The sequence below is a fragment of the Schistocerca cancellata genome, unplaced genomic scaffold (genome assembly GCF_023864275.1).
Source record: "Schistocerca cancellata isolate TAMUIC-IGC-003103 unplaced genomic scaffold, iqSchCanc2.1 HiC_scaffold_754, whole genome shotgun sequence".
NCBI classification, from domain to species: Eukaryota; Metazoa; Arthropoda; class Insecta; order Orthoptera; family Acrididae; genus Schistocerca; species Schistocerca cancellata.
The window spans coordinates 4,116,210-4,188,298 of record NW_026046765.1 but is presented as its reverse complement, the minus strand read 5'-3'; positions in this window follow the sequence as shown (position 1 = coordinate 4,188,298).

Here is a 72,089-nt window from a genome sequence, read left to right as displayed (position 1 = left end):
AGCCATAAAGCTATCTGTGTTCGATACTATTCCACAATCTTCTATCGTTAATCTCGGGTTCTGTGAATTTTCTGATTGAGAAATATTTTGAAATGGCTCCGGACTATTTTTCCGACTTATTACATTGTTTTCCACTTCATTACTCATCATACTGTTCTCCTGTGTTGGCGAGTTCGCCATGTCAACAATTTCGTTATTCTCACTATTCATCATTTTTGCCTTTTTCATCGATCGCGTAATCATTTACAAAACATACAAAACTCGTCAGTGTACGAAAATTACACACAATGCCTCCTTATGTCCAACACTACCATTCACTCGAAATGTTTCCCTCAAACACGATTGACGAACAATTGAAATAATTGCACTAAATCGTCAAACGCGTATACAAGACAACAAAATTAAATTATGAAATACCATAAGAAGAATGACAATTACCAAATCTACACTTGCAATATAACTACAATTACTAAACTACAAATTACTACAACAATACTACTGTCTACTATTTTTACAATCAGAAGATTCCAAGGGACGATTCGAAGCAGCGGTCGCCACGTGCATGGGGGCTTAATAAAATGAAAAATTATAATGCAAATATTTTTAGTAGCTGTATGTCCGATTACGCAAGTCTCGTAACGGATGGCCCTGACAACTAATTGTTCGCTATCTGACTGCATAGAATGACAACAAGGAATGTAAGAAAATTTTCGTTAACACAACTAATTAATTAAGTCCCCAGCAACTATAAAACCTACGAAACCAAAGCACAAGTATAACTGTTCTGTGTGTGGGAGTGTGACTCAACGTACACATCTGGCATGGTTCTTCTTCAACAAGACAAGAAATGTTAAATACCAATTATACTGACGTGATAAAAGAAAATTAGAAATACTATAATGGCGCAAGAAAATCAGAATTACACTCTAATACAAGAACTCAAGCCAGATGCTTTGTTGACTGAACCTGTAATGAAGCATTATTCAGGACACACAAATAATAAGAAAATAAGGAACAGTAGTTAGTTACCTTAATTTATATTGACGAAAAGCACTCTAATCATTACAATATCTCCATTAGAATAACATCTGCTATCTCTCCCATCACATAGCTGCATAACATGGAACAACACTCACTACTACCGCATATCACTCTGACTTCAGCTACAATCAGTGTCCACCACAACTTCTCGGCAAGAACTGCCTGCCGCTAACTCTCAATGAGCACTGCCAGTGGAGGCGGCCGAACAATACTCTCTCTGGCGCGATTTTTGGCGCTGTGGCTCAGTGTAGCCACCTTTCATACAGTGTAGCCACCTTTCAAGCTTCTTCACCTTCCAGTACCTACTGCAAACTACATCCTTCTGAATCTGTTTAGTGTATTCATCTTTCGGTCTCCCTCTACGATTTTTACCCTCCACGCTGCCCTACAATGCTAAATTTGTGATGCCTTGATACCTAAGAACACGTCCTACCAACCTGTCCCTTCTTCTTGTCAAGTTGTGCCACAAACTCCTCTTCTCCGAAATTCTATTCAATACCTCCTAATTAGTTATGTGATCTACCCATCTAATCTTTAGCATTCTTCTGTAACACCACATTTCGAAAGATTCTATTCTGTTGTTCTCCAAACTATTTATCGTCCATGTTTCACTTCCATACATGTCTACACTCCATACAAATACTTTCAGAAACGACTTCCCGACACTTAAGTGTATACTCGATGTTAACAAATCTCTCTTCTTGAGAAACGCTTTCATTGCTATTGCCAGTCTACATTTTATATCCTCTCTGCTTCGACCATAATCAGTTATTTTGCTCCCCAAATAGCAAAACACTGTGGATTAACGTGTTTAAACGATCTTCATCAAACCCCGAAGGTCCTTCTGAACGTAACTTCCGTGACAACGATATCCTTAAAACGAGAAAGCCATTTTTTTGTCGTGCTCTGACCGCTGGCATTATCCCCACACACGGCGCAGATGTTTCGGACTGCCTCCGCTACTGCATCCCTCTAATGAACTCAAAAAGGAGAACATGTGAGAAAAATTCCGATTTCTCCACTTGGCACTCCATTTTCTGGCGCCCACAGCTCTACTCACTATCTACAGATGACAAAATGAAAATATGTAAACTCAAATAGCAACAGTGACCGGCAAATAAAAGATAATAATCGATAAATAAACCCATAGCAACCGGAATACCAACGTAGAAAGAAAAAAGCCCAGGAACTGATGCTCCAACTTAATATAACATCTCTCTGTCCTGGACTACAAGAAGACGTACTCACTGGAAACGGAGTTTCAAACAAATGGGTAATCTATTTCCTAAACAGCATTAAAATTTACAGGAAATCTTGCTTACAGCATAGCATTGAATGCACTGGATTGAGACCAAATTCTAATCTAACTTGCGTTGAAGATTCAGGACCGTACATCGGCAAAGCCTGAGTGTATTTACGAGGCTATTCGCTTTCTTTAAGGCAAGTTCTGTGCAGTGTCCTATGTCTAACTCAGAAAATACGATATTAAAACAGTTCAAAGACTGTATCAAATGTCATGACACAAAATTGTTAAGGCTTTCGTCGCCACTTGTTGACAAACTGCCTATTGGCTTCTGTCTCGCGTTCTTCGGCCGACGTTCATCTGATGATTTTACTGACGTTTCGCGAGCACGAGTGGCTGGCATTGTCAAAGCGTCCCTCTGCATTGCCGGTGGTGAACTGGAGCCGAGCTCGCGGCCGCAGACTATATGTACCTGGCGTGTGAACGTCCGAGGGCTTCTCTGCACTCATTTCCGGTGCGGTTCTCCTCTTGCTACCCGCAACGGACGTTCGCAGCAGTACGGGAAGCCAGGATCCGTTTACCTTAAGGTTTTGCTCTTTCTTGTTGAAGCTATTCTCGTGTTTTTGTATTTCTACAGCTTCTCTGAATATGAGGGTGTGATAGTGCTTCTCTAGAGCCAGAATTTCCGTGTCGGCGAATTTTATTACGTGGTCGGTCTCACTCACGTCAGACATCGGCTGTATGGATTACCTGAGATCCATAAGAAAAATGTTCCACGAACACCGATTGTTAGCGCTCCTGGCTCACCGACGTATAAACTGGTAAAACACTTTACCTCTCTGCTCCAGCAGCACGTGGAGAAGACCGACACATACATAAAGGACTCAAGACATTTCATTGAGAAACTGAAGAAACTGAAACTTGCACCAAACGACACCCTGGTCAGCTTTGATGTTGTTTCGTTGTTTACGAAAGTGCCACTCAGTGACGCTCGGGAGAACATCGGTTCCATTTTCCCGCAAGACATTACGAAGCTCTTCCATGCGTGTCTCACCAAGAGCTATTTCACGTGGAATGGCAGTTTCTACGAACAGCTGAAAGGCGCCGCCATGGGTAGTCCTGATAGCCCAGCAGTGGCTAACTTCGTCATGGAACATTTCGAGGCGCACGCTCTGGACTTGGTGACCTGTAAACCTAAGGTGTGGTACCTTTACGTCGATGACACTTTCGTTGTGTGGAGCCATGGTGAAGAACAGCTGGGTGGCTTCCTAAGACACTTGAACAGCCTCCATGCCAACATAAAATTTTCCATGGAAGTAGAAAAGGACAAAAAAACTGCCATTTCCTAGATGTGCTGGTCACAAGGGATGTCGAAAACCTGGGACACGGCGTGTATCGAAAACCGACACACACGAATCGATACCTTCACAAACTATGAAACCACCAACCGATTTAGAAAAAAGGCATGATTAATACGCTCGTAACGCGAGAAGAGCGAATATGTGAGCTGCAGCACCTCAGACACGAAAAGCAACATCTTGAAAGTGTTCTTAGGAGCAATCGGTACTTCACAAGTTCATTCAAAGTGTAACAGAGACAAACAATCGGTGGAGTAAGAAATCAGAAAAAGAAATGTCGGTTACGGCCTTTCTGCCATACATTCCCAGAGTGATGAACATAATCGGCCGTATGTTGCGCAAACACGGCGTAAAGACGATTTTCAAGCCAACAAGGAAGATCAAAGAGTGTCTTGGATCGGAAAAGGAGCAAAGGGGCCCACTTGCAATGTCGGAAATATACCGCATACCATGCATATGCGGAAAAGTTTATGTCGGAATGGCTGGAAGATCAATCAAGACCAGGATCGAAGAACATAAAAGACATTGCAAGTTTGGGAACGTGGAGAAATCGGCCGTGTCAGAGCACGCACTGAGTGGGGCCGACCACGTAATAAAATTCGCCGACACGAAAATTATGGCTGTAGAGAAGCACTATCACAAAAGTGTTGACAGTCTTACGGATCTATCTTGACCACCTTATCGGCAGGTAGTAGAACTAACAGGTCCCGTTGGACCACGTGGTGACTGGTAGACTGGATTCCTTCTCATGCACGATAATGCCAGGGTCCAAATGGCGGGGACACGAGGTATGTCTTGCAGCGCCTGGACATTGAAGTAATGGAATGACCAGCGGGGAGGTCTGACCACACTCCATCGTCCGTGTGTGGAACACATTTGACTGACGTGTTTGTGGTCGTCCTGTTCCACCACTGACTCTCCAAGAGCTCTCATCCGCCCTCATTGAAGAATTGCAACGCATACCATAGGGTGACCTCCGCAGTCGTACACGGAGTATGCGACCTAGGTGTCAGGTGGTGTTTAACCCTCACTGGATGCGTACACGCTACTGAAGCCCTCAAACTCCTATGAAAAGCGCCAAGAATGACGGGATGAATGGTTGTTTCCACTTTGTTTAAGACATCTGTCGGGTATCTCAGGTCTTGTTATGTAAATGGATGTAATGAATTTTTTTTTTCTTTATGGCCAGCAGGATAATGGATGTCAGATTATTAGAAGGATGCACCAGCATTGGCACTTATAATAACTAATATTTATTCACGAGAGAATGGTTCGACGTTTATCGCCATTGTAGGAACCGCTACTGTAATTTTGGTGACAATGTGTATCAATGTGAATGCATTTATTTTAAACTGACTATATTGCACTCGCGTCTAGAATGATGTGACACCAATATAACGTCGTTTGTGAACTTTATTCGAACTGTCACTGGTTTGATAAGACAGTAAACGTCGTAAATATACTGAAAATAATACGTTAATATACTGAAAATAATACGTTAACTTTGGTTTGACAGTGGTTTAACAGTTACAACTCTTGCTACATTATATGTTTACAAATATTATGCATATGAACAGCGATATTATTTTAATAACTCTATTTTGTCACGATTGTTGCATATGCTACTTCCTATTATCCATTTTCATGTTCTTAAAGTTCGATAAGTGTTTTAGGTATTATTTGTATCTAAATTCTGTATGCTTATTTAATATTTCTTGTGAGTATTTTCTCGTACGTATATAGATTTAAAATTCTTCAACAATGTTCATTGAAAAACCTCTTTCTATCCTCTGCAGAACGTGGAGTGTTTTCCGATAGTATCAGAAGTGTGGTTTTCCTTTTTCAAATGTAGAAAGCAGCTCGACTGATTGTTCTCACTGTCTCTATATGTGTTCATTAACCTCATGTTAAAATTTCTACCTGTTTTCCAATGCAAAAGCTATTACAACTGCCACATGTAATTTTATATATGCCTGGGTTATCATATTGAAAGGTTCTAGTCGCAGCGAAACGTAATTTCATTGAAAAGTTGTTACTGGTTCTAAAGGTTAGTTGAATATTTGAGGCTTTGAAAAGTGCATTAAATTTGTTTGTGATTATACCAGCTGGTATGTATTTTAGTTTTTGGTTTGGTGATGTTTCTCAAGTTAGTCTTATTACGAATGTGGTGTGTTCTGCTTCTGCGTTTTACGCTTTTCGTGTAACTTTTTGGTTATGTTGTGGTCATAGTCATTTCTATAGGCTAGATAAAAAGTATGTTACATTATTTTGAACTGATGATTTTTCTTATGGTAGGTTATGTAACCTATTAATCATAGAATTGAAAAATGTTAGTTTATGTGACACTGAATGACAGGAATCGGCGTTTATAATGCCGTCGGAAGTGGCATTCTTTTACATCTACCAAATGTGAGGCGATTATTATTGTTGCCGGTTGTGAGTTTATCACCCTCACTGCACCGTTTTGCTCTGTCAGCATATAGATAATACTCGATTTTGGTGTTTGCGTGCAGTATAACGTTATCCTCTAGGAGGGGTTTTTACAGATTTAACCGTGAAATGCCTAAAGGATTTTGCTTATCGGACTTGAAATTAAAGTTACGTAAGACACAGACAGTGTCAGATCCAATTTAGGTAAAGTTTTAACTAATCAAATTTACTCAAACGAAAAGGAATATGGTCGCCAACCTAATTAGACATTACAAAGTGTAACATTTCTTTAAAGGGAAAAGTAAATAGTTTTGGTGGAAAAACACCACCTATACACCTTTCTTACGAAAGTGCAATAAACCCTATCTCAAGTCGAAAAATGTTATAGTGGATAAAAGCAGTTATTGTAAAATATTCAAGTTTTCACAAACACTAATAACACTTTAACACTCATCAACAGTAAATACTTTGCCAAGCCTGAGTTATTTCATCATCATAGCAATTGCAATTCATTAATAAACTAGAAATGGACATGGACCTTGTCTTATTTCATTAGATACTTTGTACACAGTACAAATTTAATTATAATTCACTTGCATTAAGATTCACACATTCCACAGTAAACAATGTTGTAACTGGTTTTGTGAATAAGGGCATTCATAGTAGCTTTACCTTCAGTAATAGAAACAATAAGTAGGGGGCTTCCAATCTGATATTACACTTTTTATCACACCATGTCCACCAAACTCAACATAAAGTTCAAAAGCAGTTAGTATATTCATTAATCAAGTAACTTTATGCATTTAGAACAACTTATAATGGGGGCCCTCAATCTTGATTGCTATTATAAAGCAAGCTTGACACACTTCTCTGAAGCAAATTAAAATCAGTAAACTTTGGTAACACTCCTTCTTAAATTTGACTCACATTCTATGCTTTTTCAACTGTTAATGTAGCAAATATTTTTACCAGGTTCTGTATTTCAAATCTACCTTTGAGAACATTTACTTTAATTAACCTCAATCTGCCTTGTTAACTATTTGTCATCAGCACAATCATTTACTTTTATAGCCATAATTTAAGCAAGTAATCTTTAAAACCACAAAACTTCAAACTGAAGCAATTCAATTACTAGGGACGCTTTCATAAAAGCAACACTTACTTCCTCCTCAACTTCAACAAAATCCGCAGTAATTTTAGGCTACTTTTTGCACGCAGTTTCAAGCAAAAGTAATCAAATATTTGTTTTTGATTATCAGTTCTGATACTCAGGGCACTCATAAATCATTGTTCTAGAGGATCCAAAGATGTATTATGATAGGAAACAATTTATTGTAGGTACACGAATTTACCAAGAATTACCTTATATTTGCACATAATTAATGTGCTGATCCAACATTTTACAAAAGTTAGACCTCTCCTCTCTGCTTAGGTGAATGCGCAATGTTGGTGGCGAGTACATGACGACGGGTGGACTTTCCATTGGAAGTAATATGCTCTGTCATTTTCTTCTTGGCGACGATCATCTGCTATTATGGTATTTTCTAGCAACAGAGCAATGTATTAGAGCCATTCATGCACCTGAGGCTTTCCATAATATCTCCAAGCACTGAAAGCCTCACTCAGCCCCTGCACAATGCAACTTCCAGTTACCAGGTGCCGACTGTACGGTTTCTAGTCTCCGACTGACTATTGTTCCACCTTTTCCCTTGCACCAATCACATTTTGCGTGCGCTAACTCACTTCCGCGGCAGAGGGGAAGTACACCAAGTTTTAACTAGATGTAAACCAAAAGCCCTAAGTGTGGATCAATGTGTACATAGCTACATATTCATATCTCTTGCAAAATCCTTCAATATTTACAAATTACCTACTCAACAAAAAAATACATATATTAAAATCATCCTCCTCCAAATGAGGCAAAGTGTTTAAACAGTGAAGAAAAAACATATTGTAGATCTTTCTGCATCTTCCCAGCATATCAAAGATTACATATCACAGAAAACATTCTTTATACAAAGCTTAATTAATCAGAAAAAAGCATTTGGTATCTTAACTATGAAGTTCTAGATAGTTACTAGTGCTCTCTTTCTCCATTTCCATCCTGAAATTAATTTTAGGCTGTACTTGGTTGAGTTTTCTGGTGCCTAACTTCGATATCTGTGCGGCTGCTATATAACAACACTAGTGTACCATCCACATACCTAAAGTAGTATACAATTTGGTTGAGAATAGGCCAGTTTGAGTTAAAAAATTTCCCTCAATTTAGGAAAATATCGGCTTAGTGACTGCTACAGTATTACCTGTGGCTACTTCATCTTCTTGGGTGTAAATTGAGTTTATAAATTCAAAATAATTTTGTGATAGTTCTATTGCTAGGCTATTCTTAATTTCGTCTGTTACAGTCATGGATATTTTCCTATGTTCTAATTGGCTATGCTTCATAATGTTTGTAGTTTCCTGTACTGGTATATTTCTTTTAATTTTTACCATATACAGTTTTTTGCTTACCAAATACGATGGGTTATTCATGCAGTTAATTATGGGACAAATCGGATCCATTGGTTTGTGAATCTTTGGTTGGGTCATATTTTTTGTATATTTGGATTCATTACTATATATGTCCTTTCCTCATTTTCAATGAGAATGGTATTACAATTTTTAATGTTTTTTAGTTACATATCTATAGGTAAGTTGTGATGATTTTCTGTCGTATTGTTAGATTCAAATAGTAATATGACTTTTCTATATGGTCGTTTCTGTTTAGCATAACCACGCTGCTGCACTTATCGTTTTTAAAGATATTGTATATCATCAGTTAATAGCAGTGTATGGTTTATATTATTCAGAGTCGTATTTTCTGATTTGGGTTGGTATTTGAATGCATTCAGTTTGCATAGTCCCTTATCTACAATTGCTGTTATGTTAACTGCAATTCCATTCTGTTTGCTATATGAAAAATTCGCTACCTCTATTGCAACTTTAATAGTGGTTAGTAAGTGCTTTACAGAATCTTTCTGTAATTTTTTTGCTATGTTGTGATTTAGAGTTTTGTAAGGAGATTTATTTCGTTGTCAGCAAATTCTATAGTTGCGAAATTTCTGAACATGGTTAGAACTGGAAATGTGATCCATATTCATGTGTAAGTTGTTGCATGTAATCCTTAATGTGTGATAGTTTTGCGAATTTCTCGTTATGGGTATATCGAATATGTCTGCATGTGTACCAGATATATTTGTGTACAAAATGTGCAATGTAATCGAGAGTGAAAGGTGTTCCACTGTTACTTAACTTCAGATCTGCTAAATAAAGTTTTCTTTCATTGTTTCTTTTAGATGTAGTTAGTCCTGTAATTCCTGTCTCATCCTAAATTTTGCTTCATTTTAGGTACAAGATCTGTTCTTGCTGTCAGTTTTATGTCAACATATTAAGGATGATATTATATCGAAGACAACGAGTGCCATATTTCATGCCTTTAATTACCTTCAGCAACTTCACTATTAAGCGAATAAAACGCAGAGTATTATTTATTCATAAGACGACATCGTCAAAATTTTTCTTCTTTAGGGCCAGCAGCATAATATGGCAGATAATGACATTATTATTAGAAAGATGCACCACAATAGCTACTTACAATAATTAATCTTTATTCATGACAGACTGTTTCGGCATTTATCACCATTGTCAATTACCAAGAATACAGTTTTTATGAGAGCGTCTATTGATAACGTCTATAAATGTAAATGTCACGTGCATTATAGTGACTATATTGCAGTCATGTACGGAATGATGTGACATCCATATAGCGTCGTCACGGAACTCACTTACGGCTGTCAATGTTTCGATAAGATGGCAAATTACGTAAATATGTTGAAAGTAATACGTTAAAGATAGTTTGACAGTATATGGAGACTAGGAAATAGGACAGAAGTTTAAATTGCGACTTACTCTAATTAATATTAAAATTGAAATGTTTAAAGCTGGGATGAGTGTTACTCGAATGTTAAGTTAAACGTTACTGTGATTTACAAAGCATTTTTCCCCCTTAATTAAGAGTGCCTTTAAATGGATCTCAGCTTTCATCACTGTCCAGCGATGCCTATGTCTAATATGTTTACTTGACTTGTACGACGCTGGTTCGTACAGTCGCCGTAGCGGTGCGGAACTGTAGCCCCCGCTCTCCTGAAAAGCTTATTTAAATTCACTTCCCACGTTAGACTTGCGTGGCCACCTACACTCGTTGTGGGTCCTGGGCCGTGTGAATGGAGTGGACTCAGTTTCTGGAGGTTAAAATGTTAGTAAGTTACAGTTACAACGCAAAGATGGCCTATTGCGACGAATAGGAGTGCGAGAAAAACCCGAACTAGCACTCATAAAGCCGCAGACGTGAACGTCTAATCGTGCGAATATGTAAACTGGAACACAAAATTTCCATACTTGTTTTAATCATGAAAAATGCTCATCTTCGAAAAATATTAAATATACGATAGTTCTCCTTAACAAAACATCCACTTTCGTATTTTTATTCACGAGATATTGTTCCTCAGAATTTAAATAACCTAATAAAATACTAAATCCAACTAGCTCCGTAACGGTTGTCGTACAACTGTAAAATTAGATCCTACTATTCCAGTATCTCAAGCCATAGTAGATAATGAAGAACAGTATCGCCTACACAGAGTTTATTCTCGCAGTCAGTTTCTTTCTCAGCTGCAAATACGTTAATTCGAAAGTGCAAATGGCGTAGAGTTCGGTAAGTTGCAGCGTGTGTTGTAAAAGACAGTCCACATACACAATCCATCTGTGAAATAGCGAATTACTCATTTGTAAAGTCGATTAAAGTCGTTACACGATGCTTCTCGTGGCTGCGAAATTTGTTGAACGAACACACTTAGCTACGACTGAAGACAAGCAGACCATTGGTCAGCATCAAATGCTGCGGAAAACGCAGTATCAGCAAATGCAACCAGTAAATGTAGTGTAAGACAAGATGCTACAGCTCTGTAACGTCAACTATACCGGATATTCGGGTAGAGCATATAACTCTACCAGTACTATTGTAATTTAGTATCCTATTACCTAAATTAGAGAAACCCTGTCTCTATGTTGCCTCATACAACGAAGTTACTAAAATTTCGTTCAGTTCCCAAATAAAGTATACTATGGGAGGATTGTTCTATTTATAGGAAAAGGGAATTAATAGAATTACCCTTTTTCAGGATTTGACCGTGTGTTGTGTCTAATAGATAAGTAAATCAGGCTATTCACTTCTTTCCCTAAGATCCTACCCAGGGGTTAGATACAAACGCAGTATGAATATCATTCTATTGAAGCTAGAACAACTCAGTTCCAACTTAATTTAGTCGTTTAAACATGTACTAATGATCGCTAGCCTATCCAGGCAATGAAACAGTGAAGTATTGAAACAGTGGAAGTATGAATTTTTCCTACATTCTTGCTACTTTTTCAGTTGCTCCTTCAAATAAATATTACTCCACGTTAACTATGTTGGACTACATCCTTCCACATTGCTTTTTAAAATGAGAAAAATCTCAGTAGATAACTTCAAGGAAGGTAATCAAATTTGGCCAGGTGGGACCTCTAGAAAAGCACTTTTCATAACCAAATAAACATAAAAACCAAAATCTTTAGATACTAAAGCATACGCTTTTTACAATGAACATTTCACTTAAAAAAAAACCTCCTTCTTACTGGAATTTACTTTCAATAGTTATTACTCTCTGAACTAGCTCTGTACAGTCACTTAACACCTTCTAGTAACTTGGCTTCACTCTGAATTTTACGTAAGCAAACTTTTACTATAACACTTTGCTATAGTTAGGAAAATTTTCTCGTTATTTACACGAAAAAATTGCAATTGTGTCTCTTTATATTCACTTGGCACTTCATAAGTCTGTAAAACAGGATACTCCGATTAATCGAACACCAGGAAGGAACCCTATATAGGTGTATGATTAGGATGAAATAACAGGGTTAGCCAGTTTCTTTAAAGTTCAAGAACAATTATTAAAACACAGTTTAAATTAATGATTCTCGCTGTACTAAAGTAAAATATAAAAAAATGTCTTGTCTGGTGGCTGTAGGCTTGGGTGCTGCGAACTTTCTGTCTGCTGCACTACCCAAAGTGCGGCGTGCAAGTTTCTTGCTGTATTGGCTCAGTTTCTCTTCTTGGCGTCGTTTAATTTTACATATAGTAGCCCAACAACGCGCAGCTATGCCGTAAGCCGTTTGCAGTCTTCTTCCGAGGCATTTTTGTACAAATTAGCAGGCCAACCTTCACCTGCTCCTCAATCACTACTGCCTACACATAATGTGACTTACTTCCCGCGCTTGCTCTAGGTAGCGCGCCAATTCGCCCTTGCCACCTTCCCCCCCCCCCCCCCCCCCCAGAGTCACTTTCGTTTCACACAAAAGCACAATTATTACATAATACCTATTTCTTACATTGTTCCTAAGCGTGACAATTTGCTTCAATTGTCAAATGTAAGTCAACATGAAAGGTTTATACACACAAGTACTTTTAAATACAAAATGTAATCAGAAAATTGTTTAACATAATAAACAATTTACACAGGATCTTACTTACATTACTCACATACAATACAAAGAACTTCAACCTCCAGTATAATACACTTTACTTTACATATACAGAAAATACAATACAAAGAACTTCAACCTCCAGTATAATACACTTTACTTTACATATACAGAAAATATAGTACCAATATGTGAAAATTAAAAAAAAATTATAACAAATTAAATGAACAGTAAACATATAAAGTTATAAACAGAACAACCAGTTTTCACCTGGGAATTCAAGTTTAAGGTATCTCTTGGGCAACGTCCGCAGGTCGTGGTCGTGCGGTAGCGTTTTCGCTTCCCGCGCCCGGGTTCCCAGGTTCGATTCCCGGCGGGGTCAGGGATTTTCTCTGCCTCGTGATGACTGGGAGTTGTGTGATATCCTTAGGTTAGTTAGGTTTACGTAGTTCTAAGTTCTAGGGGACTGATGGCCATAGATGTTGAGTCCCATAGTGCTCAGAGCCATTTGAACCATTTTTTTCTTCGGCAACTCTAAGAAAGACAATTCCACTTTCGCTTGTCTGACTCCAAGCCAATTACCGTCACAAGAATTTACGAGATAATTAATTGATGCGTTTAAATGGTTGATAAACCACAAGGGTTTTAAACTGAAATAGTAGTTAACTCTAAAATCACAGCTAAAAACATATCGGTATTACACTACAGCGATTGTCCTTTTCAAAACTAGATACGTTTTTGTAGAATTCATCAAGTACATTCTTGTGTACTGTGACAGCTGGCTGTAATTGCGAATGTTCAAAATACGGTTCTTAAACTCATCACTGGGACTTCAAGGCGCCGTCGATGAAACTGCCAGACGTTTGCAAAGGGAAGGTAAAAATCTCGAGGGTCTATAAGGCGGAAGATCCGAAGTCCTTCTTGGTTGAGAAGCATGTAGGACAGAAAAGGAACTGCTTTGCTCATCAATTCTTGGAATTTTACACGAAATCAGCAAAAATGTGTTAGAGAAAACCTGTGAGTCAGTTCCTGAAAGGAAAACGGATTTGTCCACACTTGTGACATCTTTGCCCCTACGAACCTTCCGAAAAGGAAACGTTTTTATAAATGACAATAGATTTGATGATTGTCAGAAATTGATTCATCTTTTACACCGTCGCTACCTCATTACCAGTACCAGAAGATTTTCCGAAATTGTCACAGATTGTTCACGGAGTGCACGGTACGCTCACACTTTTTCACTGGTCCCAGCAATTAATACCTCATCCAAGGTCTTCGGCATTCCACTGCCATATTCACGGTTCTTACGTTTCGATCATTTGGATTTTCTTCTAATTTAGGTCACTTTATATTAGAACTGAAGGTTCACTTCATCACTATAGACAATTCCACTGTTTCACTAGAGGCAGTGTTGATGATTATGGTACCATAATTTAACAACATTACTCTCTCCCATCTTCCACTTAAGTTTGATTAAATATTCCGGCCGGCCGGGGTGACCGATCGGTTCTAGGCGCTTTAGTCTGGAACCGCGCGACCGCTACGCTCGCAGGTTCGAATCCTGCCTTGGGCATGGATGTGTGTGATGTGCTTAGGTTTGTTAGGTTTAAGTAGTTCTAAGTTCTAGGGGACTGTTGACCACATAAGTTAAGTCCCATAGTGCTCAGAGCCATTTGAACTATAAATATTGCTAACTGGAAAATTCTATTGGGTATGATCATGTATCTCTTGCCTAAGTATGAACCGAAGGCTCAAATACTTATCAGTATTCTCAGTGCAAGCTTTTAGCCAGTAGTCCCCATTATAAACCCTTGTACCAGCTGCCCTACTAACACAATTTAATGATTCATTTCGGTAAAAACACGGACTAAATTCATTACACGCCACACTTGTGGTACAAAATTACCACACCTCACTTATGTTTTGTGAAGAGACCACGGGATTTACGTTATTTGACACGCAATCACCTAAATTATGTTTTGTCAAGAGATCACGGGAATTAAGTTCTTTGACACGCAATTACAGAGTATAACAAAGTTGGCGATCCTTGCTCAGAAATAGAAACTTAACAACACTCATAGACTTCATCAAACATTGACTGAGATAAAACGTATGATTATTACAAACTCCCATAACTTTAGAGAAGTTAATCAAGATTAGTACATATTTTGACATAGATACACTCAAATCAGAAATTATCGTTAGGCTGCTTTAACAGTTGGGGTCACATTAATAAACTTACATACTACAAAGAAAACATAGATACTTGTAAAACATCTACTTAAATCTACTATTTACAAGAAAATATCATATTTACAGTTTATATGAGATTCATCTCCTCAGGAGATATAACGTTTTTTATCCTGACGTGGTTATAATCCTATCCCTTCAGCTCCTGAATATAAGTAATCTCCAACATTTACTAGTTGCCATTTCTTATTTCTTCTCTTTAAGGATGAATATTTCAATTGAGTCAGCAAGAGCACTTGATCACCCATATTATATGTTTCCATCCGTAATCTCATTTATCATATTGCTATCTTTAGCTTAGTTTGTTAGATTGGCCAATGCTTGTCTCATTTTCTTCACCCATTGAGGGCTCTCAGCAGGTATCCAGGGTGTCTTTTGCTCACACTAAACCCTCTCCTCCTACCGCAACATCAGCTCCTCTTGCGTGAACTGGTTTTCGAACTTGGTTAGCGGTTCATCGAATTTTGTCAGGTAATCAGGCCATTTTGTCTGCAGTATGAACGCATAAATTTACATAATTTCCGGAAGATTCTCTCAACTGGATTCCCTTATGGGTGGCACCTGGACTTTAGTACCTGCTTGATGTTTTCAAGCAAAAAATTTGCCGCATTGTCCTAAAGTACAGCATGTGGTTCCCAAACTCGTGGCGCGAAGTTGTCGAACTATCGTTTCAGAATAGGAGCACAAGTTGCCTTGACATACTTTGTAAGCATATCAAAGAATGCTACGTTGTACTTACATCCACGTCTGGCCCTGGGTACTGCCCCGCAGACGTCCTCGCATACTATGGCCAGTGGATTGTTCGGTATTATGGGATGTAGTGGTCCTTTAGCTCTCGGTTACTCGGTTTCATTTTTTGACAGATTTGACGACACTTCATTTCTTTCAACACTTTCCTTCCAATATTAGGAATGTAGCAATATGCGCTAATTTTATCGGCACGCTTGTGTGCAACAGAATGGTACCAAACGTGCTGAGTATACTAAATGAGTTGTTTTCCGTGCTCTTGAGGAACGCAGCCACACAATGTTTTCCACCTTAGCGCTTATGTTAGCGTGACAGGTACTTATTTCATTCGCACTATTAGAGTAGACACTGTTGCGCTAGTTTGTATATTTTGTCATCTTCGTACAGATCTCATCAATTTTGTGTATTTTAGCAGTGATATCATCTATTTTGTCTCCTTTAGTAGCCAAAAGTTACGATCTGTCAATATTTCCGTTAAAGGATCCATATTAGACCTAGATGTAGCTATTGGCTGATCTGCAAACTCTTCTGCAGCTGGATGAACATCCGATTGCTGCACACTGTGAACTTTGTAAAACTCAGCCACGAGTCCGTACCGTGAACCGAAACCTACAAACGAAACAATTTACAGCACACAAAATTTAAATATTATACACATACAACACAAAGCATTGTAATGTACACTCCTGGAAATTGAAATAAGAACACCGTGAATTCATTGTCCCAGGAAGGGGAAACTTTATTGACACATTCCTGGGGTCAGATACATCACATGATCACACTGACAGAACCACAGGCACATAGACACAGGCAACAGAGCATGCACAATGTCGGCACTAGTACAGTGTATATCCACCTTTCGCAGCAATGCAGGCTGCTATTCTCCCATGGAGACGATCGTAGAGATGCTGGATGTAGTCCTGTGGAACGGCTTGCCATGCCATTTCCACCTGGCGCCTCAGTTGGACCAGCATTCGTGCTGGACGTGCAGACCGCGTGAGACCACGCTTCATCCAGTCCCAAACATGCTCAATGGGGGACAGATCCGGAGATCTTGCTGGCCAGGGTAGTTGACTTACACCTTCTAGAGCACGTTGGGTGGCACGGGATACATGCGGACGTGCATTGTCCTGTTGGAACAGCAAGTTCCCTTGCCGGTCTAGGAATGGTAGAACGATGGGTTCGATGACGGTTTGGATGTACCGTGCACTATTCAGTGTCCCCTCGACGATCACCAGTGGTATACGGCCAGTGTAGGAGATCGCTCCCCACACCATGATGCCGGGTGTTGGCCCTGTGTGCCTCGGTCGTATGCAGTCCTGATTGTGGCGCTCACCTGCACGGCGCCAAACACGCATACGACCATCATTGGCACCAAGGCAGAAGCGACTCTCATCGCTGAAGACGACACGTCTCCATTCGTCCCTCCATTCACGCCTGTCGCGACACCACTGGAGGCGGGCTGCACGATGTTGGGGCGTGAGCGGAAGACGGCCTAACGATGTGCGGGACCGTAGCCCAGCTTCATGGAGACGGTTACGAATGGTCCTCGCCGATACCCCAGGAGCAACAGTGTCCGTAATTTGCTGGGAAGTGGCGGTGCGGTCCCCTACGGCACTGCGTAGGATCCTACGGTCTTGGCGCGCATCCGTGCGTCGCTGCGGTCCGGTCCCAGGTCGACGGGCACGTGCACCTTCCGCCGACCACTGGCGACAACATCGATGTACTGTGGAGACCTCACGCCCCACGTGTTGAGCAATTCGGCGGTACGTCCACCCGGCCTCCCGCATGCCCACTATACGCCCTCGCTCCAAGTCCGTCAACTGCACATACGGTTCACGTCCACGCTGTCGCGGCATGCTACCAGTGTTAAAGACTGCGATGGAGCTCCGTATGCCACGGCAAACTGGCTGACACTGACGGCGGCGGTGCACAAATGCTGCGCAGCTAGCGCCATTCGACGGCCAACACCGCGGTTCCTGGTGTGTCCGCTGTGCCGTGCGTGTGATCATTGCGTGTACAGCCCTCTCGCAGTGTCCGGAGCAAGTATGGTGGGTCTGACACACCGGTGTCAATGTGTTCTTTTTTCCATTTCCAGGAGTGTATTTGCAAATCATTGACAACTAGGAAGTACCTACAATACGTATCGTGTTCTTGTTAAAGACTTTCTGTGTTAGAAGTCTGGTAGAGGAGTCTATGGTCAAAGACAATTCGCTTGTCTTACGTGTATCTACAATTGTTGAGTCTAAAAATACGTTAGTGATGGACCAGGCTGCTCAGTTTCCACCAGTACACCCAGCTCCACAGCAAGCGTGAAACAAAATCTACAAAACAGACATTACACGCTGTTCAAGCTGTGAGATACACAAATTTCCCCAATGAGTTCATCTGACACTCCCGTACAGCGATACCCCTTTTTATATAGCGGTAGAAAAGTAAAGGGAGAGGGGATTCAATTGCGGTTTACTTCAATGAATATTAAATCTGAACTGTTAAAGTTGGAATAAATATTACTTGATGTTGGATTAAATGTTACTGTGTTTCACAAGGGACTTTTTCCCCTTAATCATGAGTGCCATTAAAATGAGCTAAGCTTTCAGGACTGTTCAGCTATACCTATGAGTATTGAGTTTACTAGTACGGTATAGGTTGGTAGCTATACGAAGCTATCGTAGCGGTAAGAAGCTATAGCCTCAGCACTCGGCACCACTGCTGTTGCATGCCGCTCTACATCTCTCACGTTAGACATGCGTAGCAACCTACACTTGCCCCTCACTATGGGACGTCTAAATGTTGTGGTCTCAGTTTCTGGGTTAAGAAAATATTAGTAAGTTACAGTTCCAACGCCAAGATGGCACAAAAATGGGTCAAATGGCTCTGAGCACTATGGGACTCAACATCTGAGGTGATCAGTCCCATAGACTTAGAACTACTTGTACTTAACTAACCTAAGGAGAGCACATACATCTATCCCCGAGGCAGGATTCGAACCTGCGACCATAGCAGCAGCGCGGTTCCGGACTGAAGCACCTAGAACCACTCGGCCACAGCGGTCGGCAAAGATGGCACACTGTGACAGAACCTGGCGGCGTGCAGGCTCGAACAGACACCCATAATCGAGCGTATATGTAAACTTCAAGCACAAATTACCTTAGGTTTTAAAATGATTAAATTGCTTATCTTTGAATAAATATTTATTTTGCACGGTAGTTTTTCTTTAACGAAACGACCACTTTTATTCTTCGGTTCGCAAGATACGAGTGTCACTCCAAAATAAATGCACACTATTTTTTTTTTTTGAATCCATCTTTTATTCTGCATGTCAGAAAGTTTTACAGTGTGTAGATACATCATTTAGGAACAATATTCTAATTTCTCCACATAATTTTCATCGCTGTCATCTGCCTTACGCCATCTTGGAACCAGCGCCTGTACACCCACACGGTAAAATTCTGGACCAACCTGTTGGAGCCACTGTTTGGCAGCGTGCACAAGGGAGTCATCATCTTCAAACCTTGTTCCACGAAGAGAGTCTCTCAGTTTCCCAAAGAGATGATAGTCACATGGAGCCAGGTCAGGACTGTAAGGCGGGTGTTTCAGTGTTGTCCATCCGAGTTTTGTGATCGCTTCCATGGTTTTTTGACTGACATGTGGCCGTGCATTGTAATGCATCAGCAAAAAATCCTGCTTTTCCCGATGTGGTCGAACAGGAGTCAGTCGAGCTTGAAGTTTCTTCAGTATCGTCACATATGCATCAGAGTTTATGGTGGTTCCACTTGGTATGAAGTCCACAAGCAAGAGTCCTTCGGAATCGAAAAACACCGTAGCCATGACTTTTCCACTAGTAGGTGTGGTTTAGAATTCTTTTTTCTTAGATGAATTTGCATGATGCCACTCCATTGATTGCCTCTTCGTCTCTGGTGAAAAATCATGGAGCCATGTTTCATCAGCTGTCACAATTCTTCCAAGAAATTCATCTCCACCTTCCTTGTACTGAGCCAAAAGTTCGCTACATGCCGTTTTTGTTATTCTTTTGTGAGCCACTGTCAACATCCTGGGAACCCACCTGGCAAAAACCTTTTTTAACGCCAACACTTTCAGTATTCTGCAAACACTTCCTCCCCTATCCAAACGTAGCGTGACAGTTCGTTCAGTCTGATGCGTCTGTCAGCAGTCACCAATTCGTTGACTCTCTGGACATTGTCTGCAGTGTGTGCAGTACGAGGTCTGCCGCTGCGAGGACAATCCTCAATATTGCCGTGCCCGCTTTCATCACGTAACCTGCTTGCCCACCGACTAACTGTACTGCGATCGACAACAGCATCTCCATACACATTTTTCAACCTGTTGCGGATGTTTCCCACTGTCTCGTTTTCACAGCACAGGAATTCTATGACAGCACGTTGCTTATGACGAACGTCAAGTGTAGCAGCCACCCTGAAGACATGCTGTGACGGCGCCACTCACGGGAACAGTTGAACTAATTTTGAAAACAAGCAGGAAGGATGTATCTACACACTGTAAGATTAAAACTGTGTGCCCGACCGAGACTCGAACTCGGGACCTTTGCCTTTCTCGGGCAAGTGCTCTACCAGCGCACACTCCGCTGCAGAGTGAAAATCTCATTCTGGAAACATTGTAAGACTTTTACATATGCAGAATGAAAACTGTATTTTTACAAAAATAGTGTGCATTTCTTTTGGAGTTATCCTCGTATTAAGCATCAGCGATCAAATTAGCTTAATTCTCTAAGTAATTCTGTGATGTCAGCCTTGCAACAATACCATAATTACATCCCCTCCGACAATACGTCTTTTAATGTGACTTCTGAAATTTTCCCGGCGTATTTCTTCTTCTAATAATTTCCGGGTATGCAGCCGGATCCCGTCGACATTCTGCCACGATATTTCGGCCCAGAGACGTCCGGCCATCATCAGGTGAGTACACAACTACTGAAGAGCCCTTCACTTCACTTCACTTCGCACAGGGCTGAGGGATAACCCTCTTCAGTAAACGAAGTTCTAGCGCTTATGCGCTTCTCCTTCTGAAATGGTGTGGTGGTAATAAGGGGTTACATGGTGGGTGGTTTTTTGGTCTTGGCTTTTGTGCTGGTTTTTTTTTTTTTTTTTTTTTAATTAAAAGTTGAAAGGATAGTTAGAGTGATAGTGGAAGAAGTGGGAAAACGAATGGCCCAATTGACTGGCCGTGGATTACTACTAGGTTACAGATTAAAGGAGAGGAGGAGGGATAGTGAGAGATAGTGAAAGCGAAAGGCCATTATCCTGGCCTCTTCTTCTTCTTCTTCGTCTTCTTCGTAGCGGCGTCTTGATGGTGGTGGTAGTCGGTCTTGATGTGGCGGGTTGGAGGGTTGGGTAAAGAGAAAGAAGTCAGAGAGTGACAGATGGAGAAGGGAAAAAAGGAAGGGCCTGTCATGATTAGGCCAGCATTTGTGATGGTGTGGGTGTGGGGGGATGGCATGTTAGGGGGTGAATGATTTGACATATTGGGGGAGAGTTCTATGGTGTGAGGGTGAATGATAGTCATGGGGTGGGATGGCTATTGCGTGTGAAGTCATGGGGGGCGAAATAAAAGGTCAGGCCATCGAGTGGTGGCTAGTCGGTGGATACGGGTACCCAGGGATAGGATTAGGGGATTAGGAGAGTGACGGGTTTGTTGGTAGAAGGCGTTGGCTGCGGAGAGGATGCGGGTGCGAAGGAGCGGCACTTCGGCCAGGTTATGGAGCTCTTGGGTTGGGAAGTCGAAGGGGAGGCGGAGGGCACGCCGGAGAGCCCTGTTCTGGACGGTTTGAAGTCGGCGGAGGTGGGTGGGGGCAGCATTGCCCCACACCACCACCGCGTATTCAAGGATGGGGCGAACAAGGGAGGTGTACAGTCAAACAGCAATGTGTGTGGGGAGTGAGGAGGTTGGGTTGATGAGAGGGTAGAGCAGGCATAGCCTCCCTATTGCCTTTCGACGCACGTCATCGATGTGGGGGCGCCAGGTGAGGCGTTGGTCCAGGGTAACCCCCAAGTACTTCGCAGTACGAGTCCAAGGGACTGGGGTACCAAGGACCGTCACCTGAGGGAGCCGAATGGGTATGTGGCGTCTGCAGATGATGAGGGCTTGGGTTTTGGTGGGATTAAATGCCAGACGCCAGGTCCTAGCCCAATCGGTTAGGGAATCTGTAGCCCCCTGGAGCCGCTGTTGAAGAACTGCCGCACTCCGAGAACGAGAGAAGAGTGCAGTGTCATCTGCGTAGAGGGCTAAATGTACCCTCGGCGCAGAGGGCATATCGGCTGTAAAGAGGGAGTAGAGCAGCGGTCCAAGTACGCTGCCTTGTGGTACTCCTGCCCTGATTCGTCGTCGTGTAGATTTCCCGTCTGGGATCCTAACATGGAAGGTGAGACCTTCCAGGTATGTGGCTATTAGCCGGACATGGGACACTGGAAAGCCAAGGGCAAATAGTTTGTAGAGCAGACTGAAGAGCCCAGGTGCAGTCGCGGTATTTATGCCGAATCTCGCGCATGTGAAATGTACTGGCATCCTACAGCGCATGCGTCAGGTGTTGACATGCGCAGCATAGCCGAGTTGTACGTGCTGCCCTCGGTGGTGGAAATAAAGGTTCATCTAGTCATTGAGTATCGAATGACACTGTCGATTCCGCTGTGTTTGTATAATTTTAATAACAGGATTCCAATTTTTATCCAGCTGAAAGCCGTTGTCACGATTTATAAGATTATTGGCAAGACGTATTTCCACTGATTCCTTGATTACGGAATCCCAAAAAACCGGAAACCGGGGATAAAATTTTTGTTACATTGTATTCCATTGAATGTCCCAAGGAAATACAGTGCTCTGCTACTGCCGATTTTGACGGTTGCCGCAGACGGGTGTATCTTTCATGTTCTATACATCGTTCATGGACAGTTCTTGTCGTCTGGCCAATATATGCAGCGCCACATTCACAGGGAATTTTGTAGACGCCTGCCTTCTTCAGTTGTAAATCGTCTTTAACGGATCCAACCAGGGCCCGGTTCTTTGCTGGTGGACGAAAGATAACCTTGATTTTATTTTTCTTCAGTAATCGGCCTATTTTCGACGACACATTCCCGGCGTATGGAAGGAACGCAGTTGATTTAAAGTCATCATCTGCGTCCTCAGTGCGTTGCTTCTTGTTATGATAGTTGCGCATGGCCTTCCTTATTTGGCGAGAAGTGTAGCCATTCTCTTTGAAAACCTTCTCCAAGTGTTCTAATTCTGCGTGGAGGTTTTCATCATCCGATATTATATGCGCTCGATGTATTAAGGTACTGAGAACACCGGCTGTTTGTGCTCGGTGATGGCAGCTTGACGCCTGGAGATACAGATCTGTGTGAGTCGCTTTCCTGTACACAGAATGTCCTAATGACCCATCATTTTTACGGCGTACTAGCACGTCTAGAAATGGTAAAGTGCCCTCTTTTTCAATCTCCATCGTAAATTTGATGTTCTCATGTAATGAGTTTAAGTGATGAAGGAATTTCTCCAGTTCCTGTCTGCCATGAGGCCATACAGCAAAAGTATCATCTACGTACCGCCAGAAGACCGTAGGCTTTAAAACAGCAGACTCAAGTGCTTTCTCCTCAAAGTCCTCCATAAAGAGATTAGCTACCACAGGCGACAAAGGGCTCCCCATGGCGACGCCGTCTGTTTGTTCAAAGAATTCGTCATTGAATAAAAAGTACGTTGAGGAGAGTATATGTTCAAACAAGGTTGTCATTTCTGCACTGAATAAGTTACCAATAAGATGTAATGATTCCATTAAAGGCACTTTGGTAAAAAGTGAGACCACATCAAAGCTGACTAATAAATCCGAGCTGCTAAGCTTAACTTCCTTCAAGCGACTGACAAAATCCTCGGAATTACGTATATGGTGGCAACGCTTACCCACATACGGCTTTAGTAACGAGGCCAGATATTTTGCTGTAGAATAGGTCGCAGCACCAATATTACTCACTATTAATCGTAGTGGGGCACCATCCTTGTGTATCTTCGGAAGACCGTAGAGTCTTGGTGGTACTGCATTGTGTGGTCTCAATCTCTTGATAACTTCTTCAGGTAGAGAACAGTCGTTCAAAAGGGTAGTAGTTTTCCTTGATATTCGGCTTGTTGGGTCCTTTTCAATTCTACGGTACGTAGAATCATTTAGCTGACAATATATCTTCTCGTTGTAGGCTTCTCTTGTCAGAAGAACTGTGGCGTTACCCTTATCCGCAGGCAGTACGACTGTGCTAGTATCTTCTCTCAGGCTGCGGAGAGCAGCTCTTTCAGCTGGCGAGATGTTACTCCGTTGTGGCGCACATATCAACAACGTTCGGCAAGATTCACGTCGAATTTCGTCTGCAGAATCCACAGGGAGACGTCTAATGGCTTCCTCAATGGAACTGATGAAATCCGTTAAAGGCAGTGAGGCAGGTGTAGGAGCGAAGTTTAAACCTTTCGCAAGCACTGACATCGTCGCATCGTCAAAAGATTTCTCCGTGAGGTTCACCACGGATCGTCCAGAGATAGCTTCTTGCGGTTTTCGTGTTACGAGTTGGCTAAACTTCGCACTTTGTCTGTTCGTACTGTCCCTGTGAGCCCAGTCTGCCTTGGCCCAGGATACGCCGTCAATCCAGTCCCAACTAAGGGAAGAACATCTTGCTGAAATCTTCAGATGTAAATAATATAAATTCCTGGCGACAGCGTCTAACTCACGTCGCGTAAAACGGATTCGTTCTCTTACTAAAGCCAGACTCGCCTTGCGTTTTATATTGTTGGCAGCCACACTATTGATAAAATGAACAACTCTGGCGAAAGTTGGAATCAAGTTATTGTCTCTACATGATGGCCGGACGTCTCTGGGCCGAAATATCGTGGCAGAATGTCGACGGGATCCGGCTGCATACCCGGAAATTATTAGAAGAATACGTCTTTTCATTCCAATGTCTCAAGCCATAAAAGAGTAATACTAATCCAGTGTCAGCAAAGAGTAGCATCGCCTACACAGAGTTTATTCTCGCAGTCACCTTATTTCGCTGCCATAAGTACATTAATTCTCAAACGAAAGTAGAGCAGAGGTCATTGTATTACCGGTTATACCGTAAAACGCTCTCAATACAGTCGACACCAACAATTCATCTCTAAATTAGAGCATTTCTCATGTCTTAAATCGATTTGCGTCATTAGAAGTAGCTTGGCAGTACAACTCTTACGGCATTATTATCTGTGGTGTTACGTATGTCATGTTTTGCTGTGTACTGAACTTGTGATAGATAAAGAAATAATACGGTAACATTTAGAGTACTCAGTATAATACATATGGTTCACTGACGTCGCAGAATATTGAGCTTGTTAGGAATCACCCATAATTCGTATCGTGTCTGTTACAGTACCCTAACAGGATATGTTGTGCCACAAATATCTAAGCAATGGTAAGTATACTGGTAAAAACTGTATGTCAGTTAGACTTATTTTGTGCACGCTGATGAAACAGCTCCAATTTTAGTAATTATACTATTGCCACCTAGAATTACTCCGAAAGTACGATAGTAGCTGAAAAGTTTGGGGAACAAATGCTGCATGGGGCAACGGGGGCCATATTATGGCGTTGGTTTTTTGTTCCTAGGTGGGGTCGCGTCAGAGATATGAAGGTAAACTTTGTTTTTTTAAATGCGATACTTGACACTTATCTTCTGAGCGGCTATCGAGGCGAATCCAAAGATGTGTAACAGTCAGGTCAACTAAGGTCGAAAAGGTGGCATGAGCGTCCTTTTAGAGAAGGTGATCGAAGTGATGGCCACTGGTATCAACGCAGTGCTACAATCTTCCTATCATAGATTGAGTGGTATTCCTTATCACTTCGGTACTTATCGAAGCACACGCTCTGACAATTATCCCTCGTATATCGTGCAAATAGTAATTATTCGTCGAATACGGCGTATGCAACTAACGTGCCATTGACATGTAAACACCATCCGACGGTTTCGCAATACAACACTATCAGGAAGTGTAAGACTGGTATCGTCGATATGCTTCTCATTTACGGACAAAGCCAACGAAATTCAGTGGGAGCTAGAGACTTATACGCTGTAAGATATCCTCAACGTACTCACTCTACACGTCGTACATTTATTTATGTGTATGATAAACTGAGAACAACTCTATCTTTAACGCATCGGGAACACATCCGGGAAAGGAAAGTTACTAACGAGGAAACGGAGATTGGTATTCTTGGCAGTATGGTTCGAGGTCCTTGTGTTATTTCGCTTCAGATCGCAAGGGATCTGGCATGAGCCAGAGTAGTGTTGTGCAAGTTCTGCATCGCCATAAATATCATTTTTACCATATCAGTCTCCACCAAGAATTATCTGGTACGGGTTGTATGCGTCACATTGAATTCTGTTGATGGCCTCAAATTCGGATTCAGAGAAATGACACATTTATTAATTAGATTTTATTTACTGACAAGGCAACATACACAAACCATGGAAATGTTAATTTGCATCACTTGCATTATAGGGCAACTGAAAATTCATGTTGACTGCTGCAAGTTGCACACCAAAAACTGTGGTCGGTGAATGTATAGTGTAGGATTCTAGAAGACAGTATTATAAGCCCCTATTTCATCGAAGGAAATCTTAATGGTAGGAAGTACACCACATTCCTGCAAGAAATATTAGGTCTGTTATTGGAAGAAATACCTATAGGAGCAAGGAACACAATGGGTGTCAGGCATATTTTCCACTCATGTGTAGAAATGAGTTGCAGAGAGAATTCCGAAATCGTTGGATTGGACGTGGAGGAGATGTGTCGTAGCCGGAACGTTCACCAGACTTGACGCCTCTGGATTTTTCTTGTGGGGATTTGTAAAATACGTTGTTTATAAAGACGTTATAACTACACCAAAGGATATAAGAGAGAAAACTGTCAGATTAAGCCACGCAAGGATAAGGAATGCCACGCAATCCATGATAAGAAGACTGCAGCACTGCACTGATACCAAAGGTCATCACTTCGAACACCTTAGGTAAATGGACGTTCATGCCACTTTTGTAACCTTCTTTGGCCTTCAAAGACCTTACTGTTGCACGCCGCGTGATGACTGGGTGTTGTGTGATGTCCTTAGGTTAGTTAGGTTTAATTAGTTCTAAGTTCTAGGGGACTGATGACCGTAGATGTTAAGTCCCATAGTGCTCAGAGCCATTTGAACCATTTGTTGCACGCCATTGGATTCGTATCGATAGCCGCTTTTAGAAAATAAGTATCAAACTACAGCATTCCATAAAAAAAAATAGTTGATCCTCATATCTCTGGCGCGACCCCACCTAGCAACAATAAACCAACGTCATTCTATGGCCCCCGTTGTCCCATGCAACTTTTGTCTCACAAACTTTCGGAGCTATTCTTGGTGGCAGTAGTTAGTGAACCACCATGTATACTACTACTCGCTCGTCAAAAGATCCATACTTAAATGATGGAAAGTTGCACAGATAGCACCAATGCGGAAGAAAAGAAATAGAAATAATTCAATGAATTGTACACCCAAGTCATTGAACACTAGTTTTAGTGGGATAGTAGAACGAATACTGCGTGATAACATTACTAAATAGGTCGAAGAAAACGACCTACAAAATCATAACCACAACGAATGCAAAAAATGTCGTTCTCGTGAAACACGTATCTGGTCATTCACACAAATTAGTCAGCGTTCTGGTTGGATGAGCTCAAGTCGAGCCCATTTTTCTAAATTGCCAGAAAGCCTTTGAGACTGTTTCTCATAAGCAGCTTGTAAACTTGTTGAGGGCCTATGGAATATCGTCTCAGCTACGTGACTGGATTTGATATTTCCGTCAGTAAGAACACAGTCCGTAACTGGTGACAGGACATCTTCTTGAACCTGTGTCCTACATGGCGCTCCTCCGGAAGTGTTAGAAACCCTCTGCTGTTCTTAATTTGTATAAACAATTTATGAGTGAATCTGAGCACCTCTGTTATGTTGTTAGCAGGTAATGCTGTTGTTTACATGCCAGGAAAGCCAGCAGAAGATCAGAACACATTATATAATGTTTTATACAATATATCAAAATAGATTCTAAACAGCAAAAAGTGTGATGTCCTCCACATGAGTACTAAAAAGAAAATCTCTTAAATTTCGTTATGTAAAACAAATGTGTTGATCGTCTGTTCAACCCAGCACATAGGGATTACAACTACCTAAGTCGGACCTTCCAAATGGGAAATGCTGTGGAGAAGGTGAACCAAAGGCAGCGTTATATTGGCAGAACACTTAGAACATGGAATAAAATGTTCCAAAGAGACCGTCTACACAACGCTTGTCAGTCCTCTTCTGAAATACTGCTGCATGGGATGAGGTTCTTAGCAGATACGATTGGCAGACTATATCGAAGAATTTTCGTGCAAGACAACTCATTTTGTTTCATCCTGATGTGGTAGAAATATCACTGGTACGATAATCGAGTTAGAGGGCATTGTTTAGTAGCGCCGAGATCTTTTTATGAAATATCAATCACCAATATCTCCTATGCCAAACTATTCTTTTGACCCTCAACCTCGTGTGAAGAATTGACCATCGTAATAAAAAAGAAGGAAAGGTTCGCTGATAAACATTTACGTGTTAATTTATCCCACGTCAGTCAAGGACATAAGTGTGAATTGCTTGGTAATGATGTACATGTTTATATAGTTTTAGACGCAGATATATTTTTTTGAAGGAAAGACCTTCGACGTCCAATAATTTATACGATGAGGGTGTGAAATTCCTTCTCTAGTGGCAGGGCCACAGTTATAGCCATCTCACGGAAGATACTTTCAGCGTCAGAGCCACCACATTCTGCCTTTTTATAGCAGTAGTTAGCTCTTTAATGACACTGTTGCAGGCTTTCCGAGAACATCGATTATGATGAACGAAATTAAATAATCAACTCTCTCCCCATTCACTTCACGCGGAGTTGACCAAAAAGTTCGTGTGCCTCCAGCAACGGCGTCGGACATTTCATACCACAGCAGGTACCCCGTACGTTACGCCTGTGAGCTCGTTCGGAATGCTCCTATATTTGTCATAGTGGACGGGTTGAACAGCGTACACGGAGTAACTGATTCTAAGTGAGACACATTTCTTTTTGCAGTGAAGAGTAAATGTGTCAAGATGGTTAACCCCAGACATAAACTAGTAAAATTAAAACTGGCCACAATAACAGTGGAAATTTTAGCCAACAAAAATATCATACGCTGCAAGGCAACGTAATTACATGGGGCGAGCCGCAGATGTAGCTTTATGGTTTTAATATCTCTGAGCCCCTGCGTCACGCTTTATGTACATAGTATCATATGATTACGCCGCTACACTCGCATTGTTTCTGGCTGACCGCCAACGGTGTGAGTTGGCAGAGCTACGTAGTCACACGAATGCGAACGGAAACATACAGTCCCACTGACATACGCACATGTAATGAACTCTTTCTCTCGCATAAACGCAGACACATTCATACAATAATATCGGCATGGACATCAGAGTTGCTTCATATGGTTATAGACAATGAGATTGAATAAACAAAATCCCACGGTATTACCGAAGCTCTGTTCTCGCAGACATAATTTTTTATTTATTTATTTATTTATTTATTGTTCCGTGGGACCAAATTAAGGAGAAGTCTCCATGGTCATAGAACGAGTCAATACATGAAATTATAACACGATATTAGAAACAGATAAAATGAAACATAAAAAAACATATTCAGGTGACAAGTCGTAAATTTAAACAAAGAAAATCAACAATGTAACACTGGAATTTGCTTAATTTTTTAGCTCTTCCAGGAGCTCCTCGACAGAATAGAAGGAGTGAGCAATGAGGAAACTCTTCAGTTTAGACTTAAAAGTGTTTGGGGTACTGCTAAGATTTTTGAGTTCTTGTGGTAGCTTACTGAAAATGGATGCAGCAGAATACTGCACTCCTATCTGCAAAAGAGTCAAGGAAGTGCATTCCACATGCAGATTGGATTTCTGCCTAGTATTAACTGAGTGAAAGCTGCTAACTCTTGGGAATAGGCTAATATTGCTAACAACAAACGACATTAAAGAAAATATATACTGTGAGGGCAATGTCAGAATTCCCAGACTATTGAATAGGGGTCGTCAAGAGGTTCTCGAACTTACACCACATATAGCTCGAACAGCCCTTTTTTGAGCCAAAGTACCCTTTCTGAATCAGAAGAATTACCCCAAAAACTAATACCATACGACATAAGCGTATGGAAATATGCGAAGTAGACTACTTTTCGTGTTGAAGTGTCACTTATTTCAGATACTGTTCTAATGGTAAATAAAGCAGCATTTAGTTTCTGAACAAGATCCTGAACATGCGCTTTCCACAACAGCTTACTATCTATCCGAACTCCTAGGAACTTCAACTGTTCCGTCTCGCTTATAATATGCCCATTCTGTCTGATCAAAATGTCGGTTCTTGTTGAATTGTGTGTTAGAAACTGTAAAAACAGAGTCATACTGTGATTTAGCATCAAATTATTTTCCACAAGCCACTTATTTCATAAACTACGTTATTTGATATTGTTTCAATATTACACACAAGATCCTTCACTATCAAGCTGGTGTCATCAACAAACAGAAATATTTTTGAATCATCTGTAATACTAGAAGGCATATCATTAAATTAATAAGAAACAGCAGTGGCCCCAGCACCGACCCTTGGGGAACGCCCCACTTAACAGTGCCCCATTGGGACTGAACATCACTACCACTCTCAATATTGCGGAGAATTACCTTCTGCTTTCTGTTCTTAAGGTAAGAAGCGAACCAATCGTAAGCTACTCCCCTTACTCCATAATGTTCCAACTTCTGCAGTAACATTTTGTGGTCAACACAGTCAAAAGCCTTCGTTAAATCAAAGAAAACACCTAGCGTTTGCAACCTTTTATTTAATCCGTCCAAAACTTCATGGAGAAAAGAGAATATAGCATTTTCAGTTGTTAAACCATTTCTAAAACCAAACTGAACATTTTACAGCAAATTATGTGAATTTAAATGCTCCAGTAACCTTGCATATACAACCTTCTCGATAATTTTAGCAAACACCAATGGCATAGAAATGGGTCTATAATTATCAACATTATCAATGTCTCCCTTTTTATAAAGTGGCTTCACTACCGAGTACTTTAATCGGTCAGGAAACCGACCACTCCTAAAGGAAAAGTTACATATATGGCTAAGTACTGGGCTAACATACATAGAACAATACTTCAGTATTCTGCTAGATATCCCGTCATATCCATGAGAGTTCTTGGTCTTTAGTGATTTAATTATCAACTCCACCTCCCTCTTGTCAGTATCATGGAGGAGCATTTCAGGTAACAGTCTCGGAACACTTTTTTCTAAGAGCGCTATATGATTCCCTGTTGGGACTAGGTTTCTATTTAGTTCACCTGCTATATTCAGAAAGTGATTATTAAATACTGTACACATATGCGACTTATCAGTAACACGGACATTCCCACTACGCACTGATTCTATATCCTCCACCTGTCTCTGCAGACCAGCCACTTCCTTTACGACTGACCATACGGTTTTAATTTTATCCTGAGACTTAGCTATTCTATCTGCATACCACATACTTTTTGCATACCTAATAACATATTTAAGCACCTTACAATACTGTTTGTAATGGGCTGCTGCATTTAGATTTTGACTGTTTCTAACGTTTTGATATAATTGCCACTTTGTTCTATAAGATATTCTTATCCCTCTAGTCAGCCACCCAGGCTGCCTGTTTGTGCTAGTACCCTGTTTTGAACGTTCTAACGGAAGGCAACTTTCAAAGAGCACGAGAAAAATCTTGAGAAAAGTATTATATTTATCGATCACTGTATCAGCGCTATGTGCACACGTAAATAAAGAAATGCAGTTGAAGTATCAAAGGAAATTGATAAAAGAGGTTGTAAGTTTAGTTTCTGCGGTGCTGACAAGAGTGACACAGTAACAATTATGTAATAACATTTTAACGCCGGTTTCATAAAAAGTGCTCACAGAACCGAATGAAATCTGCGTAGAGTTTCCCCTCAAAATTCCGTACTTAAGTAAATTCAGATGAAGATTTCTTATTTGTTTCGTTCCGTTTATATTTTCTGCGTAAATTAAATGGTTTATCAATAATTTACAAACGTACTCCGTACCAAACGTACTCCCAATACAGACTTTGGGATTATCTGTTTGATACACAATTGAATTAGTGCGTATTGTTGGACACACGCCATTATGTTAATGTTTGCTTTGAAGCGGTGATCCTTCTTCCTTTTTTGATTACATATGATCACAGATCTCTATAATCCTCCACTACCTTGTAAAGTTTGAGACAAAGCTGAGACACATTTCGATAGATCATCCCAAAGTTCCTTCAGCATCTTCGCATAATAATAATGAAAACTTCTTTTTTTTTTTTAATTCATGAATCTTCAGGCTGGTTTCACGCCAGCCGCCACGAATTCCTCTCCTGTGCCAATCTCTTCCTCTCAGAGTAGCACTTGCAACCTACATCCTCAATTATTTGCTAGATATTTTCCAGTCTCTGCCTTCCTCCATAGCTTTTGCCCTCTACAGCTCCCTCTAGTGCCATGGAATTCATTCCCTCATGTATTAACAGATGTCATATCATCCTATCCCTTCTCCTTATCACTGTTTTGCTCATATTTCTTTCCTCTCCGATTCTGTGCGAAACCTCCTCATTCCTTACCTTAGCAGTCCACCTAATTTTCAGCACTCGTCTGTAGAACCACATCCCAAACACTTGGATTCGCTTCTGTTCTCGTTTCCACACAGTCCATGTTTCATTACCATACAAGGCTGTGCTCCTAATGTACATTCTCAGAACTATCTACGCCTATCTTACGCCTATGTTTCATACTAGTAGACTTCTCTTGGCCAGGAACGCCCTTTCTGCCGTGCTAGTCTGCTTTTGATATCCTCCTTGTTCCGTCCGTCATGGTTTATTTTGCTGGCATGTAGTAGAATTCCTTAACTTGTCCTAATTCGTGACCATCTGTCGTGATGTTTTCTCGCTGTTCACATTTCTTCCTGTGACGGCAACACCAATCACCTTAAACGACAATCGATGCTAACGTTAAACCTCTGCGAGGAATTTTTGAGAAGTTATGACTGTGAGATAACCTAATGAAAACAGAAGAATCAAACTCGGATTGTTTCCAAAAACTCAGGAAGAGTATAACAAACAATAAACAAGTGGTCAGGAACAGATGTTCTCCCAACACAGAAGCAAAATATTTCACATTAATATCGGTCACGAGTCCAATCAGGTGTGCTTGTGTGAAGCTATATAATAAAGCAAAAGCCAGTGGTAAGACTAACTTATCCTTCCTTGACACACACACACACACACACTAAACACTTTACTTGTATCCGTTCACACTACAGCACAGTAACCCAACGTAGCAGACAAATGTACTACTGACTTCGAAGTCAAACAACTAAAGGGCCATAAGATAGCAAACTGTAACATATACCTCTCAACAAAACGTACCTTAAATGAACTAGAGGCAGCTGCTTATAAAACCAATCACCAACACACGTGAAACTAGTAGCAGTACTAAATAGGGAAGAGTATAAAATGATTCTGATTTAAATCAGGGGGTCTATTAATGATCATGTTCTATAACATCGTATCTTAGTACAGGGTGTCTATGCCTGTGCATTAACCAACTTGCAATAGAATAGCTAACACAGTACATATTTTTTTTCTTACAATGTGTTTGAAGCAATTGAATTGAATTCGAATCTACCGACACTGGCTGTGAAGGAGCCTTGCTACATTAACTAACTAGTCTAGTACATGAGGGCCTTTAAACTTTCATGGTTTGACGAACCATTCTTATTAACAAAACTACGCAAGGACCTATGGGAAATGGTAAGTATTCCCATTAATAATTATTAATTAAGTAAAGCACAACGAACTAGAACTCTTTGAATAACAAATGTGCTTTAATAAGCAGACTTTCAACCTACTCAAAATATACATAGTTGTGCAAATGCCAACACAAAATTAAAGTTCAACCACTCTCTCATAAATTGAACACTGATAAAACTTTGTAATTCCGATCACGGTGCATAAATGCAAGAATTAATAGCTTTTCTTTTCACTTCAGATCAACTTTACTAATTTCAGGCAGCGTTTAAAGCAAGCAAATTATACAAGGAAGTGACTGCAGATTGATTTAAAGATGCACTGGAAGTGCAGTATTTCTCAAACTATAAAACGTAACTTTATACACTATAACCTCACACATAAGAATGGAAACACAGCTACTTTTACAACTGCCGAATAAGTCTTTCCATAATAAATTAGGACACTCGGAATTAAACATACTAAGATAGGATTCTGGTCCAAAGTTGTTATTTCGGATAATCAGGGGTGTAAGATAGAGTTTTTTGCAACACCGAAATTATTATTATAATCAAACAAATTACACAAATACCTGGCCCACATACAGAGTGCCAAATGTAAACAGTTTAGTGGAAGGCTGGTGGTACTGGTGGCGTAATTTGCAGTTGCTGCTAATACGGCGGCGATGCAGTCGTGGCGGTATTGTTGGCCTCGACATGTTACGTATCTGCTTGGCGTTGGAGTTGTATGTTTATAGTTCCCAAATCCATGGCAAGATAAATGTATCACCAAACGCAGCCCATAAATACTGCTCTGAAGTTCCTCTGGCCTCTAAAACTCCAAAAATGGGAGCCAGAATGATCCGCTTCTGCTAGCGAAATGTTAACCACTTCACTGCTCACCCCAGACTCATTATCCGTCACAAAGGACGGGCTGCCACTTGCGCGCTAACCACATCTTTTTCACTCCGCCGGGTTACTTCCGTAGCTGCGGGGCTTCCCCACATCTTTTGCATTCAACGCTACGTTCCCTAATCATGGGCCAAGTCATTTACAGTATACTGTATAACAATCACTCCAGTAATTACTAAACTGCACAAGCACAGTTTAAATAACATCGTTCAAAAGTTCACATAACTGAAATATGTATACATAGTCAAATCACTTCCATGACGGATAAAATACTGTACATAATCATCACTACAAACTGACATAGAAATATCGATACAGATAGAAAATAGGTCGAAAATAGGTGTTAGATGCTACTTCTCATTACTTTCGTCTTTCTTCGATTTACTCACAGTTCATATACTGTACTCATTAGGCTGTTCATTTCATTCAGCAGATCATGTAATTCTTCTAAACTTTCACTGAGGATAGCAATGTCATCAGCGAATCGTATCATTGATATCCTTTCACCTTGAATTTTAATCCCACTCCTGAACCTTTCCTTTGTCTCCAACATTGTTTATTAGATGTACAGATTGAATAGTAGGAGCGAAAACTACATCCCTGTCTTTTTATTTGTCATCAGTCTACTGACTGGTTTGATGCGGCCCGCCACAAATTCCTTTCCTGTGCTAACCTCTTCATCTCAGAGTAGCACTTGCAACCTACGTCCTCAATTATTTGCTTGACGTATTCCAATCTCTGTCTTCCTCTACAATTTTTGCCTTCTACCACTCCCTCTAGTACCATGGAAATCATTCCCTCATGTCTTAGCAGATGTCCTATCATCCTGTCCCGTCTCCTTATCAGTGTTTTCCACATATTCCTTTCCTCTCCGATTCTGCGTTGAACCTCCTCATTCCTTACCTTATCAGTCTTAATTTTCAACATTCGTCTGTAGCACCACATCTCAAATGCTTCGATTCTCTTCTGTTCCGGTTTTCCCACAGTCCATGTTTCACTACCATACAATGCTGTACTCCACACGTACATACTCAGAAATTTCTTCCTCAAATTAAGGCCGGTATTTGATATTAGTAGACTTCTCTTGGCCAGAAATGTCTTTTTTGCCATAGCGAGTCTGCTTTTGATGTCCCCCTTGCTCCGTCCGTCATTGGTTATTTTGCTGCCTAGGTAGCAGAATTCCTTAACTCCATTGACTTTGTGACCATCAATCCTGATGTTAAGTTTCTCGCTGTTCTCATTTCTACTACTTCTCATTACCTTCGTCTTTCTTCGATTTACTCTCAAACCATACTGTGTAATCATTAGACTGTTCATTCCGTTCAGCAGATAATTTAATTCTTCTTCAGTTTCACTAAGGATAGCATTGTCATCAGCGAATCGTATCATTGATATCCTTTCACCTTGTATTTTAATTCCACTCCTGAACCTTTCTTTTATTTCCATCATTGCTTGTTTGATGTATAGATTGAAGAGTAGGGGCGAAAGGCTACAGCCTTGTCTTACACCCTTCTTAATACAAGCACTTCGTTCTTGATCGTCCACTCTTATTATTCCCTCTTGGTTGTTGTACATATTGTATATGACCCGTCTCTCCCTATAGCTTGTCCCTACTTTTTTCAGAATCCCGAACAGCTTGCACCATTTTATATTGTCGAACGCTTTTTCCAGGTCAACAAATCCTATGAAAGTGTCTTGATTTTTCTTTAGCCTTGCTTCCATTATTAGCCGTAACGTCAGAATTGCCTCTCTCGTCCCTTTACTTTTCCTAAAGCCAAACTGATCGTCACCTAGCGCGTTCTCAATTTTCTTTTCCATTCTTCTGTATATTATTCTTGTAAGCAACTTCGATGCATGAGCAGTTAAGCTGATTGTGCGATAATTCTCGCACTTGTCAGCTCTTGCCGTCTTCGGAATTGTGTAGAAATATGCTTTTCCGAAAGTCAGATGGTATATCGCCAGACTCATATATTCTACACACCAACGTGAATAGTCGTTTTGTTGCCAGTTCCGTGCGGTAGCGTTCTCGCTTCACCCGCCCGGGTTCCCGGGTTCGATTCCCGGCGGGGTCAGGGATTTTCTCTGCCTCGTGATGGCTGGGTGTTGTGTGCTGTCCTTAGGTTAGTTAGGTTTAAGTAGTTCTAAGTTCTAGGGGACTGATGACCATAGATGTTAAGTCCCATAGTGCTCAGAGCCATTTGAACCATTTTTTTGCCACTTCCCCCAATGATTTTAGAAATTCTGATGGAATGTTATCTATCCCTTCTGCCTTATTTTACCGTAAGCCTCCAAACCTCTTTTAAATTCCGATTCTAATACTGGATCCCCTATCTCTTCTAAATCGACTCCTTTTTCTTCTTCTGTCACATCAGACAAATCTTCACCCTCATAGAGGCTTTCAATGTATTCTTTCCACCTATCTGCTCTCTCCTCTGCATTTAACAGTGGAATTCCCGTTGCACTCTTAATGTTACCACCGTTGCTTTTAACGTCACCAAAGGTTGTTTTGACTTTCCTGTATGCTGAGTCTGTCCTTCCGACAATCATATCTTTTTCGATGTCTTCACATTTTTCCTGCAGCCATTTCGTCTTAGCTTCCCAGCACTTCCTATTTATTTCATTCCTCAGCGACTTGTATTTCTGTATTCCTGATTTTCCCGGAACATGTTTGTAGTTCCTCCTTTCATCAATCAACAGAAGTGTTTCTTCTGTTACCCGTGATTTCTTCGCAGCTACCTTCTTTGTACCTATGTTTTCCTTCCCAACTTCTGTGATGGCCCTTTTTAGAGATGTCCATTCCTCTTCAACTGTACTGCCTACTGCGCTATTCCTTATTGCTGTATCTATAGCGTTAGAGAACTTCAAACGTATCTCGTCACTCCTTAGCACTTCCGTATCCCACTTCTTTGCGTATTGATTCTTCCTGACTACTGTCTTGAACTTCAGCCTACTCTTCATCACTACTATATTGTGATCTGTGTCTATATCTGCTCCTGGGTACGCCTTACAATCCAGTATCTGATTTCAGAATCTCTGTCTGACCATGATGTAATCTAATTGAAATCTTCCCGTATCTCCCGGCCTTTTCCAAGTATACCTCCTCCTCTTGTGATTCTTTAACAGGGTATTCGCTTTACATACTGAATTACCCTTTGAATATCCTCATACAGTTTCTCTATGTGTTCGTCTTCAGCTTGCGACATCGGCATGTATACCTGAACTATCGTTGTCGGTGTTGGTCTGCTGTCGATTCTGATTAGAACAACCCGGACACTGAACTGTTCACAGTAACATACCATCTGCCCTACCTTCCTATTCATAACGAATCCTACACCTGTTATACCATTTTCTGCTGCTGTTGATATTACCCGATACTCATCTGACCAGAAATCCTTGTCTTCCTTCCACTTCAATTCACTGACCCCTACTATATCTAGATTGAGCCTTTGCATTTCCCTTTTCAGATTTTCTAGTTTACCTACCACGTTCAAGCTTCTGACATTCCACGCCCCGACGCGTAGAACTTTATCCTTTCGTTGATTATTCAATCTTTTTCTCATGGTAACCTCCCCCTTGGCAGTCCCCTCCCGGAGATCCGAATGGGGGACTATTCCGGAATCTTTTGCCAATGGAGAGATCATGACTCTTCTTTAATTTATTACAGGCCACATGTCCTGTGGATACACGTTACGCGTCTTTAATGCAGTGGTTTCCATTGCCTTCTGCATCGTCATGTCGTTGATCATTGCTGATTCTTCCACCTTTAGGGGCAATTTCCCACCCCTAGGACAAGAGAGTGCCCTGAACCTCTATCCGCTCCTCCGCCCTCTTTGACAAGGCCGTTGGCAGAATGAGGCTGACTTCTTATGCCGGAAGTCTTCGGCCGCCAATGCTGATTATTTATCAAAATTTAGGCAGTGGCGGGGATCGAACCCGAGACCGAAAACGTTTTGATTATGAATCAAAGACGCTACCCCTAGACCACGGGTACCTCTAAAAGGTCTTAAACCCTTTCTAATCAGAGCACTTCGTTCTTAGTCGTCCACTCGTATTACTCCCTCTTGGCTCTTGTTCATATTCTGTATTACCCGTCTCTCCCCTTCAGCTTACTCTTACATTTCTCAGAATTTTGATCATCTTGCATCATTTTACATTGTCCAACGCTATTCCAGGTCGACAAATTCAATGAACGTGTCTTGATTTTTCTTTATTCTTGCTCCCATTATCAACCGCAACGTCAGTACTGCCTCTCTGGTGTCTTTACCTTCCCTAAAGCTAAACTGATCGTCACATAACACATCCTCAGCTTTCTTTTCCATTCTTCTGTGTATTATGGTTAACAGCAACTTGGATGCATGACCTGTAAAGCTGATGGTGCGATAATTATCGCACATTTCAGCTCTCACAGTCTTCGGAACCGTGTGGATGATATTTTTCCAAAAGTCAGATGGCGTGTCGTCAGACTCACACTTTCCACACACCAACTTAGATAGTCGCTTTGTTCCCACTTCCCAAAATGACTTCAGAAATTCTGATGGAATGTTATCTATACCTTCTGATTTATTTGGCCTTAATTCCCCAAAGCTCTTTTAAACTCTAATATTGGATCCTCTTTTTCTAAATCGACTGTTGAGTGTTCTGCTATGAGATCAGACAAATCTTCAACCTCACAGCGGTGTAGAATGTACTCTTTCCACCTATCCTCTCTCTCCTCTGCATTTAATAGCGGAATTCCCGTTCCACTATTAATGTTACCACTCCTGCTTTCAATTTCACCGTAGATTGTTTTGACTTTCCAGTACGCTGAGTCTGTCCCTGAGACAATCACTCTTTTCTGGTTTTTTACATTTATCATGCAGCCACTTCGACTTAGCTTCCTTGCATCTTATTCTTCAGTGACTTGTATTTCTGTATTCCTGAATCTCCCTGAACATTATTGTTTTACCTTCTTTCATATAACAACTGAAGTATTTCTTCTGTTACCCATTGTTTCATCGGAATTACCTTCTTTGTGTCTACGTTTTCCTTTCCTGCTTCTTTGATTGCCCTTTTTAGAGATGTCCATTCCTTTTCTGGCGTAATGCCTACTGAGCTATTCCTTATTGCTGTATCTATAGCCTTAGAGAATTACAAGCGTATCTCGTCATTCCATAGTGCCTGTGTATCCCACTTCTTCGCGTATTGATTCTTCCCGACAAATAAGAGTATACTGAACTTGATCCTACACTTCATCACCACTACATTGTGTTATAATTTAGAGCACCTTAAATCTGTCTTACCTTTCAGTGGAGGCGTCAGAACACGCACATTCTTTACGTCGACTACTAGTTACCTAAAGATGTATTCTGATGCACCGTTCGCTACATTCCACTACGTCTTTCTCGAACGATATTTCTACTCACCGTCTACGTATTAAGCGATGTTACCTCAATTCGATGTCGTCATCTAATTTGATACATGACACTCGCCTTGTGCGATTGCATTCTCCCTAGCTGGAGATTTTAAAGCTTTAGGTGTCGTACAGGAGAATGACAAATGTGCTTCTAAGTTCGAAGCTAGAGGAACTAATTCAAGTCGTACGAAATAATTCGAATTTCATGAACTAGAAGAGATGGTCACAACACAAACGTAAGGCTCGAAAAACAAGACGCTACGAGTGGAAGACACCTGGTAACTGTGGGAGATATTTGACTAATAACATAACAGAAAGCTGATGTACAGCAGCCAATTCAAATCTAGTCACATTTACCTTGGTGGTAATGTTCATAGCGACCATACACTTCTTGCGACAGAGTTCGGTATTGAATTTAAAAAAACGCAAACGGAAATACACAAATAGGTATGCAATGTAAAAACTGGAGGATGCGAACGATGTGCAGGAATTCAAGCAATCAACAATAAAATTAGACTGGAAGGAAAGCAGTAAGGAGCTATCAAGTGCAAAATAGGAAACGCAGCCACTGACGTATTACGAGTAAGGAAACCAGAACCTACAAACCCTTGAATAACCCTAGATGTACTGCAACTCTATGAAAGAAAGAGTAAAAGGAAGGAAGGAAGATTAGGGCTTAGCATCTCGTCGACGATAAGGCCATTAGAGGTAAGCGCACGTTCAGATTGTCTCAAGAACGTGGAAGGAAATTGGCCGCACCCTTTCAAAGGAACCATACCGGCATTTTTCTGGAGAGATTTAGGGAAATCACGGGAAAGCTAAATCAGGATGGCCAGACGCGGATTTGATCCGAATCCGAGTTCATTGTGGACGAATGAACAGATTAAAAGAAAAAAGCTGTGACCAGTACAAAATAATCAAAAAGAAGATAACACTGTGTCGTTCGGAGAAAGAAAAATATCTGGGAAAATCATAAAAAAAGAAAAATATTTTAAATAAGGTAAACAGGTGATACCTGGTCTAGAACAGCAATGGCGGCGGAAGGCTTCCTGCATAAGAAGTACCCTGATTTTGCCCATGGCCTTGTCGAAGAGGGGGAGGAGCAGACAGATGATCAGGCCACTCTCTTGCCCTTGGAGTGGGAAATTGACCCTAAAAGAGAGAAGAAAGAGTAACGATCAATTGCATGAGGATGCAGAAGGCAATGGAACCACTGCATGAAAGGCACACAATGTGTATCCTCAGGGACATGTGGCCTGTAAATGAAAATGTGCCTTGATCCCTCCATTCAGATCTCAGGGAGGAAACTGCCAAGGGGAAGGTGACCATGAGAAAAAGACTGAACAACCAACGACGGGATCAGTATGTAAATGGAGATGCATATCTAATTGTCATGGAGCAGTGGACTGCAGTTCTTGGGAAGAGAGTAGTAATTGGGTTACGGGAGAATGTGGGCTTGGCAGTAGTAATGTAAGAGGAGAAAGACTAATTAAGTTGTTCAATAAATTTCAGATGATAATTGTAAATTACCTGTCAAGAATCACAAGAGGAGGAGGTATACTTGTTAAAGGCCGGGAGATACAGGCATATTTCAGTTAGATTACATCACGGTCAAACAGAGGTTCTGAAATCAGATATTGAATTGTAAGTCTTGCGCAGGATAGACATTGGTTCGGATCACAATTTAGCAGCGACGAAGAGCAGACTGAAGTTTAAGACACTAGTCAGGAAGAGCCAATGAGCAAAGAAGGGGGATACGGAGGTGCTAAGGAATGAAAACGTACATTTGAAGTTCTCTGAGGCTATAGAAACTGCAATAATGATGGGCTAAGTAGGTAGTTCAGTTGGCGTTCAGTTGGAGCTGCCATAAAAAGGGCATTCACAGACGTTAAAAACATTGGTCAAAAGAAGGTAGCTGGGAAGAAATCAAGGATAACAGAAGAAAAATTTATTGATCGATGAAAGAAGACTTCAGCTATACAGAAATACAGTCTGTTTGGATTGAAATGAATAGGAAGTGCAGGAAAGCTAAGGCGAAAGGAGTGACTCAGCATATAATACAGTTATGGAAACCTTCGGTGAAGTTAAGAGCAACGGCTGTAACACTAGGAGTGCGATGGGAATCCCACTGTTAAATGTACAAGAGAGAGCGGATAGGTGGAAAGAGTACAGTGAAAGCTAAAGACTTATCTGATGACGTGAAAGAAGATGAAAAAGGAGTTGATAGGGAAGAGAAAGGGATTTAGTATTAGAGTCAGAATTTACAAGAAATTTGCAAGACTTAACATCAAATAAGGCAGGTGGAATTGATGATATTCCATCGGAGTTTCTAGAATATGTGGGGTAAGTGGCCACAAAACTATTTTTCACGTTCGTGTGTAAAACTATGAGACGTGATATAGCATAAGATTTTCGCAAAAAAGAAAAACGTCATCCACACAATTCCCAAGATCGCGGGAGAAGACAAGGGCGAAGTTTATCGACCTATCAGCCAATCAGTTTAACAGCTAACGCATTCAAGTTTCTGAAAAGAATAGTATACAGGATAACGGAAAATAAAACTGAGTATCTATTAGATAACGATCTGTTTGGCTTAGGAAAGGTAAGATCGCCAGAGAGGCACTTCTGACGATGTGGTTGATAATGGAAGCAAGACAGAGAAAAAATCAAGACACGTTCATAGGATTTGTCGACCTGGAGAAAGCGTTTGACAGTGTAAATTGGTGCAAAATGTTCGAAATTCAGAGAAAATTGGGATAACCTACAGGGTTCAAAAATGGTTCAAATGGCTCTGAGCACTATGGGACTTAACATCTTAGGTCATCAGTCCCCTAGAACTTAGAACTACTTAAACCTAACTAACCTAAGGACATCACACACATCCATGCCCGAGGCAGGATTCGATCCTGCGACAATAGCAGTCGCGCGGTTCCGGACTGAGCGCCTAGAACCGCGAGACCACCGCGGCCGGCTAGCTACAGGGAAATACGGGTAATATACAGATGCACCAGAACAAAGAGAGAAAAATAAGAGTGGGAGGCCAAGAATAAAGTGCACGAATTAAGCAGAATGTAAGATAGGAATATAGTGTTTCTAGCCTGCTTTTCATTCTATACATCGAAGAAGCAATGGCATAAATAAATGAAAGATTCAAGAGTAGCATTAAAATTCAAGATGAAAGGATATCAATACTAAGTTTCCTTATGACATTGGTTTTTCAGTGAAAATGAAGAAGTCTTACAGGCTCTATTGAGCTGAACGAACAGTGTGACTATGTGTGCAGCAAATGGACTGAGGGTATATCGAAGAAAGACGAAAGTAATGAGAAGAAGCGGAAGTGACGACTCCGAGAAACTTAGCATCATAATTGGTGATCACAAAGTGGATGAAATTTAGAAATTCTGTCACCTAGGCAACAACATAATCCTTGACGGACGGAGTAAAACTGGAACTTTGTGGTAAGGACTATGGGCCATTCTGCTGAGGTCATCGGTCCCTATGCTTACACATTAAGAAAACTAACTTACACTAAGGACAACAAACTCACCCATGTCCGAGGGAGGACTCGAACCTCCGACGGGGGGAGCCGCACGCGGACGGAGTACGGAAGACATGAAAAGCGTACTACCTCTGACAAAAAGAGCAATCCTGGTTAAGTCAAAAGAAGTGAAACATAGGTCTTAGTTTGAGGAAGATATTTCTGAAAATGTCAATTTGGAGCACGGTATTGTATGGCAGTGCGACATGGACTGCAGGAAAACCCGAACAAAAGACAATAAAAGTGTTTGAGATGCGATGCTATAGAAGATTGTTGAATATTAGATAGGTACAAGGTAAGGAATGGAGAGGTTCTCCGTAAAGTGGGCGGGGAAAGGAATATTTGGAAAACATTGACAATTTTAAGAGGCAGGGTGATAGGAAATTTGTTTAAACATGAGGGAGTAATTTTCACGGTACTAGAGGGAGCTGTAGAGGGTAAAAACTGCAGAGGAGGACAAAGATTTGGACACTTGGATACACCAAGCAATAATTAAGAATGTTGGTTGCAAGTGCTACTCAAATGGAAGGAGTATATTAAAACTCTACGTTTATGCTCAATTCGAAAATTTAAGTATATCGCAGATGAAAAACTAATTCATTAAAACAATAAGCGATCAGCGATAACCAAAGAAGAGTCTTCCATTGCACTACATAAGTGAAAATCAATTAAAGCCCCAGGTATAGACGAGTTGCCGGCAGAGCTCTTACAAAGTAGTAATGTAAACATACAAAGTACATTGTTTGCTGTGGTATTTGAATGTTATGAACGGCATATTCTACCATCTGACTGTACAAATGTAGTACTGTTGCATTATATGAAACGGCAAACACATGAATTAAGAACGGTACTGTCCGTAGCTAGGAGGATTAAGAAGAAAATAGACTGGAACTTAGCAAGGATCAATTTGGATTGACATCGGGGTTCAAAAATGGTTCAAATGGCTCTCAGCACTATGGGACTTAACATCTGTGGTCATCAGTCCCCTAGAACTTAGAACTACTTAAACCTTACTAACCTAAGGACAGCACACACATCCATGCCCGAGGCAGGATTCGAACCTGCGACGGTAGCAGTCTCGCGGCTCCGGACTGAGCGCCTAGAACCGCTAGACCACCGCGGCCGGCTGAGATCGGGGAAACGAAAGATCGAAGCCATATTATCGCTAAGAAAAAATTTTGAAATAATTTTAAAACCTATCAGAAAAACATACATGTAATTTATTGTTGTAGGAAAAGCGTTTGACATGGTTAACTGATAATTATTATTTAAAAAATATATCGGAAAGTAGAACTTGACTGAAAGGACATGAGACTAACTTAGAATACGTAGAGAAGTCGAAGTACTGAAAATGGTGTTGATGCTGACAATGAAGGAATAATATTCAGAAGGGAAGTAAGTCAGTGGTACCCTCTTTGCTTTTGAAATATGTTCATCGAAGAGGCAATAACAACAATGTAAGAAAGACGACCGGAATCATAATTAATGAGTACTTATTCACTCTATCAGATTTTGCCGATGACATGACAATAGTGGCAGACTCAGGGAAGGAATTAATCAGATTCTTAAAGTCTTAAATATAACGAGAGTAATGCGTACAGAGAAGAAATGAGGTGGAGGTAAGACTGAGATAAGAGTAGGGAGTGAGAGTTTCGAAGAAGTAACAGAATTTCACCATATCGGTAGAATTGTGGACAAAACAATAGCTGCCTGGAGGAAATAAAAAAAAATGGCCAAGACCGCCATGCAAAATCAGAAGAACCTTGAGCTGTATAAGGACATCAGTTAATACGACAAGAAAAAAATTTGTAAAGGCATTTCAAGGGAGTGTTCTGTTACACGGATTTGAAACCTAAGGATTAGCAAAGTTGGAAAAAGTTGGCCGAGACTATTTGGAAATATTATTCTGGAGGGAAATTCTAGAAACAGCTGGACTGACAGAAAAACGAATTACACTCCTGGAAATTGAAATAAGAACACCGTGAATTCATTGTCCCAGGAAGGGGAAACTTTATTGACACATTCCTGGAGTCAGATACGTCACATAATCACACTGACAGAACCACAGGCACATAGACACAGGCAACAGAGCATGCACAATGTCGGCACTAGTACAGTGTATATCCACCTTTTACAGCAATGCAGGCTGCTATTCTCCCATGGAGACGATCGTAGAAATGCTGGATGTAGTCCTGTGGAACGGCTTGCCATGCCATTTCCACCTGGCGCCTCAGTTGGACCAGCGTTCGTGCTGGACGTGCAGACCGCGTGAGACGACGCTTCATCCAGTCCCAAACATGCTCAATGGGGGACAGATCCGGAGATCTTGCAGGCCAGGGTAGTTGACTTACACCTTCTATAGCACGTTGGGTGGCACGGGATACATGCGGACGTGCACTGTCCTGTTGGAACAGCAAGTTCCCTTGCCGGTCTAGGAATGGTAGAACGATGGGTTCGATGACGGTTTGGATGTACCGTGCACTATTCAGTGTCCCCTCGACGATCACCAGTAGTGTACGGCCAGTGTAGGAGATCGCTCCCCACACCATGATGCCGGGTGTTGGCCATGTGTGCCTCGGTCGTATGCAGTCCTGATTGTGGCGCTCACCTGCACGGCGCCAAACACGCATACGACCATCATTGGCACCAAGGCAGAAGCGACTCTCATCGCTGAAGACGACACGTCTCCATTCGTCCCTCCATTCACGCCTGTCGCGACAACGCTGGAGGCGGGCTGCACGATGTTGGGGCGTGAGCGGAAGACGGCCTAACGGTGTGCGGGACCGTAGCCCAGCTTCATGGAGACGGTTGCGAATGGTCCTCGCCGATACCCCAGGAGCAACAGTGTCCCTAATTTGCTGGGAAGTGGCGGTGCGGTCCCCTACGGCACTGCGTAGGATCCTACGGTCTCGGCGTGCATCCGTGCGTCGCTGCGGTCCGGTCCCAGGTCGACGGGCACGTGCACCTTCCGCCGACCACTGGCGACAACATCGATGTACTGTGGAGACCTCTCGCCCCACGTGTTGAGCAATTCGGCGGTACGTCCACCCGGCCTCCCGCATGCCCACTATACGCCCTCGCTCAAAGTCCGTCAACTGCACATACGGTTCACGTCCACGCTGTCGCGGCATGCTACCAGTGTTTGCGATGGAGCTCCGTATGCCACGGCAAACGGGCTGACACTGACGGCGGCGGTGCACAAATGCTGCGCAGCTAGCGCCATTCGACGGCCAACACCGCGGTTCCTGGTGTGTCCGCTGTGCCGTGCGTGTGATCATTGCTTGTACAGCCCTCTCGCAGTGTCCGGAGCAAGTATGGTGGGTCTGACACACCGGTGTCAATGTGTTCTTTTTTCCATTTCCAGGAGTGTAGCTGGACTGACAGAAAAACGAATTATATGGCTCTGCAAGAAACGGGATGGAAGAAGGAGTTACTGAACATTATAAGCCAACGTAAAGCAAAACTCATTGGACACTTATCTAGATCATACTCTGCAAGCCACCTAATGGTGTGTGGCTTAGGGCACTTTCTGCGCCACTGACTGAGCTCTCTAACCCTTATGCACTCGCGAACACCGTGTGGGAAGAACGATGGTAAGTCACCTCCACATCACGAACGAGGGTCACCAGCAAACGTGTCGAGTGCACAGTGGCATTCTTTCCCGCCCAGCCTGCTATTTCCCTGAGAGGTTCCTTCACGTACCTAACATTGGGGCTCCCATGACGAGCACACCCACCCTCTGCACGGGTCCGGGCTGGACAGGAAAATCGGCCGCCAGCTCACAGTTGACGCACTGCGTGCTGTCTAACACATACCGTCAACACCTCCTACCTGTTGCTAGGGACCTTCTCCACCTTCCGCCTTCCACCTAGTGACACGCGAACACACCACTGTCTGCCGCCCACTCTCGAGTGAGCACGTTCCGGTCAGATGTTGCGTTTCAGAAGGTGCAGCAACACCCGTCTCACCAGGGGAGTCGAACGGCACCAACGGTGTTGCAGGTCTCGTCACCAGCGCCCCAATGTCGCCGTAAATTTGAGCATTAGCCAGAAGCATGTCGACGTAGCCAACACAGTTTCCAGCTTTCAAATAACTTTCGGGAATTCAGCCGGGTAACACTCTCAGCGACCGCCGATATTTCGGCGGGAGAACACCCCGCCATTTTCAAGGCAAACTGCAACGGACAGGCGGCGTACATACAAATTTAAAACCTCTAAACACAGTGCCCTACTAAACACAGTGACCAACGCATCTGTGCAAACCTTCATCGGATTTTCACTGTAATTTCCATTTCGCGACCGATCGTTCCTTACTTTCAGAATGACCTTCTTAGATTCCATCATGGTGGGAAAAAATTTCATTCTTGTTGCTTTAGAATTCTAGGCCTTGTCTCTAAAGCGAAAACTTCCTCTCAACAGCACTGCTCGTTACCATGTGTGAAGCACATCACGTCCCACTGGTCACCTTTTACCTAAAGAGGATGTTCTCTGTCGTCCCATCGATTTCTTCGCTACGGCAAGGAATTGGAAAATGTTTTGGCAAGGAACATCATGCCTAATGAATAAGTCACCGAGCCGAGTGGACACGCTAACAGCAGCAGCAGTTGTCTGTTAGTAATTCAGCTTCAGCTTTTTTTTTTTTTACTTTCTTCTCATAAAAGTGAACTATACCTCTATACTTTACTGTGTAGACTGGAGGTTAGCAAATACTCCAAGTGTTTATATTCCGTAACTCTTGGTGCCTATTCTAGTGTAAGACGGATCTATAGTGCAATTTTCCCGACGCCAGAATCTCCATGTCACGCCACTATGCTTTAATCTCGTGTTGGCCAAAAGTCTATAGATTAGATGACTCCATTCTATTTCGCATACTTATCTCGTGAAGCAGCTATCCGGTAAGCAAAATTTCGAGTAACAGGTAAGTGTAGATACATCCACTTCAGTTGAGATATTTCTTTCTGCTTTAGAGCTTCCTACCTCAGGATATGGCGAGAAATCTACAGAGCAGTTTTCAGCATTTCTTCAATCTCCTCGTTATGTTTAGCGTAAATTCCAAGCTCAGTAGCGCCATTAGAGATCTTATATCTATTCTTTACACACTATGATATTCCTAGAGACTGTGCTTGTCGTGTGTGGGCTCAAGGAGAACTGGCTACTGTCCGTAAACAGCTGGAAACTGTGAGACCTGAGTTTCCCCTGGCGTATACAACTTTCAAATAACTTCCGGGAATTCAGCCAGGTAACACTTCCAGCGACCGCCGATATTTCGGCAGGAGAACACCCCGCCATTTTCAAGGCAAACTGCAACGGACAGGCGGCGTACGTGCAAAGTTAAAACCTCGGTTCTCGGACTGAAGCAAGAAAGATAACAAACACACTGAACACTAGTGCCACCAAAGATGACCAAAGTCAGAGCTATCGATAGTGAGACTATGAATTCGCAGGTGAGGTAGCATTGACTCTGTCCCTCTGTTTTTTGACAACGGAGAGAGCTGGATTCCAAACAGAGTTGAAACAGATATCTCCATCCCTGTTAACGAGGTTGCTCGCTAATTTAATCTCAACTGCCTCCTTAATAACACTTTCCCAAAGCTGGACGTGCATGCCAGTTTCTCGGTGTTGTTATATAACATGGGGTGACCAGTATCAAAGCAATGTTCGGCAACAGCAGATCTATTTGGCTGCTGTAATCTTGTGTGCCGTTTATGCTCAGTACAACGGGTCTACACGGTCCTGATAGTTTGACCAATATATGCCATGCCGCAGCTACAAGGAATGCGATATACACCCGCCTTACGCAGTCCAAGATCATCCTTAACGGAACTCAAATGTGCTCTAATTTTAGATGGAGATCGGAAAACACATTTCACATCGTATTTCCGTAAAATACGACCGATCTCGTTGGACGTGTTCCCTACGTAAGGCAAGAAGGCAGTAGACTTAGGTGTTGACTCAGAATTATCATCAATCCCCTGATGTACAGTTGGTGGATAGCTCAACGCACGTTTAATCTGTCTATCACTATAACCATTTTGACGAAATGTAACTTCAAGATGGGACAGCTCAGCTGGCAAAGTCCAGAGTCTCTGATATTTTAGTGAGTTTGAAACCTCCCCCTCACTTACCGACCTTAATGACAGTGAAAAATGAAACCGCGTGTACCTAATGGGAGTTTTGGAAAAGCAATCGTCACCGAAGTTAACCTGTCGGTAAAGAGGGAGGAAAGGGTTACATCTAAATGAAAGGAACTGTGCTAATGGAACTGGTGGAAATTAATTTTGAAAAGGGGTAAAGTTAATAAAGAAAGTAAATGTGCAGCCGTTACGTTAACAATTAACTAGCGGTAATTAGGTATTTGAGATTTGGGGGAAATCACGGTCGCCAGTCCTAAGGACAATTACTATAGTAACTGAAAAAGAAAGGTTATTACACATATAATTAGCACTAGAAGCGTGGCAACTGAAGGTTGACACGTGTAGTGTGAAAACTGAAAGTTTGTCAGAAGTAATAAATTTCGCTACACCCTGACTTAATTTAGCAAAGAATTAATAAAACCGGAAAATCGAAAGTTAATTTAGTGACTGAAGTTAATAGTGAGCTTTCTTTCTGAAGCACATCGAAATTCAGTAAAATACGGTTAGTCTTGGACTACCTCAACAATCATTTCAAAAAACTACTTGAATCTACGCAATTTGGAAATAAGAGATTTAACTTTGAACTTGAATTAAATGATTCTGAACAATTAACAATAGTAAAATTTAGTACGTACCAAGCTGAGCTGTAGTCACAGGTAAGCTAAAATACGATAACAAAACTCGCACTCTTAATTTGTGCTTGTGTAATCTGAATATTGTAGCCAGCTAACTGAACTTTGAAATTAAAGCAGTGAAATAGAATTAGCTATATTACTTTAGTGCTGGCGTTTAAATTTCAACGACACTCGGGTTCATTTCGGAAAAGGAAGGGACCCTGCTTGGTAATGCAATTGGGACAATGAGCAACAAAGGTTCATGCTAAGTTGCTGTTATTATAGTTATGAAAATGGTACAGTTTGAAAAGCTGAGGTCTGCCATACAGTTCTAAAACTTTACTTGCTTCCAGTCTTCCTTGATGGTTGATTGAAGGTTTGAAGCCGTCGATCGAGGAGGTGGCGACAGTCACTCATTGTCGGCCGTCGCTGTTGCAGAAGCTGGATGTTGGCGCGCCTTCTTCTCGACACGGTCACCAGACGAAACGGGCTCTTGATGTGCGCTAGTTAATGTTTCCCGTCCGCGACACCATGTCAGAAACTATCATCGCAAGTCGAGCGCAATTACATGCTGCCAAACCCCGAAAGCGCGGCAACTCGCGGGAGCGTCACACAACACACCTGCTCCACTCGCTACTCCCGCCAGACTCCTTCTCTCAGCCCGCGCTCCACGCGGCAGAGTTAACACTACCAAAGATCCTACACACTTTGATTCTTCACACGACCTATCGACGTAATCGTTCGATAGCAGTTTTCCCTAGGCAAGACCCAGCGTAAAAATACAAATAATATTTACGAAACAAACCAATTATACATCGACATAAATGCATAAATATACAAATAGTAAAACAATTACAATATACAAAGAGACAGAAATGTCATATCTTGAGGTAACAAAGCAAGGAAAAAATAGTACAATAGATGGAAATAGGAGGATATGCATTTCCGGCGTTACACGTGCCCCACATTGTCTGAGGATGTTCGTGCAACGTAAACAGACTCAGAAAATGTCCCAAAAAAAGAAACAGCTGAAATGCATATGCTCAAAACATAACAAAATTTAGCATTCGTCTAATTAATCGTAAACCAATTTTGAGACGATAATAATTGAGTGGAGACACTCCTAATCTTATTCCACTCTGTCATCTTGCACAAAATAAAACAGGTTGACAACATATCAAAATTCATAGAAATCATAGAAAATGGTTTAGCTATTCCAAAATCATTAAAATTCGTAACACTATAAGAAATGGAATACTATTTGCAAAATTAATCAGAGTACATGGTCATAAAAAACAGGTATATCAAAATACGCAAACTAATAATTAATTACATAGAATACACAATTTTATGTAACCTTTTCATAATTAATATTCTCGTCATGTCCAATTAACGCTAAACAAGAAAATAATATACAGCAGATAAAATAAAACATAAATATTGACAGCAGAATCCTTTCACATCAGCTGTCCGGGAAGAAAAGCAACTCCACATTCCGTACTCGCGAGTACAAAGAATGCCGACAGCGGAACAAGAGCCGACAGCGACACAAGAGCCGACAGCGGCTCGGTCTTTCCATTATTGTTGCGCCCGCCGGTGCGGCACGCTTGATCTCACTCCCCCTTGTAACGGCGTTTCCAGAACGTCCGTTTGACTGAATTCTTTCGGAAAAACTCACTCCCGAGTAATCTCAAGGAGTCCATAAACACTATCACAGCGGATAACTCAACACTGTCCATCATGACACGCATGAACTAGCCTGAAACTTAAAACAGCGTCTAAGTACATCGACAATGACTAATGAAACACACATTCATGAAATCTGCCAGCTAGTTACAAAATCATATTTACATTGCTTAATCTACTGTGACTCAGCTGAAAACTTAAACTAGCAGCTTGGATTTTTCAGATGATTACTAATCAGTTACTCTTAAATCATCTAGTCAAAATTAATTACTTATTAATTACAACTTCATTAATGACCTCTAGGTCAGGCAAAGGCATCGTAACATGGCACATCCTTAAATCTTACACTCTATATTTACATACTGTACAAATTACCCATTCTGTGGTATTAATCGATCCTAGGTTGGTACAACTTCAAGTCTACAATATTCCGTATAACTAATAGCTTTCCAGAGCTTGGATACTCTAAGCAATAAGCATTTGTGTGAGGTATACCAATGACTTTATACGGTCCATTATAAACAAACTTAAATTTAGAGATTTCATGGTCTATCTCGCTCGATTTCTCATGAGCTTTTACAAGTACTAAGTCTCCGATTGCAAACTTAGCAAAACGCGCTTAAGCGTCATGACGACGTATGCGAGCATCGGCTTTTAGCTTCATTACTTCTCGCAAACGATCTTTTTTCACACCAATACTAATGTCAATCCGTGGAGGGAATTTGATTATCTCTTCCAATTCACTTTCTACACTTTTGTCAATGCTGAAATTCCTCACATTACAGTAGTTCAAATTCATACCTACGTCAATAGCATCCGGCCAGTTAACAATGTGTATAGGCTGGTATTGCCTATGCACACCGTCTCCTGCCTCGTCAAAACTAACTACTATTGTTTTATTTTGTGACGTACATGTCAAAGTTCTACTTTCGCAATTAATCACTGCACGGTACTTTAATAGCCAATCTAACCCGATAATTACTTCCGTAGTCAAGTCTGGGACGACGACAAACTCTTGTTCAAATCGTGCCCCACATATTTCGAAGTTGACAAAAATCTGTTTTGTGACCGGTTTACTGACCTTCCCAGTAGCACCGATAATTTTCACTCCTGCTACTGGCATAACTACGATTCCAGGTCTGTCTTTCAGTAACTCAAATATTTTCCCAGATACAGCACTCAATTCTGCACCGGTGTCAATCAACACGTCTAGTTGTAGGTCATGCATATTAAAAGACACTACTATCTGTCTACACTTGTCCTCGGCTGTTTCTTTATTTTCCCACAGTAAATCCTCGTCTACATCCAGGTCATTCCAGAAAAAACCATCCGGCTTTGATCCTAAATCCGGCTTATCTGGCGGCTTTTTCAGCCTCTGTTCACATACAGTTTTAATTTCAATACGTTTGTCCTGAATCTTAGCCTGTAGCTTCGCCTCCAATACCGAAACCTTTTCCTGTAACTCGTCAACTAGTGAGTGTTGCTTTGCTATCAATTCATTAATCGTCACCTTCGTTGATTCCACTTTGGTCAGATTAATCTCATCCGCCAATCTACCTGGAGGAATGTGTCCAGTAGTTTCTGCAATTACTTCCGCTAGATCTGCGCAACCCACACTGCTATCGTCTGACCGTATAATGTCAGCTCTAACCTCATACACGTTGTAATCTATGTGCTTTTCTACCAATCGTGTCCGGCTATCACTAAAATTTTCGCAATCTTTCTCCTTAATACTCTCGCAATGTTTAAACTGGAGGTTTGCGTCGGATGGGTCGGTTACTTCTACCACTGAAACTTTCGGTAAGGTCTGCCGGTTAGGGCCAGAACTTTCCGTTACTACTTCAACATCTAACTCCTGCGGGACGAAACACGACGAATCTTGCTCGTGCTCCCCATCAACATCAACTATTTCTCGTAAAGTCTGCCGGTTAGGGCCAGAACTTTCTATCATTTCACAAACACTATCTTCCTGCGGGACGAGACGCGGAAAATCCTGCACGCGCTCCCCATAAACACTTCTCCCATACAGACCCGTATAATCTCTTAGTTCGTCGTATAAGCGACCGAACTGCCTTAACCAGACCTCATCCCTCTCTGCATCCCCTCGCTCGATGACGGACGTGTTATCCGACATCTGATCTTCTCTCAACAATTGCGAATCATTCTTAAACTCAATCTCCAGTTCCGCTGTGGGTATTACAGCTGCCACTTTATGATCGATTTCCGGAACACTACTTAAATTGTTCTCACTGACAGCGAATGTATTTTCTACTGCCGTGTATACAGCTGATCTACTACTTGTGGGCGCACTCTTTTCTCTTAACACTGGCACACTCTCCCGCCGTTGATTATTCCATACGGAATTTTCATAACGGCGACACCTGGGTTTTCTCTTGTTATTGGGCCGCCAAAATTTCTCCACGCCCGCTCGGCCCCTCACCGGCGCGGCTAATGGTTTCCCTGTCTCGTCCCAGCAGATACGCTCCCCGGATGCTGCTGAGGCGGCTGATCACACCCTCTGGCGTTATTACTATTCTGTGAAGCCCGTATCACGTTAGTATGATACTGGTTTCTGTCATTCCTGTTATTATTTGCATTGTACCGATTGTTATTAAGGTCTGAACTATTATTGTTATTGCTGCGGTATGCATTATTCCCATGGTTATCATTGTTGTGGTTGCTGTGGTACTCGTTGTTGTTACCACGGCCTCTACCACTGTCGCGATTATTGCGCCAATTGTCCTCGTCCTCAACTCTTTCCAGGAAATCATTCACTGTCCTATAATTGCTTCCTACGTAGCGTTTTGTATCATCTGGAAGCTTCTTGTAGAGTTCCCAGACTATTTCGGATTCCGTGCGGCGATCACGCAAATATTCCAACTTGCGGATCCAGCCCTCACAAAACTCCTTCATCGAGCCGCGCGAATTCGCATCGAAAGGCCTCGATACGACAAATTCGCGCCAAACACTTTGCTGTTTTTGCTCTGACCAGTATTCAGCCAGAAACAAATTTTTAAACTCGTCAAAAGTCAGGTTCGTAATGTTGAGGTTTAAGCCCCAACGCTTGGCATCACCAGCCAGCACATCAATAACCGCATTAATTTTTCTCTCATTAGTCCATGATCTGGGTAAAACTCTTTCACAATTTTTAATGAAATCCGTCGCGTGTATACCGCCTTTTCTCAAGGGGTCGAACCGCTCCTCTTTCGTCAACAATTCCGAACTATGTGCACAGATTGGCACATAGCTCTGTTTTTCGTCAAGTTTCTTTTCTAATTCCGACACTCTCGTAATTACTTGGCAAGTGGTTGTCGCAAGCGTTTCCACTTCCCTCTTTTTCTCTTCGCAGGTATTAGCCTGCTCCCTCACTTTAGTGTCTACTTCGGACACTAAAGCCTTTAAAGTTTCCACCTTCTGTTGATCCTCTTTTTTCACTAATTGAATTTGTTCCGTCACCTTATTCTCGATGATCGGAGCAACTGCTTCTCCTACACTTTTCTCGATTCTGCTAATTTCGGAATCAAAACGAGTATTTATGCTCGCAATTTCCGCCTGAACGCCTATCATTTCCTGTTTAAGATTACCGATTTCGGTATTAATTACAACAATATCTTCTTTGATTTTATCAACTTTTGTATTAACAACTCCAACATTGTTGTTAACAACGTTAATAGCTTTGTTCTGATTGTCTAGCTTGGCCGATTGACTCTTGATTTCGTTAATCAAAACATTCAATAAATCAGTTAAATTCCCGGAAACTACCGGTTCCACTTCCGTAGCGGCTTCCTCTTTAATTGTCCCCCCGTATTCGTCATAAAGGGATTCAGGTTTGATTTTCACTTCCGATTCCGAAACATTTTCTAAAGTTTGGAATTCCATTTCTGCTCTTTGTTGCGTTTCGGTGGTCGCGTCTTTCATGCTAGCCGCCTGCCCCTGAACAATGGGTACCGCGGTGCGCGTTTCCCACTGTTCGACCGATTGTTCCGTAACCAAGTCTACCAAATTTTGGCAATTGTTGCCTTCACTCATTTTACTAATTTTCAATATAAATGCCAAATCTCAAATATAATTAGGATTACTCCCACTACTTAATCTCGCTGACGTAACGGCCTGTACGTAACCAATACTTTGTTACGAGATTTGCACAATGCAAAATTCGTGTCCAGAACAACCTCAAATCTGACGATTTTCCTGTCACCAGGTCGCCACGTGTAACCTCCCCCTCACTCACCGACCTTAATGACAGTGAAAAATGAAACCGCGTGTACCTAATGGGAGTTTTGGAAAAGCAATCGTCACCGAAGTTAACCTGTCGGTAAAGAGGGAGGAAAGGGTTACATCTAAATGAAAGGAACTGTGCTAATGAAACTGGTGGAAATTAATTTTGAAAAGGGGTAAAGTTAATAAAGAAAGTAAATGTGCAGCCGTTACGTTAACAATTAACTAGCGGTAATTAGGTATTTGAGATTTGGGGGAAATCACGGTCGCCAGTCCTAAGGACAATTACTATAGTAACTGAAAAAGAAAGGTTATTACACATATAATTAGCACTAGAAGCGTGGCAACTGAAGGTTGACACGAGTAGTGTGAAAACTGAAAGTTTGTCAGAAGTAATAAATTTCGCTACACCCTGACTTAATTTAGCAAAGAATTAATAAAACCGGAAAATCGAAAGTTAATTTAGTGACTGAAGTTAATAGTGAGCTTTCTTTCTGAAGCACATCGAAATTCAGTAAAATACGGTTAGTCTTGGACTACCTCAACAATCATTTCAAAAAACTACTTGAATCTACGCAATTTGGAAATAAGAGATTTAACTTTGAACTTGAATTAAATGATTCTGAACAATTAACAATAGTAAAATTTAGTACGTACCAAGCTGAGCTGTAGTCACAGGTAAGCTAAAATACGATAACAAAACTCGCACTCTTAATTTGTGCTTGTGTAATCTGAATATTGTAGCCAGCTAACTGAACTTTGAAATTAAAGCAGTGAAATAGAATTAGCTATATTACTTTAGTGCTGGCGTTTAAATTTCAACGACACTCGGGTTCATTTCGGAAAAGGAAGGGACCCTGCTTGGTAATGCAATTGGGACAATGAGCAACAAAGGTTCATGCTAAGTTGCTGTTATTATAGTTACGAAAATGGTACAGTTTGAAAAGCTGAGGTCTGCCATACAGTTCTAAAACTTTACTTGCTTCCAGTCTTCCTTGATGGTTGATTGAAGGTTTGAAGCCGTCGATCGAGGAGGTGGCGACAGTCACTCATTGTCGGCCGTCGCTGTTGCAGAAGCTGGATGTTGGCGCGCCTTCTTCTCGACACGGTCACCAGACGAAACGGGCTCTTGATGTGCGCTAGTTAATGTTTCCCGTCCGCGACACCATGTCAGAAACTATCATCGCAAGTCGAGCGCAATTACTTGCTGCCAAACCCCGAAAGCGCGGCAACTCGCGGGAGCGTCACACAACACACCTGCTCCACTCGCTACTCCCGCCAGACTCCTTCTCTCAGCCCGCGCTCCACGCGGCAGAGTTAACACTACCAAAGATCCTACACACTTTATTTCTTCACACGACCTATCGACGTAATCGTTCGATAGCAGTTTTCCCTAGGCAAGACCCAGCGTAAAAATACAAATAATATTTACGAAACAAACCAATTATACATCGACATAAATGCAAAAATATACAAATAGTAAAACAATTACAATATACAAAGAGACAGAAATGTCATATCTTGAGGTAACAAAGCAAGGAAAAAAATAGTACAATAGATGGAAATAGGAGGATATGCATTTCCGGCGTTACAAGTTTCGATGTGGTCTCTCTCTTCACTCGTGTTCCTCTGTCTGATTCGTTACGGTTAATTGAGGCCAGGTTTGGTGCTGAATTAACTAATCTCTTTCGGCATGTGTTGACGTCCAGTTCCTTTTTATTTAATGACCAGTATTACAAGGAGACAGATGGAGTTGCGATGGGTAGTCCGTCGTCTCCTGTGGTCGCAAATTTGTTTATGGAAGACTTCGAGGAACGTGCATTGGAGTCGGCGCCTTTGAAACGCGCCAGTTTCTTTAGATACGTTGACGATACCTTCGTTGTTAGACCTCATGGTAGGGAGAATTTGAATGTCTTTCTAGAATATCTCATATTTAAGGAGATGAGATATTCTAGAAAGACATACAAATTCTCCCTACCATGAGGTCAAACAACGAAGGTATCGTCAACGTATCTAAAGATACTGGGAAGTCAGTACCAAGACTAAGTTATCTGTGCACCGTTCAATCTTTCGACCAACTTTGTTGTATGGGAGCGAAAGCTGGGTGGATTCAGGTTACCTTCTCAACAAGGTTGAGGTTACGGATATGAAAGTAGCTAGGATGATTGCAGGTACTAGTAGATGGGAACAATGGCAGGAGGGTGTCCACAATGAGGAAATCAAAGAAAAACTGGGAATGAACTCTATAGATGTAGCAGTCAGGGCGAACAGGCTTAGATGGTGGAGTCATGTTACACGCATGGGAGATGCAAGGTTACCCAATAAACTCATGGATTCAGCAGTAGGGGGTAGGAGGAGACGGGGCAGACCGAGGAGAAGGTACTTGGATTCGGTTAAGAATGATTTTGAAGTAATAGGTTTAACATCAGAAGAGGCACCAATGTTAGCACGGAATAGGGGATCATGGAGGAACTGTATGAGGGGGGCTATGCTCCAGACTGAACGCTGAAAGGCATAATCAGTCTTAAATGATGATGATGATGATGATGATCTAGAATATCAGAACTCGATCCACCCGACAATTCGTTTTACGATGGAAGTGGAAGAGGATGGTTGCCTTCCCTTTCTTGACGTATAGGTTAGGAGGAAGGATGATGGATCATTGGGACATGCAGTCTACAGGAAACGTACTCACACCGACTTGTACTTACGGGCTAATAGTTGTCACCATCCGGCTCAGCGTGAAGTGGTGCTTCGTACCTGGGTACACAGGGCACATGTCGTTTCTGACGCTGAGACTTTGCCAGCTGAGCTGTCCCATCTTGAAGTTACATTTCATCAAAATGGTTATAGTGATAGACAGATTGAACGTGAGTTGCGCTATCGACCAACTGTACATCGGGTGATTGATGATAATTCTGAGTCAACACCTAAGTCTACTGCCTTCTTGCCTTACGTAGGAAACACGTCCAACAAAATCGGTCGTATTTTACGGAAATACGATGTGAAATGTGTTTTCCGATCTCCATCTAAAATTAGAGCACATTTGAGTTCCGTTAAGGATGATCTTGTACTGCGTAAGGCGGGTGTATATCGCATTCCTTGTAGCTGCGGCATGGCATATATTGGTCAAACTACCAGGACCGTGTAGAACCGATGTACTGAGCATAAACGGCACACACGATTACAGCAGCCAAATAGATCTGCTATTGCCGAACATTGCTTTGATACTGGTCACCCCATGTTATATAATAACACCGAGAAACTGGCATGCACGTCCAGCTATTGGGACAGTGATATTAGGGAGGCAGTTGAGATTAAATTAGCGAGCAACCTCGTTAACAGGTATGGAGGTTTCTGTTTAAACACTGTTTGGAATCCGGCTCTCTCCATTGTCAAAAAACAGAGGGACAGAGTCAATGCTACCTCACCTGCGAATTCATAGTTTCACTATCGATAGCTCTGACTTTGGTCATCTTTGGTGGCACTAGTGTTCAGTGTGTTTGTTATCTTTCCTGCTTCAGTCCGAGAACCGAAGTTTTAAATTTGCATGTACGCCGCCTGTCCGTTGAAGTTTACCTTGAAAATGGCGAGGTATTCTCCCGCCGAAATATCGGCGGTCGCTGAAAGTGTTACCTGGCTGAATTCCCGGAAGTTATTTGAAAGTTGTATACGCCGGGAGAAACTCAGGTCTCACAGTTTCCAGCTGTTTACGGACAGTAGCCAGTTCTCCTTGTGCCCACACACGACAAGCACAGTCTCTAGGAATATCATAATGTGTAAAGAATAGATATAAGATCTCAAATGGCGCTACTGAGTTTGGAATTTACGCAAAATATAACGAGGAGAATGAAGAAATGCTGAAAACTGCTCTTTAGATTTCTCGCCATGTCCTGAGGTGGCAAGCTCTAAAGCGGAAAGAAATATCTCAACTGAAGTGGATGTATCTACACTTACCTGTTACTCGAAATTTTACTTACCAGATAGCTGCTGCACGAGATAAGTATGCGAAATAGAATGGAGTCATCTAATCTATAGGCTTTTGGCCAACACGAGATTAAAGCATAGTGGAGATTCTGGCGTCGGGAAAATTGCACTATAGATCCGTCTTACACAAGAATAGGCACAAAGAGTTACGGAATATAAACACTTGGAGTATTTGGTAACCTCCAATCTACACAGAAAAGTATAGAGGTATAGCTCGCTTTTTTGAGAAGAAAGTGAAAAAAAAAGCAGAAGCTGAATTACTATCAGACAGCTGCTACTGCTGCTGTTAGCGTGTCCACAGACTTATTCATTAGGCATGATGTTCCTTGCCAAAACATTTTCCAGTTCCTTGCCGTAGCGAAGAAATCGAGGGGACGTCAGAGAACATCCTCTTTAGGTGGGGACGTGATGTGCTTCACACATGGAAATGAACAGTGCTGTAGAGAGGAAGTTTTCGCTTTAGAGACAAGGCGTAGAATTCTAAAGCAACAAGAATGACACTTTTTCCCACCATGATGGAATCTAAGAGGGTTATTCTGAAAGTAAGGAACGATCGGTCGCGAAATGGAAATTACAGTGAAAATCCGATGAAGATTTGCACAGATGCGTTGGCCACTGTGTTTAGTACGCTCATCGATAGTATCATGCCGCTCTTTTGAGTCCTGAGCTCACAGTGACAACCTAAAGATGGCTAGACATTAGCGTCTCCCACCAAGTATGAGGGCCTGGCGAAAGATTTCGCCTGAAGCTATGGAATCCACATAACATAACTGTCATGCAGTTCGATCTACACGACAACTCTCGGCCGCACTCTGCAGGTACAATGAAGATGCTCCTGTAGCGTTTTCGATTGAAAGTGTTTGATTACCCACAATACAGCCAGTAATTGGCTACCCCTGAGGTTCATCTGTGCTCAAATGAACCGCAGGCTATGAAGACAGTATTTCGAAACAGACAACGAGCTGCAGTCCAGAGTAGAAAATTGTCGTAAAGCACTTGCGACTGACTTCTATAACGAGGGAATTGAAAAATTGGTACAACGCTACGACTGTTGTCTAAGTCTGAGCGGCGACTGTAGAGAAGTAACTAGAAGGTGTAGCTAACCGTTGTAAATAAAACAGTTTTGGTTTTTATTGTGGTTCCCCTTTCGCAACCTATCGTGCCTTACTTTCCGAATAGCCCTCGTGTACGAATTCCAGCTGCTAATCGTTGTTCATACTACGGTGTCTAGAGATTTATGTGACGACTGTCAATCAGTAGCACCATTCCGTGACGTCGGTGAAGTTTCAGCCTGAATGATACATGATGCAGATGTGGAAGTTATGCTCTGCACGCGTGAGTTAATTGCAGTGCTGACGACCCGTTGTGTGGTACTGATGAACAGATGTATCTGACTGATATTTGCTGTAGGCACGGCAAACGGTAACGAAGCTTTATTGTCAGATGTGTATCGGGAAGCGAAATCAACGGGGAGGTATTTCAGACGATTCCTGTCACGTACGGGTTGTAAGCTTGCCATCACTCAGTTACCGCTGGCATGATGTTCGCTATCAGACGCTGCATGATGACATTTTGACGAGACTGAATGAGATCTATAACTTCCCCCACCTGGCTATTTATGTGGCCATCTACCTAGTGCATTTCCTAACGGGTGTTATAAGAACATTGAACGTAATCCGGACGTTATTCATATGGATGTCACTGTGTTCCTGGGCTTAATGTTTGATATGTCAGTCTGTAATTATGATTAACGTTTAATGTTTCGAAACCATTTATTGTAACTGAAGGCTTATATAGCATCACAACCGATGCATTACACTACTGTGTCACAAGATTATCATCAGACAAACCGTACTAGATTGCTAACATTGGATATAGGCTAGTTTGAAACTCAGCACCAAAGCAGGAGTGCAGGGTTTGAAATTTTTCTAACGCCTCCGCCCATTCTTCGCTTTTGTGACAAGAACATCATGCCTTTCATCTGTTTTGTCTTCCTAAAGAATGCATTAACTGCCTTTTTCTTCTTAAACATTAGCTATAGTTATTTTAAGGTTAACATCATTTTATAAAGTAACATTAGCCTCAAAGGGCATAGGCTTGGCCAAACTCGTGTGACTGACTGACGTAAATGGTTAATTACTTATACAGGGTCATGCATAATTGGTATTGAATGTTTGTAGAGGTTGTAGAGGGGTCTAAGGAGATGAAGTTTTGATAAGTAACACATGTCCGAAAATATGTCATTTGAATATAAAATAAGTTTCAAGATCCAGTAACAAAAACAGCATCGAGAAACTGGTTCATCCACAGCTGGTAGCGTTGGCTGTAGTTCTCAACAAAATCGCCTCACTCACGGATTTGTAGTGGCTGTCCTGCCTCACGTAGAGGAGAACCAAGTTCAGTACTCCTAGCATTTGCCATACCAAACGCTGCTGTAGACCACACAAGTCAGAGCTCTTTGCCGTACTGTGCTCTCTGTCACGGAAGTTCGAGTCCTCCCTCGGGCATGGGTGTATGCGTTGTCCTTAGTGTAAGGTAGTTTAAGTTAGATTAAGTAGTGCGTAAGCTTAGGGACCGATGGATGACCTCAGCATTTTGATCCCATAAGACCCTACCACAAATTCCCAAATATGTCAGAAACAGGGTAACTGAAATTCAATTAACTTTTATAAAAAGGAATTAGGAGGCCTAAAACTGTATGTTAAAGAAACTATGAAATTCTTTACTGTCCAGCGCAGTCAGCAGGGCTATAATGCATGACGTCGAAGTATGAGTGTCACAGTTCCAACACACAAAAGTGACAGATAAAAAATGGTCCATAAAAGTACAGACAAAACTTTGCAAGAATAACTGTCCACAGTAAACCTGTTAAAATGCCTTGAATTGTACCTAAGAAAACTGTCTAATTTGAATTACGAACTTAAATAATATACTCTCGAATGTAACACTGCATTGGAAGAGCAAGAATGTCTGCACGATAAAAGAAATTTGAACTAAACATCATCTGAACTGACCCTCATGACAGTTTCGAAATGCAATTCTTAATTTTGAATGGTCTCACTGGGTTCTAACAGACTAAGTTGTGGCAACGGAAACTCGGTACTGCTCGAAAGTGATGAATATGGAAATGCAGTGCACAAGAAAACTACCTAATGAAAAGTGCAATGCAAGGAAATGCAACTATACTTAGCACGTCATGGTTTGCTTTGAATGACTGCGTTGAGCTAAGTTCAATGCGGCGACACACGATCACAAAACAAATTTTCGTGAGGAGACAGTGTAAGTTTTGTTTTTGTGGTCTTCAGTCCTGAGACTGGTTTGATGCAGCTCTCCATGCTACTCTATCCTGTGCAAGCTTCTTCATCTCCCAATACCTACTGCAGCCTACACCCTTCTGAATCTGCTTAGTGTATTCATCTCTTGGTCTCCCTCTACGATTTTTACCCTCCACGCTAGCCTCCAATACTAAATTGGTGATCCCTCGATGTCTCAGAACATGTCCTACCAACCGATCCCTTCTTCTAGTCAAGTTGTGCCACAAGCTCCTCTTCTCCCCAATTCTATTCAATACCTCCTCATTAGTTATGTGATCTACCCATCTAATCTCCAGCATTCTTCTGTAGCACCACATTTCGAAAGCTTCTATTCTCTTCTTGTTTAAACTATTTATGGTCCACGTTTCAGTTCCATACATGGCTACACTCCATACAAATACTTTCAGAAACGACTTCCTGACATTTAAATCTATACACGATGTTAACAAATTTTTCTTCTTCAGAAACGCTTTCCTTGCCATTGCCAGCCTACATTTTATATCCTCTCTACTTCGACCATCATCAGTTGTTTGGCTCCCCAAATAGGAAAACTCCTTCACTACTTTAAGTGTCCCATTTCCAAATCCAATTCCCTCAGCATCACCCGACTTAATTCGACTACATTCCATTATCCTTGTTTTGCTTTTATTGACGTTCATCTTATACCCCCCTTTCAAGACACTGTAAGTGTAAGACAGTGTAAGTAACTGAACTTATTCATAGATGTGGAAGAGACTAGCATTCAAACAGGGTATTATGAAACTTTGATACCTTGATAACTAGAACGATCTTTAAAAATTCATTTCATATGAAAAATGAAACTCTGCCATGTTACTAAAACTGTGAAGGAGTGGCGCATTTATGGCTCTGAGTGCACACCGTGTGAGCAGCTAACTTTGCTTAATCTCGTCTCGACAGTCAAACTAACTGACCTGGACTAACGAAGAAAAATCATGCTCTACCGAACACATTGATAAATGACGTGCGGAGAAGCAATGCAGCGACATTACCTGAGAATCTTCACACTTTTCTAATCAATCTTCACACTGCCATAATTCCAAAAAGCAACATTCTCTGCGTTTGGATCTCTGTGTTGTTCTAGTTATTTCCAAATTGCTCACAAGAGGGATCAACACCTCACTTTCTGACTTACTTCTCAATCAATGCGGCTCTGGATGTGACAATGCTACTGACTGTCAAAGATCACATTGCTAGTACCTAGAAACTTCTTGGTGTAACTTATCGACTACTGAAGATTTCTGTTTGAAAAATATCGAGTTTAAAGATATAAAGTACGACAAATGGAATAAAATGTGACCTAACATCACATTCAGAGAGCTCACACCACTTTCCCTGAAAACCATAAGCTAGAAACCTCACAACAGATTTTCATTGCTCCAATTACATCTACAAGTATAATTATACATACAGATAGCGATGAGCTACATGAACCTGTTCTCAGGATTATAGTTTCAATTTCATCTGGGATCAGCTTACGATAAACGCCACTTTAATTATTCCGTTGCGCTAAGATAAAGTTCCTCATAACTACGAAATCCAGAACCCTGTTAGTTATATTAAGTTATTCACATAAAGTGGAATATTTCAGGACAATTGAAACCGAGTTAACAGATTCCTATGAGCTCACAGATTTAAGTATAATATGGTGACCGTCTTTCATAATGACTTGTACAATTTTTATAGCTGCGATCCGAAATACTTATGTCCGTCAAAATAAATCTTTGAGATTGTCTAATTGCATTCCGGCTACTAACGTTCTCAGTCGCATTTGTTTAGTATGCAAATGCAGACATGAAGTACAAGTAAAAGAGAATGTTAAATTCCAAACGCCTACCGAAAATCTAATCACCACTATATCTTAACTTGTGGTCAAAATTAATTTCATCCGCTGCTTTATCAAGAAATCCGCTTGCAAAATGAGCTGATATTCAACCGTTGTGACATAAACACAGTCTGCTCGTAATTAATATCTGGAATTCCAGATTTTGAGAATGTCTTTTGGTTGTTTGCTTGTACTTACTACTTTATGTCCAATAAAATCCCAGTCGCAGAAAAGACTGTAGTCTCCCAGCAGCTAGAACAGTTCTACAGATCACCCCATTTCCGCTCTCAAAATTTGTACCAAGATGTAGGCTATCTTTTTCCATCTCGGCTGCATCTAAGAACATCTCTTCTGTAACAGTCTCGTCTACTAGCAATTCTTTTCTGTTCTCATTACTTTCACATTTGTTAGTAGTCACTATCGGTTCGGATCTCGTTGATCTCGAAACAGTTTAACTGTTCTCGTCCAAGTGATGCATACCACCATAGGGTCCTATTTCTGGTGATGTGATTTCACAGTCTGTTATCACGATTGTGTCCGTACTCTCTTCGGATATTTTGTTAGTAATCTTGATGTGGCTCACGATTATCGTGGCCGTGATTCCCTCATCGGTTTCTAAATCGCCAAAAATTAACATTATTCCAGCAGTCATGTCACGGCAGTTAAAGATCTGGGCGTTAGAGGTGACCGTTACTTCATTCTTGATGTGTATGTCCTTCATCAGTTTCGGTCTTGTCTCAGATATATTCGTTTCATATTTTTCGCGAACCGTGGTCGGAAAGTTTCCCAAAATTTTTCAATAAATTTTTGTTTCTAGATAAATGAAATATTAATTACAATCACAGTAATATTTAGTAAAAAACCTTTCAATAACGTCTCCCTTTTCTGTGTGGATGGCTAGTGTTAACATGAAAGCTAATAGCCCGACACTTCTGCGACCGTTATTAAGAAATGCTATTTCAAATTGCCAGTAACTTACTTATTCTTCACTGGCTATGCTCTCCCACCATATACACTCCATACTGCATGAACCATAAACAGAAATTAATCTTTTCTCATTGTCCCAGTTGCCTTATTGTACAGTGAAATGCTGACAGTGAGCGTTACACACAAGAAGACAACTGAAGCTTTCGAAAAATGTTGAAGTACAGCTCGGTAAGTCGAGTAACTGAGAATGTGGTACTGTAGCTACTTTTGGATAAAAAGCCTTTGCAACATAACCTGATTTCAAGGGGCAGTAAGATAGTAGATATTCTGACCCACGAAGAAATAAATAATTTAGTAATGGAGGGAAATGTGGGCCGGATAAAAATTGTAGAGGGACATCAGGGTTTGACTATTTTATTTATTTATTCGTTGCTATTTACTGATGAGCTATAGTGTAGGAGCAAAGACAGGTTGAATTTATCTCTATTTACCATTGTGCATTTGTATTACTTTATAGCATACAGAATGCTTTGCATTTCCTAGTACAGGCGAGTGGAGGTGATAGAGGGTACCTAGTTGATAAAGTTCTGATGAGGCGACAATGTCCAGAAGTGTACCGTTCGGATGTAAAATAATATAGGATCACTTTGACGTCTCTCACTTCTGTCGTTGTAACCAAGTACCTAGAAGGCTCCACTGAACCACGAGCGTACCTGGTCAGCTGGAAATTTAATTTGAAAACGATAAAGTATTATCTCTGGTGACGATAGTTTATTCCTTCTCTGATTCAAATGTAGCGACAGTGCAACGAATTTATTTTGAGGACGTAGTTCTTACGAAACCACATTTGAACAAAGTTAAGAGGAACGAAAAATAATTTCGTAAGAATCCCGAACTGTGTGGCTAATGAATACATATTGTGCAGATAACGAATATGTTTCACAGACAAGCCACCTCCAGTGCTACATGTGTAGTGGGGGACTAATCATGTTGGAGGCTCGGGGTGGATAAAAAGCATCAGGCCTCCAGTCTGCTTAAAGACTGATGTATTTGTTTTAACATTTTGTAAATAATGAGTAACGTAAATGCAATGGTTGACAGAAAACATCAAAACTCTATTATATGTGTGCACTACGCTGTAGTAGTTGTAGCACACACAGTCGGAAAAACAAATTCGACACCCTCAAGGACTGTGTTCTGTTGCACCACTGTATAATACATGTATCCTCAGGGGCTGTAATGTTAGTGATTCGTTTGTCACGGTCCTCACCGATCAGATGGAAGTGAGGTGGACGGTCTGTGGATCCTCTGGTTTGACTCTGCAGGCAATAACTGCGCTGAGTATAGAGGTGAAGAGAGTCTACAACATTCATTCTAGAGTACTACCCTCTCTCTTCGACGCGTACATAAGCCTGTTGAACAGTTTAAGCAATTTTAACGGAGGCGAATTGTGAGCCTGCGGCAAGCTAGATGGACGGATTGCTCCACTTGTTGGGCACAATGTACCTGTAGTGCTTCAAATGGCTCTGAGCACTATGGGACTAAACGTCTGTGGTCATCAGTCCCCTAGAACTTAGAACTACTTAAACCTAACTAACCTAAGGACATCACACACATCCATGCCCGAGGCAGGATTCGAACCTGCGACCGTAGCAGTCACGCGGTTCCGGACTGAGCGCCTAGAACCGCTAGACCACGTACCTGTAGTGTTTCGCTGCTTTCAATAGTGGTCTGCCGAACATTTCCACAACTGTAGACCAGATTCTGGACGTCATCGTAGTACAGAAACATAGTGCGAGCAGCGATGGCTGGCTGAACATCAAACAGGGACGAAATCCAGTCAGGTGTTGCTCCTGACGTGGCATCAGAGACCACAGCATGTGAGTGATAGGTTTTAGGGGTGTGTGTGTGTGTGTGTAGCTCTGGTGAGCTGCCAATTCCAGACTGCGTTCACGATAAGCAAGTCCCATCCTTGGCTAAATGATATTGGATGCCATCAGTTACAACTCGCAGTCACATATGGTGTTTCTGCAGGCTAAAGTAGCTAGTGCATGCTACGTTGCATCTCATTAATCTTGTCATTTCCTTAAGTGTCATATGTACCTCAGGCATAGGTGATCTATTGATCTGATGGAATTAAATGTTTCTTGGCACTACGACGGAGGTACAGGCAGGAATCCTTCATCACGTACTGGGCTGGGATGCTTTTCCAAGACTTGACAGCGTCGGTAGTACCGACGAACTATGGACACGAAAATGGGATGAAAGCGTGTTAGGGAGGGTATTGAGGGGGGTAGTTCGCGAAGCCATACTGCTACGTTGGTGTAATGGTTAGTACATCTGCCTACTAAGCAGGAGATGTGGCTTCATCTCCCGGCCATCACAAAAATTTTAATTTATATCTTCATCTTCTAGCATTATCAAACCAGAAGAAGTTGTTATGCGTTGATACTGCATAAAAGGTATTACATTTAAGTGGGATGACAGGTATACACTGAAGAGCCAAAGGAACTGGTACACATGCCTCATAGCGCGTAGGTCCCCCTAGAGCACGCAGAAGTGCCGCAACACGATGGGGCGTGGACTCGGATAATGTCTGAAATAGTGCTGGAGGGAACTGACACCACGAATCGTGCAGGGCTGTCCATAAACCCGTAAGCGTACGAGGGATGGAGTTCTCTTCTTAACAGCTCGTTACAAGGCATCCCAGATGTTCTCAGTAATGTTCATGTCTTGGGAGTTTGGTGGCCAGCGAAAGTGTTTAAACTTAGAAGACTGTTCCTGGAGCCACAATGTAGCAATTCTGGACGAGTGCTGTGTGACATTGTCCTGCTGGAATTGCCCAATTGCACAATGGACATGAATGGATGCATGTGATCAGACAGGATGCTTATATACGTGTCACCTGCCAGAGTCGTATCTAGACGTATCAGAGGTCCCGTATCACTGAAACCGCACACGCCCCACACCATTATAGAGCCTCCACCAGCTTGAACAGCGTCCCGTCGACATGCAGGATTCATAGATTCATGAGGTTGTCTCCATGTCCATACACACTCATACGCTCGATAGAATTTAAAACGGGACTCGTTTGACTAGGCAACATGTTTCCAGTCATCAAAAGTCCAATGTCAGGTGTTGACGGGCCCAGGATACGCGTAAAGTTTTGTGTAGTGCAGTCATCAAGTGTACACGAGTGGGCCTTCGGCTCCTAAATCCTATATCGATGATGTTTCGTTGAATAGTTCGAACGCTGACACTTCTTGATGACCCACCATTGATATCTGCAGCACTCTGTGGAAGGGTTGCACTTCTGTCACTCTGAACGATCCTCTTCAGTCGTCGTTGGTCCAGTTCTTGCTGGATCTTTTTTCTTTGACCACTTTTCCGCAGGAAGCAACGTTGCTCAGGGTAAGAAATATCCATTGGTCACATACCCTGCAAGGGCCACTTTACCCAACGGTTCCTACCCATATTCACTCCCATAATATTATTTATGTAGAGGAAATACAATTATATAATCTACATACAAGCCCAGATGACTAAGGTGGCAATTAGATATTGATTTGCACATGTTTTAACGGAACTGGGAACGCGAACAAAAGATCTGTGTTTTCTGCTCTAACAAGGACCCAAAGGGCCTATGGATCTCTTAAATCAATCGCACGTTCTACAAACACAACTACGCAAATGCCGCACAAACAAGCACCGATATCAACTTTATCCAGAATGATGTTTCAGCGTGACATTTTCTCTATCACAAGACAAAGCGTCTGTTCTAAACAGACTGGCACGTTCTCCCAGAACCAAGCGGAAGAATGGAGTGTTGCAGCACCCACTAGGAACATCTCACTTTCTCTTTCTCTCTGGGTGTAGTTATGCACCATACTGGGCGCTTCATTTTCATTTCTGTCCGATCAAATAATTTTCGCAAAAGTTGTTGCGTACCGTCCACAATTCCCACAGACGAAAGACCATACTCAGTCGCCAAAAAAGATCTTCGTAGAAGGCCTTCCCTCAGTGGAGAAGATACATCTCGTCTGTTTCGTGTTGCCCTTACTTATTAAAATATTTCGGGCTGTTCAAGGTGGCAGGGGTAAAATACAGGGAGCGAAAGGCTATTTACAATTTCTACAGAAACCACATGGCAGTTATAAGAGTCGAGGGACATGAAAGGGAAGCACTGGTTGGGAAGGGAGTAGGACAAGGTTGTAGCCTCTCCCCGATATTATTCAACCTGTATATTGAGAAAGCAGTAAAGGAAGCAAAAGAAATATTCGGAGTAGGTATTAAAATCCATGGAGGAGAAATAAAAACGTTGAGGTTCGCCGATGACATTGTAATTCTGTCAGAGACAGCAAAGGACTTGGAAGAGCAGTTGAACGGAATCGATGGTGTCTTGAAGGGAGGATATAAGATGAACATCAACAAAAGCAAAATGAGGATAATGGAATGTAGTCGAATTAAGTCGGGTGATGTTGAGGGTATTAGATTAGGAAATGAGACACTTAAGGTAGTAAAGGAGTTTTGCTATTTGGGGAGCAAAATAACTGATGATGGTCGAAGTAGAGAGGATATAAAAGGTAGACTGGCAATGGCAAGGAAAGCGTTTCTGGAGAAGAGAAATTTGTTAACATCGAGTATAGATTTAAGTGTCAGGAAGTCATTTCTGAAATTATTTGTATGGAGTGTAGCCATGTATGGAAGTGGAACATGGACGATAAACAGTTTGGACAAGAAGAGAATAGAAGCTTTCGAAATGTGGTGCTACAGAAGAATGCTGAAGATTAGGTGGGTAGATCACATAACTAATGAGGAAGTATTGAATAGGATTGGGGAGAAGAGACGTTTGTGGCACAACTTGACCAGAAGAAGGGATCGGCTGGTAGGACATGTTCTGAGGCATCAAGGGATCACAAATTTACGTCTACATCTACATCTACATCCATACTCCGCAAGCCACCTGACGGTGTGTGGCGGAGGGTACCTTGAGTACCTCTATCGGTTCTCCCTTCTATTCCAGTCTCGTATTGTTCGTGGAAAGAAAGATTGTCGGTATGCCTCTGTGTGGGCTCTAATCTCTCTGATTTTATCCTCATGGTCTCTTCGCGAGATATACGTAGGAGGGAGCAATATACTGCTTGACTCTTCGGTGAAGGTATGTTCTCGAAACTTTGACAAAAGCCCGTACCGAGCTACTGAGCGTCTCTCCTGCAGAGTCTTCCACTGGAGTTTATCTATCATCTCCGTAACGCTTTCGCGATTACTAAATGATCCTGTAACGAAGCGCGCTGCTCTCCGTTGGATCTTCTCTATGTCTTGTATCAACCCTATCTGGTACGGATCCCACACTGCTGAGCAGTATTCAAGCAGTGGGCGAACAAGCGTACTGTAACCTACTTCCTTTGTTTTCGGATTGCATTTCCTTAGGATTCTTCCAATGAATCTCAGTCTGGCATCTGCTTTACCGACAATCAACATTATATGATCATTCAATTTTAAATCACTCCTAATGCGTACTCCCAGATAATTTATGGTATTAACTGCTTCCAGTTGCTGACCTGCTATTTTGTAGCTAAATGATAAGGGATCTATCTTTCTGTGTATTCGCAGCACATTACACTTGTCTACATTGAGATTCAGTTGCCATTCCCTGCACCATGCGTCAATTCGCTGCAGATCTTCCTGCATTTCAGTACAATTTTCCATTGTTACAACCTCTCGATACACCACAGCATCATCTGCAAAAAGCCTCAGTGAACTTCCGATGTCATCCACCAGGTCATTTATGTATATTGTGAATAGCAACGGTCCTATGACACTCCCCTGCGGCACACCTGAAATCACTCTTACTTCGGAGGACTTCTCTCCATTGAGAATGACATGCTGCGTCCTGTTATCTAGGAACTCCTCAATCCAATCACACAATTGGTCTGATAGTCCATAAGCTCTTAC